Here is a 72,089-nt window from a genome sequence, read left to right as displayed (position 1 = left end):
GTCATGTAGAATGTATCTTGGTTTTGCCCTTTTCTAGAGTCTGCCTAACTCTAAATTGTGGAGTTTGGAATTGATCCTTATGGCAGAGGAAGTCTAAACAATAAAAAAATAAGAAAAAAAGAAAACCACAGGTATAGTCAAGCTATTGTAAGTAGTGACTTTAAGCAGTATTTATAGTGAAACGAGGCAAACTGAGCATTTAAAAAATAAAAGAGGTAAAATATTCAAGGCGAAAAGGAGCACCAAGAAGTGGAACCAAGTTAAATCTTGTGTTTAAGGGAAAAAACACTTGGAAATGAAATTAAGGGAGTGCTGACCTCAGGGCAAGATCAACACAGTTAAGTTAACAACTAGTGAAAAGGAAATAAGGAAAAGTTTAGATCCAGCTGCTGTGATACATGCCTTTAATCCCACCTCTAGTAGGCCATTTGCTGAATGATCCCTGAGGTTAGGCAAGCACAGTATCCACAGCAAATCCCTGAGGAGTCAAGCAAAGTTAGTGAAGGAAACAAAGAGAAACTGAAAATTGGGGAAGGTGTAATTAAAACAGGGACCATGATCCAGCTAGTAACAGAACCTTCCAGCCTTAGCTACATGGTTCTCACATTAAAGTCAAAAGTAGAAGTATCTCGCCTTTCACTTAAAGAAAACGGTTGAGGCCAGGCATTTGTCAAGAGTGACCCTCAATGGAAGCCTATAGTGAAATTGTGTGAAGGCGTGATCTTGAAGATGGTATTGCCTAGAGTACACAAAGATTTTGTGGAATGCCAGAACCGCTGGTTTTCTGCCAAGGGTAGCTGCTTATCTCGTGTAGCAACAGCCTAATTGAACATACTATGTTGACAGTTAAAGCACTAGGGATACATTCTGGTTCCACAGTTAGTGGCCTGTTCCGCAAGACTTTCAATCAAATTCAGGGGTTCTAATTTAGTTTTTGCAGGTTTTCTTGCTATCAGTCCAGAACAAGGAGCTCTCACTATCTCAGATCAGCTATTTCTGTGGGTATCACTATCATGGTTTTGATCCCTATGCCTATGCTCTCTTTCTTTTTTCCCCATTCCTTTAATTGTGGTATTTTTTTAATTTTTTATGCTTTATAAATAATACATTTCAAAATTTCCACTTCCTACCCCCCTCCCATTTCATTTAAGCTCCCCCATTCGTGATACCTCTCTCAACCTCCAGTCCTAAGAGAGGTCAGGGTACCACCCTGCCCTGTGGGAAATCCAAGGACCTCCCCACTCCATTCAGGCTTAGGAAGGTGTGCATCCAAATAGACTAGGATCTCAAAAAGCCACTACATGAAGTAGAGACAAATCCCAGTGCCATTATCATTGACTTCATCGCATCTGCCCGGGAGAGGGGAGCATGGCGTCTGAGCTCACTTTCTATTCCTCCCAGTATTCTGTTCTGTTTACTCCACCCACCTATGTTCTAACCTACAAAATGGGCCAAGGCACTTTCTTTATTAGCCAATGACCTTCCTCCATCATTTCCCCTTTTTCTGTTTAAACAAAAAGGAAGGAAGGCTTTAACATTAACATAGCAAAATTAATATAACAAAACAGTTATCAAGTAAAAAATACAATATTTACATCTATTTTATCTTTTCATAACTAAGGAAGACTATAACTTTAACTAACTATCTCTTCTTCACCTCCATCAAAGACACAAGAAGGATACAATATTACTCAAGCAAACAAAAAATAAGCAACTTCCAAACTCTAGAATTAACAGAGACATCTCCCTGCCTGGACAGTCACCCACAGTTCTTTTGTACCTCTGGGGCATCCATCTTCGGCCTTCAGGCCCATAGAATCCTGAGACATTTCCATGAAGCAGGAAATTTCAAAGGCAGATCGGTCACTATTGGCTGTGTCCTGCATAAGGTCTTGAAGACTCCTTCATGAATCAGAAGCCTGTAAGATCATCTCACCTTTAAGCAAGTTCAGTAGTCAACTCTCTGTGGGTTCTCTGTGTCCAATTTGTGCAATAGTCCAGGCAATAGCAGTTTCTTGCCCAAATGGCTATCAAACTCAATAAGGAGCCTCTTCGATGCCCATCTTCCTTTTGGAGTAGATTGGTGCTGCCAGGAGCAGATTTCTCATTGTCATGAAAAGCCCTAAGTTATTAAAACATTAAATTCCTGTTCTGTAGTCTTTGAAAAATATGAAGAATGTCTATCTAAAATATATCTATGTCAATCCAAAAAATCTAGCTAACATAACTACACACTGGACTATTATTAATGATTATCCATTAACAACCTATATACATTATATTTTTACATGAACTACCTAATCAGAAGACCTTAATCAATATCAGAAATACATACACATGTAACAAGATTGACCTTAAATTTATATCAATAAAGTCAAATCCATACCAATGCAAATTATTCATATCTCTAGCATATCCCCTTTTAAATGTAAAAGAACATTTATAAACAATATTTGGGAACATGGGCACAGTTTTTGCTCTCCAAAGTGCTTCCTGCTGAATGGGGCACTTTTATTTACATTTTTCATGGTATAACCTGTGTGCTAGATTCATCTCTGTCAGCAGTTGAGTGAAGTGATTTTTTTGAAGGTGTTCAGAACAACCCTTTCTGTATATCATTGACCTGGAATAACTCTGTAGACCAGGCTGTCCTTGAACTCTCAGAGATCCATCTGTCTCTGCCTACCAGGCTTTGAGATTAAAGGCATGTGCTACCACACCTTGAAGTCACAGAGGTCAATCTCACTCTGCCTCCCAAGTGTTGGGATTAAAGGTGTGTACTACCACACCAAACTAATCTCTTTCTTCCTTTTTTGGTTTTTTTACTTTAAGAACTTTAACTGTTAGCCTGCATATATTTTTAACACACTGTAAATTATTTAAGGGTTTTCTTTGTCTTTGAATCTCTTTTTACTGTATATTTCTCTTTTTCTTACTACATGAATCTTTAAATTACTGAGCAATATGGGTAGGATTAAAGCCTTGGCTTTGTCGGCTACATCCAGCCCATTCCTTACCTTTCCAGCCTCATGGAAGAGGAAACAGATGTAGCCATTTTTATTGCCACAACTCTATGGCGTTTCAAGGTCCCTGCCAGCAAGCAAGCTGCAACAGTGTTCTTAACCACACACACTGCCTGCCTGAAAGAGTCAGCGTTTGTTCATTATTGCCCAGAAAGCTGGCATTTTACAATGGCTCAGCTTTTGGTCCTGCTATGGCTGAAAACCAAAGAGCATGTGCTCAGCTTTTCATCAACACCATTTAAGTGTTTCGTGGCAGGACCTCTTAAAAGAGCTGCAAGGTTTTGCAGCTAAAGTTGAGTCAGGAAGCCTCTCTTAGATGAGAGTGCTTGCTTGCCTCTAGCAAGCAGAGCAGACCCGAGAAATTGCTGCTAACACGTCAGGTGCCATTCTGTAGTGGGAGCTGAGGGCCGCCTCCAGCCACTCAGCTCCCGGCCGCCTGGCTAGCTTATGCCCCAAAATAACAACACACAAACTGTATTCTTTTAAACACTGCCTGGCCCATTATATCTAGCCTCTTCTAGGCTAATTCTCACATAATTATTTAGCCCATTTCTAATAATCTGCATAGCACCACTAGGTGCGCTTGCCTGGAAAGATTCAGCATATCTGACCTGGCGGCTGGCTGCATTGCATCTGGCTGTGAGAGGAGCTGCCCTGCATCTGGGGTCAGTCAGTTGACTTGTTGCCTGTAAAATGTAGCACTCTCAGCTTCAGCACCATGACTGCCTGCACAATGCCATGTTCTCCCCAATTTTAACAACGACCTGAACTTCTGAAGTTGTAAGAGAGGCACCTGAATTAAATGCTTCTTTTATAAGGAACACCGAGCTAGGCACTGGTGGCACACACCTTTAATCCCTGCACTTGGTGGTGGAGGAGTGGTGTAAAGACAGGCGGAACTCTGTGAGTTCAAGGCCAGCCTGGACTACAGAACGAGTACCAGGAGAGGCTTCAAAGCTACACAGAGAAACCCTGTCTCGAAAAACCAAACCAACCAAACGAAAAGAGTTGCAATGGTAGCCAGGAGGTGGTGGTGTTCACCTTTAGTCCCAGCACTTAGATTCCACAGGCAGGCAGATCTCTGTAAGTTTGAGGCCAGCATGGTGTACAGATTGAGTTTCAGGACAGTCAGGACTGTTCCACAGAAAAACCTTGTCTTGGGCGAAAAAAAGGAGTTGCCATGGTCATTGTGCCTCTTTACAGCAATAAAAACCCCAACACAATAGGTATACATCCAATACCCTTTGCTAGTCTCCTAATACACAACACACAAACAGAAACAAATGGAACTTCAGTGACAGCATGTTACTCATAGTCACAGCACTTGTTTAGCATAGAGAAGGCTTTTGGTCCGATCTCTAAAGTTGCAAAAATAAGTAAATAAAATAAATATAATTTAGAGTCCAGCAAGATGGCCCAGTAAGTAACAGTTCTGGCCACCAAGCTTGATGGCTTGATTTCAATCCTGAAAGTGCACATAGTGGACAGAACTGATTCCTGCAAGTTCTTCTCCACACACGTACCATGGATCATGTTACCCCTCCCAAGAAATAAATAAAGAAATGAAATTCTTTAAAAAAAATTCTGGTTTATCTCTCCCATTTGCAACTAGATAAGAACATTCTTCCCCTATACAAGATTTTGTATAACAGTTTAGTTTAAAAAACTACACAAAGTTAGTTATATACATCAAAAATTGAAATGACAAGAAGAAAGAACAACATGGGCTCCAAAACCACCAAGGTAAGAGACAGTCAACACATCATTCTACCTGACAGGTTCCAGACTGCAGCCCTTACAAGGTTGCACCAAGAAAACACAGTAATTATGGTCCAATAGTCACTGTGGAAACAGCAACCAAGACCTTCACCAAGCCAGCCTTTTCTCTCCAAAAAGCCAAGCTGTTGAGTGTTGGCTCAGGGCTGTAATCCCAGCACTTGGCTGAGTGAGGCCTGAGGCATATCTTGAGTCTGAGGACCACAGAGGGACATTATATCTCAATAAAGCAAAGTGACCCAAGTGTCTCTTTCTTCAGCACTCCTGTGTGAGGCTGACCAGGCTGGAATGTGGTGGCGTTCTGAGCAATCTCAGGAGCAGGGTGTGAACATCAGTACTGGAAGCTGCGCTTGGTCTGGATATCATCGAGAATCTGCTGTAGTTCCTCATCTTCAGACGCCCTTCCAGACTTGAAATCAGAGCTTTGGACTCCTCAGCAGTCTCTGGGCAAAGATTAGCTGAACAGGCCAACTCAAACTTATGTAGCTTTTTCTGGAAAAGCAAGCTACGAACACTGGCAATGGTCTCTCTATTTTTGAAACGACTGAAACGGGCTTTATAGTTCAGGGTTTTCATGCAAACCTCTGAAAGCTCCTGCTCATCTTCTGTGCTCTCATTCTGCTGCATTCGATGCTCCAGAAGCATGTGAACTTCAGAGTTCAGGAGTGTCTCCACTGTCTCAAACTCTTTCGGAAAGAAGAGTTGAGTGGCATCTTCTTCAATGTCTGCAGCCCGAGGATCACTGCCGCAGGCCGCCATTGTTTTAGAATGTACCGCCACGCTCCCCCTTGGAATTTATGGGAATCACTTACAGGCTACTGTCCAGGTAATCTGACAATGGCTGGCTATGAACTGAAACTTCAAAAATTTCAGGAGTTGCTCAGTTCTGAGTGCATTCTCTCTTGGCTGGTCTTCAGTATCTACTGGAATCCCAAGAATGTGGCTCTTGTTCGCAGGAAGGAAGAGAGATGCGAACAAGGTGCGGGACAGAGACAAATGAGCCAAAGCCACTTCTTAGGTGTGTATATATTCTTCCAGCAGAAGGTGTGCCCGAAATTAAATGTGTGTCTTCTGTCGTCACGAACTGGATTAAAGGTGTGTGTCTTCCCACCAAATTCAATCATCAAAGGAGTGTCTTTCCCTCCTTGAGATTGAGAACAAACCAATCAAAAATGATCCATTACAGGTGTGCCCTCCATTTTTGGCTTGTACTTCATTCCAGTTCTAGTCATGTTGGAAAACAAAAATGTCTCTCACAATGGGAGAATTCCCTCCATTTAATTGACCTTGAAATTAAGGAACTGAGCCTTCATCATTTGCTGTCTGTGATTTCTGATTTAATTTGAAAATCATCCCACCACTCAAGCATTTAGAAAACTGCAGTGTGTCACACAGTGTATTCTTCTACCCACTCAAGTTTACAATGCAATTACTCATTAGACTTTATTTTTTCTTTTTATTACATTCTTCTAATACTTTTATATTCGGCTCTTTGGATTTTAGGCTCTATGGTTCCTTTTACATTTTGGCATTTGTAAGAGGCTTTTTGTGTGTAACAGCCCTGGTTTTCTTGGACTCTGTGTGTAAACCAGGTTAGCCTTGAACTCACAATCAGATGTAGATAATTCTGCCTGAAGGATGTTGGAATTAAATGTGAGAATCAGCACCATTTGACAGTTTCTGGTTTCTTATGGATGATAAATACCAGATCAGCACTGGGATTCATCTGAGATATCACACAGAAAATGGAATCCTATTTTTGACAGGGCTTTGGGGTGAGGATTATGAAAGTTTCCTTGTGAATTCCGGGCTGCCAGTCACCTCTCTTCCATTGAGGTCTTCCTCTCTAAGGTTTGCCAGGCTCTACCTTTAGGCTTGTAGCTGGAGACAGCACCACTGTCCCATCCTCAATCCCAACCCAAACCACACCAGGTGAGTCTCCCAGGAGAGCTGGCAGTGCTTACTGCAATCACAGCACCTCCAAGTTACAAGCTCCAGGTAGATAAAAGACTGTCCTATTTAGGGATGACATCTGCTTCTGCAGAACCAGCTTGTAGAGTAGTCGTTAGTGTGTGTGGACTGAAAGCATTGGATCTTTAAAACTTGAAGACAATTCTTTTTATTTATTTATTTATTAAAGAATTCTGCCTCTGCCGTACCACCAGCTCCCATTTTCTTCCCCCTAACCCGATCAAGTTCCCCTAGCTTCTCAGCACAAGAGAAATCAGGTTTCCCTGCCTTGTTGGAGGTGCAAGGACCACCCACCTCAATCCAGGTCTAGTAAGATGAGCATCCAAACTCCCTAGGCTCCCACATAGCCAAAAGGTGCAGTAGGATCAAAAACCCATTGCCATTGTTCTTCAGTTCTCAGTAGTCTTCAATGTCTGCTATGTTCAGCTAGTCCAATTTTATCCCAGGCTTTTTCAGACCCATGCCAGCTGGGTCATGAAGAATGTATCTAGGTTTTGCCCTTTTCTAGAGTCTACCTAACTCTAAATTGTGGAGTTTGGAATTGATCCTTATGGCAGAGGAAGTCTAAAAAATAAAAAAAAATAAAAAAAAGGAATCCACTGGTATAGTCAAGATATTGTAAGTAGTGACTTTAAGCAGCATTTGTAGTGAAAAAAAGGCAAACTGAGCATTTAAAAACATTAAAGATGTAGAAAATTCCAGGCAAAAAGAAGCACAGGGAGTGGAATTGAGTTAAATTGTGTTTAAGGAAAAAAACACTTGGAACTGAAATGAAGGGAGTGGTGACCTCAGGGCAAGGTCAACACAGTTAAGTTAGCAACTAGTAAAAAGGAATTAAAGAAAAGCTTAGAGCCAGCTGCTGTGGTACATGCCTTTAATCCCAACTCTAGTAGGCTATTTGCTGAATGATCCCTGAGGTTAGGCAAGCACAGTATCCACAGCAAATCCCTGAGGAGTCAAGCAAAGTTAGTGAAGGAAACAAAGAGAAACTGAAAATTGGGGAAGGTGTAATTAAACCAGGGACCATGATCCAGCTAGTCACAGAACCTGCCAGCCTTAGCTACATGGTCCTGACATTAAAGTCAAAAGTAGAAGTATCTTGCCTTTCATTTAAAGAAAACGGTTGAGGCCAGGCATTTGTCAAGAGTGACCCTCAATGGAAGCCTATAGTGAAATTGTGTGAAGGTGTGATCTTGAAGCCTGTATTGCCTAGAGTACACCAAAATTTTGTGGAATGACAGAACCATTGGTTTTCTGCCAAGGGTAGCTGCTTCTCTCGTGTAGCAACAGCCTAATTGAAAATAGTATGTTGACAGTTAAAACACTAAGGATAAATTCTGGTTCCAAAATAAGTGGCCCAATTTGCAAGACTCTCAATCAAATTCAGGGGATCCAATTTAGTTTTTGCAGGTTTTCTTGCTATCAGTCCAGAGCCAGTAGCTCTCACTATCTCAGATCAGTTATTTCTGTGGGTATCACTATCATGGTTTTGATCCCTATGCCTATGCTCTCTTTCTTTTTTCCCCATTCCTTTAATTGTGGTAATTTTTTAATTTTTTATGCTTTATAAATAATACAATTCAAAATTTCCACTTCCTACCCTCCTCCCATTTCATTTAAGCTCCCCCATTCATGATACCTCTCTCACCCTCCAGTCCTAAGAGAGGTCAGGGTACCACCCTGACCTGTTGGAAATCCAAGCACCTCTGCCCTCCATTCAGGCTTGGGAAGGTGTGCATCAAAATAGACTAGGATCTCAAAAAGCCACTACATGAAGTAGAGACAAATCCCAGTGCCATTATCATTGGTTTCATCGTGTCTGCCTGGGAGAGGGGAGCATGGTGTCTGAGCTCACTTTCTCTTTCTCCCAGTATTCTGTTCTGTTTACTCCACCCACCTATGTTCTAACCTACAAAATGGACCAAGGCACTTTCTTTTTTAGCCAATGACCTTCCTCCATCATTTCCCCTTTTTCTTTTTAATCAAAAAGAAGGAAGGCTTTAACTTTAACATAGCAAAATTAATATAACAAAACAGTTATCAAGTAAAAAATACAATATTTACATCTATTTTATCTTTTCATAACTAAGGAAAACTATAACTTTAACTAACTATCTCTTCTTCAACTCCATCAAAGACTCGAGAAGGATACAATATTACTCAAGCAAACAAAAATTGAGCAACTTCCAAGCTCTAGAATTAACAGAGACATCTAGCTGCCTGGACAGTCACCCAAAGTTCTTTTGTACCTCTGGAGCGTCCATCTTTGGCCTTCAGTCCCATAGAATCCAGAGACATTTCCATGAACCAGGAAATTTCAAAGGCAGATCAGTCACTATCTGCTGTGTCCTGCAGAATGTCTTGCAGACTCCTTCATGAATCAGAACCGTGTAAGATCATCACACCTTTAAACAAGTTCAGTAGTCCACTCTCTGTTGGGTTCTCTGTGTCCAGTTTATGCAATAGTTTAGGCAATAGCAGTTTCTTGCACAAATGGCTATCAAACTCGATAAGGAGACTCTTCGATGTCCATCTTCCTTTTGGAGTAAATTGGTGCTGCCAGGAGCAGATGTCTCATTGTCATGAAAAGCCCTAAGTTATTAAAACATTAAATTCCTGTTCTGTAGCCTTTGAAAAATATGAAGAATGTCTATCTGAAATATATCTATGTCCATCTAGAAAATCCAACTAACATAACTACACACTTGACTATTATTATTATCCATTAACAACCTATATACATTACATTTTTACATGAACTACCTAATCACATTACCTTAATCAATATCAGAAATACATACACATGTAACAAGATTGACCTTAAATTTATATCAATAAAATCAAATCCATACTAATGCAAATTATTCATATCTCTAGCATATCCCCTTTTAAATGTAAAAGAACATTTATAAACAATATTTGGGAACATGGGCACAGTTTTTGCTCTCCAAACTGCTTCCTGCTGAGTGGGCCGCTTTTATTTAAGTCTTTCATGGTATAACCCGTGTGCTAGATTCATCTGTCAGCAGTTGAGTGAAGAGATTTTTTGAAGGTGTTCAGAGCAACCCTTCTCTGTATATCATTGATCTGGAATAACTCTGTAGACCAGGCTGTCCTTGAACTCTCAGAGATCCATCCATCTCTGCCTCCCAGGCTTTGAGATTAAAGGTGTGTGCTACCACACCTTGAAGTCACAGAGGTCAATCTCCCTCTGCCTCCCAAGTGTTGGGATTAAAGTTGTGTACCATCACACCCAACTACTCTCTTTCTTCCTTTTTTTTGTTTTTTTTTTACTTTAAGAACTTTAACTGTTAGCCAGCATATATTTTTAACACACTGTAAATTATTTAAAGGTTTTCTTTGTCTTTGAATCTCTTTTTACTGTATATTTCTTTTTTTCTGACTACACAAGCCTTTAAATTACTGAGCAATATGGGTAGGATTAAAGCCGTGGCTTTACGGATACATCCAGCCCAATCCTTAGCTTTCCAGCCTCATGGCAGAGGTAACAGCTGTAGCCATTTTTATTGCCAAAACTCTATGGCGTTTCAAGGTCCCTGCCAGCAAGCAAGCTGCAACAGTGTTCTTAACCACACACACTGCCTGCCTGAAAGAGTCAGCGTTTGTTCAGGATGGCCCAGAAAGCTGGCATTTTACAACAGCGCAGCTTCATTTCCTGCTATGGCTGAAAACCGAAGAGCATGTGTTCAGCTTTTCATCAACACCATTTAAGTGTTTCGTGGCAGGACCTCTTAAGAGAGCTGCAAGGTTGTGCAGCTAAAGTGGAGTCAGGAAGCCTCACTTAGATGAGAGTGCTTGCTTGCCTCTAGCAAGCAGAGCAGACCCAAAAAATTGCTGCTACCATGTCAGGCGCCATTCTGTAGTGGGAGCTGCGGGCCGCTTCCTGACATCGAGCTCCCGGCTGCCTGGCTAGCTTAAGCCCCAAAATAACAACACACAAACTGTATTCTTTTAAACACTGCCTGGCCCATTATATCTAGCCTCTTCTAGGCTAATTCTCACATAATTATTTAGCCCATTTCTAATAATCTGCATAGCACCACTAGGTGTGCTTACCGGGAAAGATTCAGCATATCTGACCTGGTGGCTGGCTGCATTGCATCTGGCTCTGAGAGGAGCTGCCCTGCATCTGGGGTCAGTCAGTTGACTTGTTGCCTGTAAAATGTAGCACTCTCAGCTTCAGCACCATGACTGCCTGCACAATGCCATGTTCTCCCCCAATTTTAACAACGACCTGAACTTCTGAAGTTGTAAGCGAGGCACCGGAATTAAATGCATCTTTTATAAGGAATACCGAGCTAGGCAGTGGTGGCACACACCTTTAATCCCTGCAATTGGGGGTGGAGGAGTGGTGTAAAGACAGGCAGAATTCTGTGAGTTCAAGGCCAGCCTGGACTATAGTACGAGTACCAGGACAGGAGTCAAAACTACACAGAGAAACACTGTCTCGAAAAACCATACCAAACCAACCAAACGAAAAGAGTTGCCATGGTAGCCAGGTGGTGGTGGTGTTCACCTTTAGTCCCAGCACTTAGGTGGCACAGGCAGATCTCTGCAAGTTTGAGGCCAGCATGGTGTACAGATTGAGTTTCAGGACAGTCAGTACTGTTCCACAGAAAAACCTGTTCTTGGGAAAAAAGAAAGGAGTTGCCATGGTCATTGTGCCTCTTCACAGCAATAAAAAACCCAAGACTATAGGTATACATCCAATTTCCTTTGCTAGTCTCCTAGTACACAACACACAAACAGAAACAAATGGAACTTCAGTGACAGCATGTTACTCATAGGTACAGCCCTTGTTTAGCATAGAGAAGGCTTTTTGTCTGATCTCTAAAGTTGCAAAAATAAATAAGTAAATAAAATAAATATAATTTAGAGTCCAGCAAGATGGCCCAGTGAGTAACAGTTCTGGCCACCAAGCTTGATGGCTTGATTTCAATCCTGAAAGTCCACATAGTGGACAGAACTGATTCCTGCAAGTTCTTCTCCACACACGTACCATGGATCATGTACCCCCGCCCCAGAAATAAATAAAGAAATGAAATTCTTTAAAAGAATTCTGGTTTATCTCTCCCGTTTGCAACTAGATAAGAACATTCTTCCCCTATACAAGATTTTGTATAATAGTTTCATTAAAAAAACTACACAAAGTTAGTTATTTACATCAAAGATTGAAATGACAAGAACAAAAAACAACATGGGCTCCAAAACCACCAAGGTAAGAGACAGTCAACACATCATTCTACCTGACAGGTTCCAGACTGCAGCCCTTACAAGGTTGCACCAAGAAAACACAGTAACTATGGTCCAATAGTCACTGTGGAATCAGCAACCAAGACCTTCACCAAGCCAGCCTTTTCTCTCCAAAAAGCCAAGCTGTTGAGTGTTGGATCACGCCTGTAATCCCAGCACTTGGCTGAGTGAGGCATGAGGCATATCATGAGTCTGAGGACCACAGAGGGACATTATATCTCAATAAAGCAAAGTGACCCAAGTGTCTTCTTCTTCAGCACTCCTGTGTGAGGCTACCCAGGCTGGGATGTGGTGGCGTTCTGAGCAATCTCAGGAGCAGGGTGTGAACATCAGTACTGGAAGCTGCGCTTGGTCTGGATATCATCGAGAATCTGCTGCAGTTCCTCATCTTCAAAACACCCTTCCAGACTTGAAATCAGAGCTTTGGACTCCTCAGCAGTCTCTGGGCAAAATTAGCTGAACAGGCCAACTCAAACTTATGTAGCTTTTTCTGGAAAAGCAAGCTACGAACACTGGCAATGGTCTCTCTATTTTTGAAACAACTGAAACGGGCTGTATAGTTCAGGGGTTTCATGCAAACCTCTGAAAGCTCCTGCTCATCTTCTGTGCTCTCATTCTGCTGCTTTCGATGCTCCAGAAGCATGTGAACTTCAGAGTTCAGGAGTGTCTCCACTGTCTCAAACTCTTTCGGAAAGAAGAGTTGAGTGGCATCTTCTTCAATGTCTGCAGCCCGAGGATCACTGCCGCAGGCCGCCATTGTTTTAGAATGTACCTCCACGCTCCGCCTTGGAATTTATGGGAATCTCTTACAGGCTACTGTCCAGGTAATCTGACAATGGCTGGCTATGAACTGAAACTTCAAAAATTTCAGGAGTTGCTCAGTCCAGAGTGCTTTCTCTCTTGGCTGGTCTTCAGTATCTACTGGAATCCCAAAGAAGTTGGCTCTTGTTCCCAGGAAGGAACAGAGATGCGAACAAAGTGCGGGCCAGAGACAAATGAGCCAAAGCCACTTCTTAGGTGTTTATATATTCTTAAAGCAGAAGGTGTGCCCGAAATTAAATGTGTGTCTTCTGCCGTCCTGAACTGGATTAAAGGCCTGTGTCTTCCCACCAAATTGAATCATCAAAGGAGTGTCTTTTCCTTCTTGAGATTGAGAACAAACCAATCAAAAATGATCCTTTACAGGTGTGCCCTCCATTTTTATCTTATAGTTCATTCCAGTTGTAGTCATGTTGGCAACCAAAAACATCGCTCACAATGGCAGAAATCCCTCCATATAATTGAATTGACCTTGAGATTAAGGAGCTTAGCCTTAATCATTTGCTGTCTGTGCTTTCTGATTTAATTTGAAAATGTTAGTGGTTCATCCCATCACCCAAGCCTTTAAAAAAACTGCAGTGTGTCACACAGCATATTCTTCTGTCCACTCAGGTTTACAATGCAATTAGTCATTGGACATTACTTTTCTTTTTATTAAATTCTTCTACTACTTTTATTTTTGGCTCTTTGGATTTTAGGCTCTATGGTGTACCGGCACAAAATAAAGGCAATGCAGATATCAAAGAATATTTACCAGTTTATTGTTAAACTTACTGAACCAAAGTTCCAGCGTAGCACAGGTAGCGAGGAACAAAAAGGGCCGAGCCGCCTCTCCGCGCACTCTTTATTGGCAGGGATTCGCCTGAGGCAAACCCTGCCCTCTAAAGGGAGCTGATTTAACCCCTTTATCTCCCCCTTTTGTCTAAATAAGACACAACTAAACCAAATATAACTATAACAATAATAACAAATGATAAATATAACAAACAATATTGAGAGCAAAAGTTTTGCTAAAGAGTAACTACAATTAAATAATCTTCAACTCCATCAAAGATCTGAGAAGGGAGTAAATATTACTTAACAAAAAAGAGATATCCAAAATGTGCAACAAATGACAGAGACAACTGACTGCCTGGGCAATCACCCAAAATCTCGTTTGCAATGTTGAGTCAACCAACTTTGGCTAAGGCCTAACATAACTGACATACCATTCTCAAATGCAAGGAACTTTCTTAGGATTATCCTACCCTGTCTTGGCAAGATAAGACAATCCTGTTTATATCTTAGTCAGTAGTTGAGGTATGGGTTTTTCTTAACCCAAAGGCCAGTTCTGCCAGGAAGACAAGCTCCCAGTGGAGTGTCTTTGGTGCTCAACGTTCTCTCGGGAGTAGAGTGGTGTTGTCAGGAGTAAATTGTGTCTCGATGGCACAGAATTCTAGGTTAGATTAAAGGCCATTTTCTACAGCTCTTCAAAGAAGCTGAAGATTATACTATCTATACTGAAAATAATCTCTATGTATCTAAAAGACCTGATTAACCTAAAAATAATATGACAAACATGTAATTCTCAATACCTATCTAATTTGAAAACTAAGGGAATAAACAATTGTGCAATGTATGAAGACAATGATCTTCACTTGTAAACAATGTCATTACTTATCAAATGTAAACAATGTTATTACATAAATAGGACCAGAGGTAGAAATGTACATTGTGATATGATAGATGTATCCATACAATATAAGCATACTCTTATACCAAAATAGAGGTAGGAACACTCACATTCAATATTCAATATATCAATATACAAAAAACAGTACCAACATAATTTTCTAAAAACAGTAAGTCACAAATACCAATCATCCCATCAACCCAGTTAATCCCCCTCTTTTTTTTTATATATATATATATCCCTAATTCCATACAATATCTCCCCGTCCCCTCACCCCTAAACCAACCACTAAAAGATGTCCCTAACCCTGTGGGCAAACTCTGTTGGGAGAGGGGACGTCGTCCTCTTAGATTGCTTCTAGCTGACATGGGGGCGACGTTCTTCTTAGGGGCCCCTGTGAAAGCAAACGATGGTAAAATTCCCAAATTAACCTTTGACTTAAGAAGACTATAACTAGTCTCTGTGTGTTTCGAGAAGGTCCGGCCAGAGCGTCGTCAAAAATGTGCATCATATGAAATTGTCTCTTGCAATTGGTACCAAAAAACAGATCCAAAATTAGTGCTTAAAAAAAAATTCATGACGTCATAAAAACCAGATTGAGTTGATGTTGTGGGGCCCCATCTTCATCCTGGAAACTTCAAAAATTACTGTAGGAAAATATGTTGCTTGTTATGGGAAATTTAAACATTAACAACAAGGACTTATACTGACATATAAAGAAAGACACAGATGTGAGGGAAGGCAAAGAAAGTTTATCAAGTATAAAATTATTCTTATTCTGTCCCATTTCATGGCTCCTGACCTGAGACAGAAACTTTGAAATATCTCTTATCAACAGGCTTGGAATTGAAGAAGGACTGAGCCATAGTCCAACTCCAAAACCAGCTCTACACATTTATAAAGAAGTGTTCAATAAAACATATAAATATAGATAAATATATATAAAACCAATACTTACGATACGTATAGAATTTTATTGTTGATGTTTAATGGGTCGTATCTATTTTCCATCCATCAGTAATTAAATATTCAGGGTCCCTCAAATTCTTTGGAGGTGAATATTTTCCTGTGGAGATAAGAAAAGAACCCTGCCCCCATCCTATTAGTAATCCTTACCATCTGTATGTCGGTCATCCTTGTGAATGAATTGTTATTTATCTTTTCCAAGTGACTTCTCTTCCTCAAACCGAACCTTTATTAATTTTGACGGTATCCATAATTTTTCCTCACCTGTGGAGATAAGAGCAAAACCCCTTCCCCAACGCAGCACATCTCCTGGCTTCCATTGTGAGGTCAGTACATCCTTGAAATAAACTGGTTGATTTAGTTCAGCAGACTTTTCCATTATCCAATGTCTTTCTGCAGCCGTCGTTCCCTTCTCGTTAGCGTTGAGAAAATTCAAGGTTAACAAAGCATTATGTAACCTATTTCTAGGGGTGTTTTCCACCCCTTTCTGTTTGTTCAACATATCCTTTATAGTTGGATTTGATCTTTCTATGACTGCTTGACCTGTAGGATTGTATGGTATACCTGTAACATGCTTGATATTGTAATGATCAAAAAACCGTTTCATCTTCCTAGAGACATAAGCAGGACCATTATCTGTCTTTATTTGTGTAGGTATACCCATGATAGCCATGACTTCTAATAAATGAGTGATTACTGAATCAGCTTTTTCTGAACTTAAAGCAGTTGCCCACTGAAAGCCTGAATAAGTGTCGATGGTGTGATGAACATACTTCAATTTGCCAAATTCTGGAAAGTGGAACACATCCATCTGCCAGATTTCATTTCTATGAGTGCCCTTTGGATTAACTCCTGCTGGCAGTGGCGTTTGGTTATAGAAAGAGCAGGTAGGGCATTTCTTCACAATCTCCTTAGCTTGTTGCCATGTAATAGAAAACTCTTTCTTCAAACCTTTGCTATTAACATGATGTTTTTTATGAAATTCAGAGGCTTGAAGCACACTACCAATCAATAATTGATCAATTTCTGCATTACCTTGTGCTAGAGGACCTGGCAGACCCGTATGGGATCGGATGTGTGTTATGTACATAGGGCAAAGCCTGTTCCTGATCAAATCTTGAACCTGGATAAACAATGAGGTTAGTTCTGTATCATCAGGTATAAATTCAGCAGTTTCAATATGTAAAATAACTCTTTCTGCATATTGTGAATCAGTAACTATATTAATAGGTTCTTTAAAATCTCTTAGTACCATAAGAATGGCATATAATTCTGCCTTCTGGACAGAATCATAAGGACTTTGTTCCACCTTACCCAAGTCTTCTGATTTGTAACCTGCCTTCCCTGATTTATTGGCATCAGTATAGAATGTACGGGCTCCAGTTATTGGAGCATCACGGACTATTCGAGGAAGGATCCAAGAAGTTCTCTTTATGAAGTTGAGCCGCTTGCTTTTTGGATAGTTGTTATTAATGTCTCCCAAAAAATTAGCACAAGCTCTTTGCCATGGTTCATTATCTTTCCATAATTTCTTTAGTTCATCAGCAGTGAAAGGCACTATAATTTCTGCTGGGTCTATGCCTGCTAGTTGACGAAGTCTCAGCTTGCCTTTTATAATTAACTCAGAGACTTTTTCCACATAAGTTTTCAGTTTCTTACTTGGTTTATGTGGTAAAAAGATCCATTCCAAGTTAATATCATCTCTCTGCATTAAAATTCCTGTAGGAGAAATTTTCGATGGTAATATGACGAGAATACAATCGAGCTCTGGATTCACTCTGTCCACATGTGCCTGTTGTAATTTCTCCTCAATCATTGTCAGTTCCTTTTCTGCTTCAGCTGTTAATTCTCTGGGACTGTTTAAATCTTTATCACCATCCAAGGTCTTGTTCAAATGAATTATTAGATCAGGTGTTATCCCAATAGTTGGTCGTAAACTGGAAATGTCTCCTAACAGTCTTTGAAAGTCATTAAGAGTCCGTAAGCGATCTCTCCGAATTTGTGCCTTCTGTGTCTTAATTTTTTGCAAACCTATTCTATAACCTAAATAATTAACAGAATCTCCCTTCTGAATCTTTTCAGGAGCAATTTGCAATCCCCATTTAGGTAACAGTATCTGTATTTCTTCAAACAGCCTGTTCAAGGTATCTATGTTTGAATCAGATAACAATATGTCGTCCATGTAATGGTATACAATAGATTTGGGAAATTTCTTGCGTATTATTTGCAATGGTTGGTTCACAAAATATTGGCACAGGGAGGGGCTATTTAACATACCCTGGGGGAGGACGGTCCAGTGGTACCTCCTCGAAGGTTGAGAATTGTTATAAGTAGGCACTGTGAAGGCAAATTTTTCTCTATCTTCTTTTTGCAAAGGTATAGTGAAAAAACAATCCTTCAAATCAATAACTATGAGAGGCCATCCTTTTGGTAATAAAGAGGGCAACGGAATTCCAGATTGCAGAGGGCCCATAGGTTGAATAACCTTGTTGATGGCCCTGAGATCTGTCACCATTCTCCATTTACCTGATTTTTTCTTAACCACAAATACAGGAGAATTCCAAGGGCTGGTAGATTCTTCTATATGTCCAGCATCTAGTTGCTCTTGTACCAGCTGTTCTAAATCCTGTAGCTTTTCCTCAGCTAAAGGCCATTGCTTTGTCCATATTGGTTTCTCAGTCAACCATTTTAGAGGCAAGGCTGTTGGTATTTCTGAAGGGACATCAATTGCTTGTTCCTGCACAGCCCTAATGGCCGGTTTTGTCCTTTTGTAATAACTTTTAATATTCCTTTCAGAAATATGGGCTCTAGAAGTAGCAGGAATGTTAATTTGAGTATTCCATTGTTGTAATAGGTCACGACCCCATAAATTCATTGCAATATTGGCTACATAAGGCCTTAATTTTCCTATTTGTCCCTCAGGCCCTATACATTCAACCCATCTCGTGCTCTGCCTTATTCGAGATAGGGTTCCAATTCCCAGGAGCTGAACATTTACATTCTGAAGAGGCCAATATGGATGCCAAGATTCTGGGGTAATGATACTTACATCAGCACCTGTGTCCAGTAGGCCAGTAATAAAAATGCCATTTACACACACTCTCAGCTTAGGTCTTTGATCATTTATAGAAGTTTGCCAAAACACACGTAACTCATCTTTCTGATTACTATTGCTTGTAACAGTAGGCATGTGGCTTTCTAATTGTCCTGACGAGGCATGTTCTCTGCAGAAACTGGGAATGTCTGAACCATGTTTGCCATGGGGGCCTGAGAGGCCCCCCCTCTCACGTTTCCCGTCTGTATCAGGTTGCCTTGTCTATCTCTTGTAGACCTGCATTCATTCGTCCAATGTCTGCCCTTCCCACATCTTCTACATAAACCTGAAGGCTGATTCCTTCTATTCCTGTTATTTCTAGAAGACGCATTATTATTATTTCTGAAAACCCGTTGTTTACAATTCCTTTTCATATGACCCATTTTGCCACAATTAAAACATTTGGTATTCTGGTGTCTCCTTTTACCATTGGAAATTGCTTCTTCTACCCATGCTTCAGTGCCATAGTCAAATGTGTCAACATCTAGTGTATGCAAGACCCATTCTTCCAAGGACGCTGATCTGAACATTAAAGGCCTCAAGATCCTTTTGCATTCCACATTAGCATTTTCGTAAGCCAAAGACTCAATTATTATACGTCTTGCTTCTGGGTCAGGTATCCCCATTTGTACAGCCTTAGTTAATCTTTGTAAAAAGTCACTGAAGGGTTCTCTCTGACCCTGTTTAACTGTGACAAATGATTCCATTCTCTGTCCTGGGTCTTGTACTCTGTCCCAAGCCCTTAAGGCTGCTGTAGTACACATAGAAAGTATGTTTTCATCCAAATTAGTTTGTTCCTGAGGGTCTGAAAAGAGCCCTTCACCTAGAATTTTATCTAGGGAAACGTCAATTCCCTTCGCCTTTTCCTGCTGTTCTAAAAGTCTAGCCTCTTGCCTGAATAAGCATTTCCATTTTAAGTGCGGTCCACTCTCAAGGACCGCGGAGCTCAGCTGGAGCCAGTCCAAGGGGGTTGCTTTGCTTGTTGTGGCCCAAGATTTTAGCATCTCTTTAACAAAAGGGGAGTGCATCCCAAAAGACATGATGGCCTGTTTAATTTCTTTGAGATCATTCATACGGACAGGCTCCCATGTATCTTCCTTGATGACCCTAGGGTTTCTGGAACCAACCACCTTTTCTGTTGTTATTACAGGAAAGGCATGTAGAGCTGTAGGTAGAGCTTTGTGAAAATTGTCCCGGAGGGATTTATCCACAGATGTAGTTAAAATTTGCCTTTCTACCCTTTGCTCTTCTTCTTCAGAATTTAGAAATTCCTCAATCTTTTCAATTCTATTCACCATTGCTTTTTGTAATGTCTGAATCTCCTGCCCAGAATTATGTTCTAAAGCCTTCATTGAGGATTCTAGAGTATGAAATTTGTCCAGTAGAGATAACTTGTCATCTTTGGACATAATTTTTATGGCATAAACCGTGCCTTCTTGTATTGACAATCTTTCCGCCAATCTGTCATAAGCTTTAGACAAAATTCGATTGTCACATTCAGCAGTTTTGATTCTCTCAGTTAACGTTTCAGTTCCTACAGAAAGGGACTGCTGAAACTTACGATCTAATTCAGCTGTTCCTTCTTCCATAGTAATGAATTTCTCCTTAACATCAACGTGTACTTTTTTTAGATTTTGCTCAGTTAACCGAGTCATGTTAAACAAAGATTTGTTTTCTTCCTGGAGAACTTCAAACTGATTCTTGAGAAGATTGTTGTCACTCTCAATAGTTTTTAAACGTTCAACCTCTGCCTTAAGAGATTTGATCATTTTCCTATTATCAAACCAAATAGTGCTAAGGAAAATTAAGAATCCCAGGAATATCCATATATGTGGTGTGGTAGACACCTCTTGTAAGATCTCCCAAATGGTGCATTCAAAAGAACTATTGAAATAGGCTGCGGTCACGTTGTCAGACATTATTTAGAAAAGAAAAAGTTCTCTTACCTGTAATAACTGGTTCCTGCCAGTGGTGGCGAAAGAGCCCAGTTGAATCCACGTGTCCTAAATCTGAAATAAAAGGACTCAAAAACAAAATTGAAACAGACACCAAGCTGATAAGTATTTTTTGCCGGGGCTCTCAGGCCGCTGTCACGTGACCTGAGCGCTGGCGGCGGTGGGGGTGGGAGAGGGAGCAGACACAGGCAGCGCGCGCGCCGGCGGGCGGTTGCGCACGGGAAATCTGGCCGGGGCGGCTCGGAACAGAGGCTTAGGCGCTGTTAAAAAGGCTCTGTCGAATCAAACTCACTGCTTGATACTCTAACAAGAGCAGGGAAAATCGAGCTGCTCAGAATCTCAGCCGTTTCAGTGTGCGACCAGAGACCGCTGCAGCGGCTCGGGGTGCAAGAGACTCCAATTCGGGGCCGGTTCTCGGCAAAGCCCCACGGGGGAGGCGCCAGATGTACCGGCACAAAATAAAGGCAATGCAGATATCAAAGAATATTTACCAGTTTATTGTTAAACTTACTGAACCAAAGTTCCAGCGTAGCACAGGTAGCGAGGAACAAAAAGGGCCAAGCCGCCTCTCCGCGCACTCTTTATTGGCAGGGATTCGCCTGAGGCAAACCCCGCCCTCTAAAGGGAGCTGATTTAACCCCTTTACTATGGTGCTTTTTAATTTTTGGATTTTATAAGAGGCTTTATGTGTATAAAGGCCCTGGTTGTCCTGGAACTCGGTGTGTAAACCAGGTTAGCATTGAACTCACAATCAGATGTGGATGATTCTGCCTGAAGGATGTTGGGATTACAGGTGAGAATCAGAACCATTTGACAGTTTCCGGATTCTTATGAATGATAAATATCAGACAAGCACTGGGGTATATCTCAGATATCACCCAGAAAATGGGAACCTATAATTGACAGGGCTTTGGGGTGAGGATTATGAAAGTTTCCTTGTGAATTCCAGGCAGCCAGCCACCTCTCTTCCCTTGAATTCTTCCTCTCTAAGGTTTGACAGGCTCCACCTTTATGTTTGTGGCTGGAGACAGCACCACTGTTCCACCCTCACACCCACCCAAAACCCCACCAGGTGAGTCTCCCAGGAGAGCTGGCAGTGCTAACTGCAGTCACAGCACCTCCAAGTTACAAGCTCCAGGTAGATAAAAAACTGTCCTATTTAGGGATCACATCTGCTTCTGCAGAACCAGCTTGTGGAGGAGATGTTGGTGTGTGTGGACTGAAAGCTTTGGATCTTGTAAAACTTTAAGACAATTCTGAAGACATTTCTGACAATTGTGAACCTTCTCAGCCTCCGTGCCATAGTGCTTCCCCTCGTTCCCTGGGGAGCAAGGACCTAAGAGCCATAGATGCACATATGTTTCCAGAAATTGGGGCAAGATAACCTTTAAGATGTTGACTCAGTTCCTGAACAATTCCCCATACACGTATGTTTTTATTCAGTCCCTGGGAAATGGGGTCCAAATGACCTCTTACCTCATCTGTTCTGGCAACAGTTCTCCAGCCAATTATTGGTAATAGCCCTTTCAAATAAGCAAATCATAATAGTAAAAGAACAAGCCCTATTGCTTCTGTAGCTTTCTCCATTAATAGTAGCCTTTAACAGCTATTCGAGGTCTCTCGGCTTCTGGAATGCTGAGGGACACTGTCATGACAAAATTAATAAAATTCTCATGCGTTTTCATCAGTTGTGGTGTGAGAGGTGGTCTCTGGGGCGACTCCTCTTCAGTGTTTGGATTCTAGGGTCAAACAATCTAAGCCTTGATGGCATCAGAGTTGGTCAGCCTGCTTTGGCCTCCACCAGTCATGCAGGGCTTCAGAAAATTTCTTTGTTTCACATTCATTTCAGTTTTCACTTTGAATATCATCTAAGTTTTTATCCATTTTTAGGTGGTTTACTGATTTTTATATCTAGGTTTTGAGTTTTATATATTGAAAATATTCTCCCACTATTGGATATGGAGTTATTGAAAATGTTGTCCTGATCTATAGGTAGCCTCTTTTACTGAATGGTGTTGTGCCTCTTATGGACTAGTATCTGACATTATTTATAATGCCTCTTTGTATTTTCACCACAAGAAACCAATCAATCTTCTTTTCTCAGACCCAGCAGAGGTTTTATTGGTTTATTTTCTTTATTCTCACCTTCTACACCAGAAATGAGGCCTGGTTGTTTTATCATTTCTGTGATTAAGCCTCAGATAAGAATCAATTTTAATCAGGTGCTGGTGGCACAAACCTTTAATCCCAGCACTCAGGAGGCAGAGGCAGGAGGTACTTTGTTAGGGCCAGGCAACTCTAATCTACATGAACTAATTACTTGGCAGACTATAAAGATACAGCGAAACCCTGTCTCAAAAAACAAACATCAGCAAGCAAACAGTCAAAAGAATCAGTTCTAGAAAGGAAGGGTTTTTCAGCACTCAGATTTTCAATGACGTAGAAATATATGGGGCTCAAAGTATCTTGTTATTATAGAGCTGGGTTATTTGTGCCTGGTGACATTGTGTGCATGTTTATAGATATTTGTACTGAGCATGCCCGAGAAGTACAAAAGTGTTCATATGTGTGTGTGTGTGTGTGTGCGAATGTGTGTGCATGTTGGGTGTGCGCATCTATGAAGTTCTCTACTTTCCAAGACCTGACCTGTTTATCAGGTTATCATTTGTGGTATTTTGAAGTATTTGTCTCCAATACTCTAATAGGAAAGGCATTTGCAGATGTGGATTAGGTGGAGTGGTGTGGCCTTGTTAGATGAAGTATGCCACTGTAGAAGCAGGCCTTGACCTCTCATCTATGCACAAGCCATTGTTAGTGTATCAGTTCACTTCCTATCACTGAGAATTCACGTGTATGTAGAATGTCTATGCACACACTACAGTGTTGAACATCATGACAAAGGACTAAGCATCTGAGAGTGTAGCCACCCAATCAAATGATTTCTGTCATTAGAGTTGTAATTATCATTATGTTTCTTTGCAGCAACAGAACCATAACTAATATAAAGTTGATACCAAGAACTAGAGTCTTTCTGTGATAGGTGTAATCGTGTTTCTGATGAAGGAATATGGACTAGAGTACTGTGGATTAGAAAAACAGTTCTAAGGTTTAAGTGCTCCTCTTAGGGAATACAATTAGGAGAAAAAAAGAAAGCTGTGCTGATTGGGATTTGAAGGTTGTGTGACTTCACTGAGAGGTTTCAGAGGAGAATAAAATTAGTTTATTCCCTAGGTAATCTTGTGATATATTCATGAAGAAATATCTGGGTTTTGCCCTTTTCTGAACAGTCTAAGTATAAAGTTGCAAGATTGGAATTGATCCTTTAGGCAGAGGAAATCTCACAACAACACCAACAAAAAACAATAGTATAGTCTCTGTCATGCTGTTGTTTGTAGTCACACTAAGTAGTATTTATAAAGAAAAGAGGCAAAATGAGCATTGAAAAAATGAAAGATGTAGAAAATTTAAGTTGAAAAGAGCACCAGGAAAGCCATAGAATGGAGTTGAATCTTGTGTTTAAGGAGAAAAACACATTAAGATATGAAATAAAGGGAGTGGTGACATCAGGGCAAGATCAACCTAGTTATTAATAACTAGTGAAAAGGTATTAAAGAAAAGCTTAGAGCCAGGTGTTGTAGTACATGCCTTTAATCCCACCCCTAGTAGGGTATGTGCTGATGGATCCCTGATATTTAGGCAACCTCAGTATCCACAGCAAATTCCAGGGGAGTCAAGCAAAATTAGTGAAGGAAACAAAGAGAAACCAAAAATTGGTGAAGGTGTAATTAACCAGGGACCATGATCTAGCTAGTTACATAACCTGTCCACCTTAGCTACATGGTTCTGACATTAAAGTCCAAAGTAGAAGAATGGCATTTTAGTATCTTGCCTTTCACATAAAGAATGCTGTTGAAGCCAGACATTCATCAAGACTGACACTCAATGGAAGCCTATAGTTAAATTGTGTGAAGGTGTGAACTTGAAGCTTGTATTGCCAGAGTACACCAAGATTTTTTGGATGGAAAAAAATTGTGTTTTCGGCACGGAGGCGGAGAGGTCGGGCCGTCCAGATGCATGGAGGCGGAAAGGCCAGATGCCGGCCACCTGCATGGCTACCTTTACCCGAAATAATTAAACGGACAAAGGCCCAGAAAATATTTTCAACAAAATTATGGAAGAAAACTTTTCCAACATAAAGATATTCATTTAAATATTCAAGAAGCATACAGACCACCAAACGGACTGGATCAAAGAAAAACATCTCCTCGCCATATAATCATCACAAAAAATATACAGAATAAAGAAAGAATATTAAGAGCTGCAAAGGAAAAAGTCCAAGTAACTTATAAAGGTAAACCGATCAGACTTACACCTGACTTCTCTATGGAAACTATGAAAGCCAGAAGGTCCTGGATAGATGTACTGCAAAAGCTAAGAGACCATGGATGCAAACCCAAACTACCATACCCAGCCAAGCTATCGTTCATTATCAATGGAGAAAACAAGACATTCTGTAGAAATATGAGTGGCGGGGCTGCGTCCCCAACACCCCGGCCGCCTGCACAGCTAGTTTACCCAAAATAATTACATGGAAACTGTATTCTTTTAAAGACTGCTTGGCCCTTTAGCAATATCCCAATCAACCCATTTCTAATAAACTGTAGCACCGGTCTTACCGGGAAGATTCTAGCCTAAGTCCATCCTGGGTCAGAGCTTCATGCGTGTATCTTCCCTGGAGCGGGGAGCATGGCGTCTGTCTGAGGCGTCTGCTCCCGAGAGGAGAGCTGTCAAGTCTGAGCTCACTTCTTCTTCCTCCCGGCATTCTGTTCTGTTTACTCCACCTACCTATGTCCTAACCAATAAGATGGGCCAAGGCAGTTCCTTTATTAGCCAATGACCTTCCTCCATCAACATTCCAGGATAAGAACAAATTTAAACAATACATAGCCACAAATCCAGCCCTACAGAAAGTAATAGAAGGAAAATCGCAACCCAAGGAATCCAACACTGCCAACACTCCCTTTAATAACTCAGACATCTAACGACCCTTCACCACCACATCTGAAAGAAGGGAGACACACAATCTCTACTACCAAAAGCAATAAGAATAACCGGAGTAAACAACCACTCGTCATTAATATCACTTAATATTAATGGGCTCAATTCACCTATAAAAAGGCACAGCCTAAAAGATTGGATACGAAAACAGGACCCAACATTCTGCTGTTTGCAAGAAACACATCTCAACCACAAAGACAGGCACCTACTCAGAGTAAAGCGGTGGGAAAAGGTGTTTCAAACAAATGGTCCTAAGAAAAAAGCAGGTGTGGCCATACTAATTTCTAACAAAACTGTCTTCAAATTAAAATCAATCAGAAGAGACCGAGATGGTCACTTTATACTCATAACAGGAACAATTCATCAGAATGACGTCTCAACCCTGAATATCTACGCCAACAATATAAAAGCACCTACTTATGTAAAAGAAATATTACTAGAACTCAAGGCAGACATCAAACCACACACACTAGTAGTAGGAGACTTCAACACACCTCTCTCTCCAAGGGACAGGTCAATCAGAAAGAAACCTAATAGAGAATTAAGAGAATTATTGGAGGTAATGAAGCAAATGGACTTAACAGACATCTATAGAACATTCCACCTAAATAGGAAAGAATATACCTTCTTCTCTGCAGCTCATGGAACCTTCTCAAAAATTGACCACATACTTGGAAACAAAGGAAAACTCCACAGATACAAAAAATTATTAGTGTCCAACTGTGTCCTATCTGATCACCACCGATTAAAGTAGAAGGCAACAACAATGCTACCCACAGAAAGCCGACAAACTCATGGAAACTGAACAGTCAACTACTGAACCACACCTGGGTCAAGGAAGAAATTAAGAAAGAAATTAAAGTCTTCCTTGAATTTAATGAAAATAAAGAGACAACATACTTAAACCTTTGGGACACAATGAAAGCAGTGCTAAGAGGGAAGTTCTTAGCACTAATTGCCCACTTAAAGAAAACGGAGAATGCATACATTGGGGACTTAACAATACACCTGAAAGCTCTAGAAAAAAAAGATGCAGACGTGCCCAGGAGAAGTAGAAGACTGGAAATAATAAAACTGAGGGCTGAAATCAACAAAATAGAAACACAGAAAACAGTCCAAAGAATCAATGAAACAAAAAGCTGGTTCTTGGAGAGAATCAACAAGATCGACAAACCCCTATCCAAACTAATTAAACGACAGAGAGAGAACACGCAAATAAATAAGATCAGAAATGAAAAGGGGGACATAACCACAGACACAGAGGAAATTCAGAGAATCATTAGATCTTACTACAAAAGCCTATATAACACAAAACTGGAAAATGTAAAAGAAATGGACACTTTTTTAGATAAATACCATATACCAAAGTTAAACCAGGACCAGGTGAACAATCTGAACAGACCTGTTGGTCGCGAAGAATTAGAAGCTGTTATCAAAAACCTCCCTACCAAAAAAAGCCCAGGACCAGATGGTTTCAATGAGGAATTCTACCAGAACTTCCAAGAAGAGCTAATACCTATACTCCTTAATGTATTCCACAATATAGAAACAGAAGGGTCATTACAAAATTCCTTTTATGAAGCTACAGTTACTCTAATACCAAAACCACACAAAGACTCAACCAGGAAAGAGAATTACAGGCCAATCTCACTCAGAATATGGACGCAAAAATCCTCAACAAAATACTGGCAAACCGAATCCAAGAACATATTAGAAAAATTATCCATTATGATCAAGTAGGCTTCATCCCAGAGATGCAGGGCTGGTTCAACATACACAAATCTATCAATGTAATCCTCCATATAAATAAACTGAAAGAAAAAAACCATATGACTTACTGGGAGAAGATTTTAACAAACCCCGCAACTGACAAAGGTCTGATATCCAAAATATATAAAGAAATCAAGAAACTAGACTGTAAAAGGCTAATCAACCCAATTATAAAATGGGGCACTGAGCTGAACAGAGAATTCTCAACAGAAGAAGTTCAAATGGACAAAAGACACTTAAGGTCATGCTCAACTTCCTTAGCGATCAGAGAAATGCAAATCAAGACAACTATAAAATACCATCTCACACCTGTCAGAATGGCTAAAATAAAAAAAAAAACAATGATAGCCTCTGTTGGAGAGGTTGTGGAGAAAGGGGTATACTCACCCATTGCTGGTGGGAATGCAAACTTGTGCAACCACTTTGAAAAGCAGTATGGCTGTTTCTCAGTAAATTCGGGATCAACTTACCCCTGGACCCAGCAATACCACTCTTGGGAATATACCCAAGAGAGGCCTTATCATACAACAAAAGTATATGTTCTACGATGTTCATAACAGCATTGTTTGTGATAGCCAGAACCTGGAAACAATCTAGATGCCCTTCAATAGAAGAATGGATGAAGAAAGTATGGAATATATACACACTAGAGTACTACGCTGTGGTAAAAAACAATGACTTCTCGAATTTTGCATGCAAAGGTATGGAAATAGAAAACACTATCCTGAGTGAGGTATCCCAGAACCAAAAAGAATAACATGGGATGTACTCACTCATATTTGGTTGTTAGCCATAAACCAAGGACATTGATACTATAATTAGTGATCCTAGAGAAGCTAAATAAGGAGAACCCAAAGAAAAACATATAGGCATCCTCTTGAATATTAACCTTCAGCAAGCGATGAAAGGAGACAGAGACAGAGACCCACATTTGAGCACAGGATTGAAATCTCAAGGTCCAAATCAGGAGCAGAAGGAGAGAGAGCACAAACAAGGAACTCAGGACCGCGAGGGGTGCACCCACACACTGAGACAATGGGGATGTTCTACTGGGAACTCACCAAGACCAGCTAACCTGGGTCTGGAAAAGCCTGGGATAAAACCTGACTCGCTGAACATAGCAGAAAATGAGGACTACTGAGAACTCAAGAACAATGGCAATGGGTTTCTGATCCTACTGCATGAACTGGCTTTGTGGGAGCCTAGGCAGTTTGGATGCTCAACTTACAAGATCTGGATGGAGGTGGGAGTTCCTTGGACTTCCCACAGTACAGGGCACCCTGATTGCTTTTCGGGATGAGGGGGGGCTTAATTGGGGAAGGGGGAGGGAAATGGGAGGCAGTGGTGGAGAAGAGACAGAAATCTTTAATAAAATTTAAGTTAAAAGAGCACCAGGAATTCAGAAGAATGGAGTTGAATCTTACATTTAAGCAGAAAACCACATTGAGATATGAAATAAAAGGAGTGGTGACATCAAAGCCAGATCAACCCAGTTAAGTTAACAACTAGTGAAAAGGAATTAAAGAAAAGCTTAGAGCAAGCTGCTGTGGTACATGCCTTTAATCCCACCTCTAGTAGGCTATTTGCTGATGGATCCGTGAGATTTAGGCAAGCACAGTATCCACAGCAAATTCCTGAGGAGTCAAGCAAAGTTAGTGAAGGAAACAAAGAGAAACCGAAAAGAGGTGAAGGTGTAATTAAACCAGGGACCATGATCCAGCTAGTAACAGAACCTGTCAGCCTTAGCTACATGGATTTGACGTTAGAGTCCCAAGAAGAAGAACAGCAGTTAAGTATCTTGCCTTTCACCTAAGGAAAGCGGTTGAGGCCAGGCATTTGTCAAGAGTGACCCTCAATGGAAGCCTATAGTGAAATTGTGTGAAAGTGTGAACTTGAAGCCTGTATTGCCAGAGTACACCAAGATTTTGTGGATGCCAGAACCATTGGTTATCAGAAAAGTGTAGCTGCTTCTCTTGTTGGGACCAAAAGCCCCACCAAGGACGAGGACACCACAAGAGACACTCTCAGAACAGTTGTCAATAGCAAGAGGAATTTTTGTTCTGCTGCTGTGGCAGAGATCCCTCAGCCTTGAGAGGAGAAGGAACCCTACTTTGTCTACTACAGGCCCTTTTAAAGGAAAAAAAAACGAAAAACCAGGGAGGTGTAGTACAGAATCAAAGGGAAAGTCCAGAAATCATTTGTCAACTATTTTGACTAGTTCATTCAACAGCCAGCTAACTCTAATTGATCAATGCTATGCCGATTACAAGGAGGAACACCTGCAGGTCCTCTCACCCCAGATCCAGGTTCTGGGTCTACTGAAGAAAGACTACGAGGGGATGGAAAGTACTCAAAACTCCAGTGCATATGTCGTTGGTTACCAGGGTAGTGGTTCCCAGGAAGGGGGGTGCAGTAATGCTCAAGTGCCCCAAAGTTTTTCACTCTAGTGTAGCATCAGCCTAAGTGAAAATAGTATGTTGACAGTTAAAGCACTCGGGATAAATGCATGTTCTACAGTCAGTGGCCGAATCCTCACAACTCTCCATCACATTCAGGGGCTCTAATTTGGTTTTTTGCAGGTTCCATTCTATCAATCCAGAGCCAGTGATATCTCACTATCTCATATCAGCTATTCCTGTGGTTATCAATACCATGGTTTTGATCCCTAGGCTCGTTCTCTCTCTCTCTATTTTCTTTCCATTTTTTATTGTGGTAAATTGTTTTTGCTTTATAAATAGTATTGTTCAAAATTTCCATGCTCGTTCAGTCCCAGTCCAGCTGGCTTTGGTGAGCTCCCATTAGATCAGGCACACTGTCTCAGATGGTAAAACAACACCTTGCAGTCCTGACTTCCTTGGTCATATTCTCCCTCTTTCTGCTCTTCAACTGAACCTTGGGAGCTCAGTCCAGTGCTCCGATGTGGGTCTCTGTCTCTATCTCCATCTGTCGCCAGACGAACGTTCTGTGGTAATATTCAAGATAGTCATCAGTCTGACCATGGGCCAAAGTCAGTTCAGGCCCCCTCTCCTACACTGCCCAGGGTCCTAGCTGCAGACATCCCCGTGGAACTCTGGGAACCCTTCTAAAGCCAAGCCTCTTTCCAACCCCAAGATGTCTCTGCATTTGTTGCATATTTTGGAAATTTCTCTTTGTTCTTCCTGGTTACTTATGTAATATTACTTCCCTTTTCAGATCTTTGACGGATTGATGATTAGATATTTGTAGTTACTCTCGACATTGTTTAGAGTCCTTGAGATAGAATGTTTAGCAAAACTTTTGTTATATGTTTCTTGCTGATTATTATTTCTTATCTTTATTATTTGTACCTCTTGTATGTAGCTGTATTTGGTTTAGCTCTGTCTTATTTAGACAAAAGGGAGAGATGTAGGGGAAGGCCAGCAAATAACCTTGCTTGAAGGCCGGGGTCCACTGAAGTTATTTTTTACTTATAAAGATTGCGGGCGTGCTCCCCGCATTAACATCTGCTTTTCTGTTCTCCTCGGGAACCTCGGTATTGTATGTCCTTCCCTTATTAGTGCAATATTCTATAATAATTTCTATCTGCCGTTCATTTACGCCATAACATTTAATTAAAATATCTTATTCCCTGCTCCCATATCCGTCCTTCCTCCATCTCAACAATCCCACTCCCCCAATCTCCCCATCCCTCCTCTTCTCACTACTCTCTCTCCCTCTTCTATCCCCTACAACTTTTCCAGGCCCATGCTACCAACTTTTGCCTGGCAATCATCTCTGCTTCCAATTTCCAGGTGGATCTCTATATGTTTTCCTTTGGTTTCACATTATTATTTAATGGGATGAGGGTGAAGAATGCGTGAGGCAGGAAATGAGAAGGGAGTTTGAACAGGAATAGCTATGCGAAATGAAAAAGATCATATTATAAAAATCATTTAAAATGGAAAGAAGAAAGTATGTTGCCAGCAATGAGCTGAAAAAAGTTGGATAACTAAAAGGTGTTTAGGCATCAGACTTAAAGATGCAGAGTTTGGAGGAAGCACTGGTGTTTTTGGTCGAGCTTTGCTTTGGTCTAGTATCTCCTCACTATGCTCTCTTCCCTAGTTTTTTAACAGAGGTGCATATCTTTTAACATTTTAGGCTGAAAGTGTTTAAAATGGCTTTTGTTTTTTAAGTTTTCAGCAGATTACAATTAAAAGATTATATGAACATCCTCAGAGTACACATTCAACGTTTAGTTCAAACATTATTGATACTGTGCTATACAATGGGGGAATTGGAAGCTGCATAAAAAGATATTTGCATTATGAAATTACTACAAATGTATAGTCTACAGAGATGAAAGGTGGAAGCTTGAATGTAACCAGCCACGATAAAAATCCAAGGGTGTGGTGTTACTAGGAAGTGTGGCTTTGTTGGAAAATTGTTCCCTTGGTTTTGGATGTGTGTCACTGTGGAGTTGAGCTTTGAGGTGGCATACGGACTCAAGCCATGTGCAGTGAACTACACTACTTCCCATTATCTGTAGGATGAAAATTTACATCATCATCCACTCTCAGCTCCTTCATCAGCACCATGTCTTCATGCATGCCACCATGGTTAGGCAGGATGATCCTAGACTAAACCTCTGAAGCTTTACTTAGCTAAATATTTTCCTTTGTAAGTGCTCAATGTGTACTCCACAGCAACAGAAACTCTAACTCCACGCTGTGTGCTAATGAACTCCAGTTTATGTGTGGCTTTGTTACACGAAAGTTTGTTCCTAACAGAGGCTAAACTGATTCTGTATGAGAGGGCCATGGCAGTTTTGGAGGGAATGCACAGGAGGAATTGCCACCTACACTGTCATCCTCTTGTAGTGATTTGAATGTAGTGTAAGGACTCCTGTGTAGTACATAATACTTATCCATCCCTGTGTTTGGGTGAGATGAAAAGTAGAGAAATATAAAAGGAAGAGACACTTGCCTTTTGTGAATATTGTGACCATGATAATCAGGCATGGGGTGATATAGCAAAGTTTAATAATGAATTGGGTTGATATAAGTGGGCCTTAAGTTGAAAGAGATGATTTATACAATAGACCCTGATGTGTAGATATGAGAAAGGGGCTGTTGCTTGGTCGGGAAGGCAGGGAATGACTAGGAAGACCTGAAACATACACATATATGTTTATGTGAGACAATGTCTATACACAATATGATACTAAATAAGTCATGAGCCAAAACTATGTGGAGGGCTTGTGGTTTACGTTTGTGTACCTCATAAGCCCTAACACCCAGTTGAATGTGTTCATGAATTTCTCTCTGTGTTTCTGTGTGGTTTTGAATTCAGGGGGGAGATGCATAACAGGTGCCATGTGAGACTGTACTTTTGTCATTTAGAAAAAATATATTTATTAATATAACAGAGGTAAAATACAATGGAAGGGAAAATGGTGGCCAAAGCAATTGGGCCCCTTACTGATTACACTATCACATCATCTCTTTCTTTGAAGCTTACACAAGGACTCAGAGTTCACTCTGGAATGGGCATGCCACAGAACAACAGTTCAGCGAGTACATGGGAAATACGCTTCCTCATCCGTTTCCAGCACTTGAATGGCCTGGATGCAGAGGTTGTGGATCCACTCTGAGACTGGTCATTGGGCATATTTGTTTCCAGGGATGGTTCCTCCGTCGAGAAGTCCATGTTCAGAAACAACTTGGGTCTTCCATCCAAGGTTGATTCAGATAAGGAGAGATCACCAGGCGAGCTGTCCACAGAATTCATGTTGTCTCCAATGTCCCATGTAGCACACTTGATAACATTTGCCATCAGGACACCCTTTTCTGATACTGTGAAGTCTGAACAAGGTTTCAGCTCCAGGCAGGAGTATATGTTGAGCTTGAGAAGACGTTGACATCTCTTAGTCTTCCTTCTACATACTCTTCTTTAGATTGTCTCTTCCCTGCTTCTCTAATTGTTGGAAGGGCTGGTTCACTCGCTCTCCTCTTCTAGGAGAATAGAGGGTGATTAGTATTTATGTGGCTTCCCTTTAAACATGGATGCTCAGTTTGCTGGAAACTGTTCTCACACCTCAATTTGTGTTTTAGAATATTAAAAGTTGCTGTTACATTATTTGGTTTCCTGTATCTTAGTGATGAAAAAATATCTTCCAAGTTATAACCCATGGTGCACATAGTCTCTACAAGCCTTGGAAGGATTTCTTTAGTTGTAGGTGTTGTATGTTTTTTTATGGGGCCCAGCCATGGTGTTTTCACAAGTTGAAATATTGTTATTCTCCTGTTTGTGGGAACCGTGAGTAATTTTGCAATGATGATGTGACAGGGTTTTGACAAGTAGTCGAAGATGGGATACTTTGTGTTGGTGATGAGCCTGTGCATACCATCTAATGTGTTTTCTGTGTATGGATATTGTCCTGTGACCATTACATATAGGACGACTCCCAAGCTCCACATGTCAACAGCCAGCCCATCATAAGGTTTCCTTGCCAAGATCTCTGGAGCCATATAGAGCAAAGAACCACAGACTTTCTTCAATATCTGCCCCTTTTCAAGATTAATTGACAAACCAAAATCACAAAGCTTGACATTGCCATCTCCGTCAATAAGGATATTCTCCAATTTAATATCGCGATGCGCAATGCACCTTTGGTGGAGAAAGTGCACCGCTGATACGACCTGTTGGAAGATGGGTCTAGCCTCCTGCTCCTTTAAACATCCAACCTCACTGAGGAACATCTGTAGATCCTTTCCAGCCACATACTCCATGATTATATAAGTCGTTGACTGTGTGTCAATGACATGAAAAAAATGAATGATGTTCCTGTGTTCCAAAGTCTGAAGGATCCTGACTTCAGAGTTCATCTCACCGAGACTATTGCTTTTTTTCCTAAGGATCTTGACAGCAACCTGTGTTTTGGTGGGAATGTGGCAGGCAAGCTTCACCTCCCCAAAAGAACCTATGCCTAGAGGTGTTAAGATCTTAAAATCATTGTCAAGGATGTCTTCGTCCCAGGGGCTGGCCATGATGTCTTGTCCCAATTCACCTGCTTTTCTTGTTGGCAGGCAATGCTAGAAACAAAAATTGAATCAACGTCAAGATGCAGGTTTAGCACTATGAATCCGCGGTCATCAAATCTTAGATTTCCCAAACAAAACTAATGATGCACTCCAAGGACATAGAAAGCAGTAGACAAGGAATCACAGAAAAGATCAAAGAGGGAATCGCTATTGTGTCCATGCATATACAAATACTTACATCAGAGAAATAATGATTTGATTATTTTCAACAATGAACCAAAATGGAAATCTTTGGCCAAACTTATCAAGTGATAAGAGATACAAATTAAACTAAAGGTAAATAAGGATAATGTTCTATACAAACTCCAATCCAGAGAATACCTTCTGGATACTTCAAAAATTAAAACCTAGGGAATTTGAAAGAATGAAAGGAATTCCTAGATTTGTGTGAACATTGAAATATGATAAAAGAAAAACCCTGAAACACATGAGACATACGTAGAAAGTGTGGCTATTGAGAAAAACATACAAACCCATGGTGCTGGAAATATCATGTGATAAAGCTAGGTTTTTTGTCGCTGAGGTCATTTCAGGATAAATTCTCTATCCGGCAGGAACTCACTTCCTATAAAGTTTCGCCTCTATGACTTTCAAAGCTTTCCAATCAGCACTGGCTAATTGTCACTAAGGGCTCAAACCTGAGATCGTGCTAAGAAAACCACTCTGGTATGTGAATGAGACATGTCCCAACAGTATTCGGCATTTGAGCACCAGTTTTGGGACCATTGGGTTAATTTCATATGGTAGAGCCTTGGCGACTTATTAGTCAGAGTTCTCTAAACAACAGAGCCTCTTATATAACAGTACAATCAACCTCTCTCCCCCTTGGAATTTATGGGAATTACTTACAGGCTGCTGTCCAGGTAATCCGACAATGGCTGGCTATAAACTGAAACTTCAAAAATTTCAGGAGTTGCCCAGTCCAGAGTGCTTTCTCTCTTGGCTGGTCTTCAGTATCTACTGGAATCCCAAAGAAGTGGGCTCTTGTTCCCAGGAAGGAACAAAGATGTGAACAAGGTGAGGGCCAGAGACAAATGAGCCAAAGCCTCCACCTACGTGTTTATATAGTCTTCCAGCACAAGGCGTGGCCAAAATTAAAGGTGTGTCTCCTGGCGTCACAAACTGGATTAAAGGTGTGTGTCTTCCCACCAAATTCAATCATCAAAGGAGTGTCTTTCCCTCCTTGAGATTGAGAACAAACCAATCAAAAATAATCCATTACAGGTGTGCCCTCCATTTTTGGCTTGTACTTCATTCCAGTTCTAGTCATGTTGGAAAACAAAAATGTCTCTCACAATGGGAGAATTCCCTCCATTTAAATGACCTTGAAATTAAGGAACTGAGTTTTCATCATTTGCTGTCTGTGCTTTCTGATTTAATTTGAAAATGTTAGTGGTTCATCCCACCACTCAAGCCTTTAGAAAACTGCAGTGTGTCACACAGTGTATTCTTCTGCCCACTCAAGTTTACAATGCAATTACTCATTAGACTTAATTTTTTCTTTTTATTACATTCTTCTAATACTTTTATATTCGGCTTTTTGGATTTTAGGCTCTATGGTTCCTTTTACGTTTTGGCATTTGTAAGAGGCTTTTTGTGTGCAACAGCCCTGGTTTTCTTGGACTCTGTGTGTATACCAGGTTAGCCTTGAACTCACAATCTGATGTGGATGATTCTGCGTGAAGGATGTTGGGATTAAAGGTGAGAATCAGCACCATTTGACAGTTTCTGGTTTCTTATGGATGATAAATACCAGATCAGCACTGGGGTTCATCTCAGATATCACACAGAAGATGGGAACCTATTTTTGACAGGACTTTGGGGTGAGGATTATGAAAGTTTCCTTGTGAATTCTGGGCTGCCAGCCACCTCTCTTCCCTTGAGGTCTTCCTCTCTAAGGTTTGCCAGGCTCTACCTTTAGGCTTGTAGCTGGAGACAGCACCAGTGTCCCACCCTCACCCCCACCCCAAACCCCACCAGGTGAGTCTCCCAGGAGAGCTGGCAGTGCTAACTGCAATCACAGCACCTCCAAGTTACAAGCTCCAGGTAGATAAAAGACTGTCCTATTTATGGATGACATCTGCTTCTTCAGAACCAGCTTGTGGAGTAGTTGCTAGTGTGTGTGGACCGAAAACATTGGATCTTTAAAACTTTAAGACAATTCTTTTTATTTATTTATTTATTAAAGAATTCTGCCTCCACCCTACCACAGGCTCCAATTCTCTTCCCCCTCCCCCGATCAAGTTCCCCTCCATTGAAGTCCAAGAGAAGTCAGGTTTCCCTGCCCTGTGGGAAGTCCAAGGTCCACCCACCTTGATAAAGGTCTAGTAAGGTGAGCATCCAAACTCCCTAGGCTCCCACATAGCCAATAGGTGCAGTAGGATCAAAAACCCATTGCCATTGTTCCTGAGTTCTCAGTAGTCCTCATTGTCTGCTATGTTCAGCTAGTCCGGTTTTATCCCAGGCTTTTTCAGACCCAGGCCAGCTGGGTCACGAAGAATGTATCTAGGTTTTGCCCTTTTCTAGAGTCTGCCTAACTCTAAATTGTGGAGTTTGGAATTGATCCTTATGGCAGAGGAAGTCTAAAAAATAAAAAAAGAAGAAAAAAAGATAACCACAGGTATAGTCAAGCTATTTTAAGTAGTGACTTTAAGCAGTATTTATAGTGAAACGAGGCAAACTGAGCATTTAAAAAATGAAAGATGTAGAAAATTCAAGGCGAAAAGGAGCACCAGGAAGTGGAACAGAGTTAAATCTTGTGTTTAAGGAAAAAAACACTTGGAACTGAAATGAAGGGAGTGGTGACCTCAGGGCAAGATCAACACAGTTAATTTAACAACTAGTGAAAAGGAATTAAAGAAAAGCTTAGAGCCAGCTGCTGTGATACATGCCTTTAATCCCACCTCTAGTAGGCTATTTGCTGATGGATCCCTGAGGTTAGGCAAGCACAGTATCCACAGCAAATTCCTGAGGAGTCAAGCAAAGTTAGTGAAGGAAACAAAGAGAAACTGAAAATTGGTGAAGGTGTAATTAAAACAGGGACCATGATCCAGCTAGTAACAGAACCTGTCCATCTTAGCTACATGGTTCTGACATTAAAGTCAAAAGTAGAAGTATCTCGCCTTTTACTTAAAGAAAATGGTTGAGGCCAGGCATTTGTCAAGAGTGACCCTCAATGGAAGCCTATAGTGAAATTGAGAGAAGGTGTGAACTTGAAGCCTGTATTGCCTAAAGTACACCAAGATTTTGTGGAATGCCAGAACCATTGGTTTTCTGCCAAGGGTAGTTGCTTCTCTCGTGTAGCAACAGCCTAATTGAAAATAGTATGTTCACAGTTAAAGCACTAGGGATACATTCTGGTTCCACAATTAGTGGCCTGATCCGCAAGACTTTCAATCAAATTCAGGGGTTCTAATTTAGTTTTTGCAGGTGTTCTTGCTATCAGGCCAGAGCCAGTAGCTCTCACTATCTCAGATCAGCTATTTCTGTGGGTATCACTATCATGGTTTTGATCCCTATGCCTATGCTCTCTTTCTTTTTTCCTCATTCCTTTAATTTTGATAATTTTTTATGCTTTATAAATAATACAATTCAATATTTCCACTTTGTACCCTCCTCCCATTTCATTTAAGCTCCCCCATTTGTGCTACATCTCTCAAACTCCAGTCCTAAGAGAGGTCAGGGTACCACCCTGCCCTGTGGGAAATCCAAGGACCTCCCCACTCCATTCAGGCTTAGGAAGGTGTGCATCCAAATAGACTAGGATCTCAAAAAGCCACTACATGAAGTAGAGACATATCCCAGTGCCATTATCATCAACTTCATCGCATCTGCCCGGGAGAGGGGAGCATGGTGTCTGAGCTCACTTTCTATTCCTCCCAGTATTCTGTTCTGTTTACTCCACCCACCTATGTTCTAACCTACAAAATGGGCCAAGGCACTTTCTTTTGTAGCCAATGACCTTCCTCCATCATTTCCCCTTTTTCTTTTTAATCAAAAAGAAGGAAGGCTTTAACTTTAACATAGCAAAATTAATATAACAAAACAGTAATCAAGTAAAAAATACAATATTTACATCTATTTTATCTTTTCATAACTAAGGAAAACTATAACTTTAACTAACTATCTCTTCTTCAACTCCATCAAAAACTCGAGAAGGATACAATATTACTCAAGCAAACAAAAATTGAGCAACTTCCAAACTCTAGAATTAACAGAGACATCTCGCTGCCTGGACAGTCACCCAAAGTTCATTTGTACCTCTGTAGCATCCATCTTTGGCCTTCAGTCCCAGAGAATCCAGAGACATTTCCATGAACCAGGAAATTTCAAAGGCAGAACAGTCACTATCTGCTGTGTCCTACAGAATGTCTTGCAGACTCCTTCATGTATCAGAACCGTGTAAGATCATCTCACCTTTAAGCAAGTTCAGTAGTCCACTCTCTATTGGGTTCTCTGTGTCCAGTTTATGCAATAGTTTAGCCAATAGCAGTTTCTTGCCCAAATGGCTATCAAACTCGATAAGGAGACTCTTCGATGCCCATCTTCCTTTTGGAGTAGATTGGTGCTGCCAGGAGCAGATGTCTCATTGTCATGAAAAGCCCTAAGTTATTAAAACATTAAATTCCTGTTCTGTAGTCTTTGAAAAATATGAAGAATGTCTATCTGAAATATATCTATGTCGATCTAGAAAATCCAACTAACATAACTACACACTTGACTATTATTATTATCCATTAACAACCTATATACATTACATTTTTACATGAATTACCTAATCACATTACCTTAATCAATATCAGAAATACATACACATGTAACAAGATTGACCTTAAATTTATATCAATAAAATCAAATCCATACTAATTCAAATTATTCATATCTCTAGCATATCCCCTTTTAAATGTAAAGAACATTTATAAACAATATTTGGGAACATGGGCACAGTTTTTGCTCTCCAAACTGCTTCCTGCTGACTGGGCCGCTTTTATTTAAGTCTTTCATGGTATAACCCGTGTGCTAGATTCATCTGTCAGCAGTTGAGTGAAGAGATTTTTTGAAGGTGTTCAGAGCAACCCTTCTCTGTATATCATTGATCTGGAATAACTCTGTAGACCAGGCTGTCCTTGAACTCTCAGAGATCCATCCGTCTCTGCCTCCCAGGCTTTGAGATTAAAGGTGTGTGCTACCACACCTTGAAGTCACAGAGGTCAATCTCCCTCTGCCTCCCAAGTTTTGGGATTAAAAGTGTGTACTACCACACCCAACTACTCTCTTTCTTCCTTTTTTTTGTTTTTTTACTTTTTTGTTTTTTTGTTTTTTGTTTTTAAGAACTTTAACTGTTAGCCAGCATATATTTCTAACACACTGTAAATTATTTAAAGGTTTTCTTTGTCTTTGAATCTCTTTTTACTGTATATTTCTCTTTTTCTGACTACACGAGCCTTTAAATTACTGAGCAATATGGGTAGGATTAAAGCCGTGGCTTTACGGATACATCCAGCCCAATCCTTAGCTTTCCAGCCTCATGGCAGAGGTAACAGCTGTAGCCATTTTTATTGCCACAACTCTATGGTGTTTCAAGGTCCCTGCCAGCAAGCAAGCTGCAACAGTGTGCTTATCCACACACACTGCCTGCCTGAAAGAGTCAGCGTTTGTTCAGGATGGCCCAGAAAGCTGGCATTTACAAGGCGCAACATTTTTTCCTGCAACGGCTGAAAACCGAAGAGCATGTGTTCAGCTTTTCATCAACACCATTTAAGTGTTTCGTGGCAGGACCTCTTAAAAGAGCTGCAAGGTTGTGCTGCTAAAGTTGAGTCAGGAAGCCTCTCTTAGATGAGAGTGCTTGCTTGCCTCTAGCAAGCAGAGCAGACCCGAGAAATTGCTGATACCACGTCAGGCGCCATTCTGTAGTGGGAGCTGCGGGCCATTTCCTGACACCGAGCTCCCAGATGCCTGGCAAGCTTAAGCCCAAAAATAACAACACACAAACTGCATTCTTTTAAACACTGCCTGGCCCATTATATCTAGCCTCTTCTAGGCTAATTCTCACATAATTATTTAGCCCATTTCTAATAATCTGCATAGCACCACTAGGTGCGCTTGCCTGGAAAGATTCAGCATATCTGACCTGGTGGCTGGCTGCATTGCATCTGGCTCTGAGAGGAGCTGCCCTGCATCTGGGGTCAGTCAGTTGACTTGTTGCCTGTAAAATGTAGCACTCTCAGCTTCAGCACCATGACTGCCTGCACAATGCCATGTTCTCCCCAATTATAACAACAACCTGAACTTCTGAAGTTGTAAGAGAGGCACCTGAATTAAATGCTTCTTGTATAAGGAATACCGAGCTAGGCAGTGGTGGCACACACCTTTAATCCCTGCACTTGGGGGTGGAGGAGTGGTGTAAAGACAGGCAGAACTCTGTGAGTTCAAGGCCAGCCTGGACTACAGAACGAGTACCAGGACAGGCTTCAAAGCTACACAGAGAAACACTGTCTCGAAAAACCATACCAAACCAACCAAACGAAAAGAGTTGCCATGGTAGCCAGGAGGTGGTGGTGTTCACCTTTAGTCCCAGCACTTAGGTGGCACAGGCAGGCAGATCTCTGTAAGTTTGAGGCCAGCATGGTGTACAGATTGAGTTTCAGGACAGTCAGGACTGTTCCACAGAAAAACCTGTTCTTGGGAAAAAAGAAAGGAGTTGCCATGGTCATTGTGCCTCTTCACAGCAATAAAAAACCCAAGACAATATGTATACATCCAATTTCCTTTGCTAGTCTCCTAGTACACAACACACAAACAGAAACAAATGGAACTTCAGTGACAGCATGTTACTCATAGGTACAGCCCTTGTTTAGCATAGAGAAGGCTTTTTGTCCAATCTCTAAAGTTGCAAAAATAAATAAGTAAATAAAATAAATATAATTTAGAGTCCAGCAAGATGGCCCAGTGAGTAACAGTTCTGGCCACCAAGCTTGATGGCTTGATTACAATCCTGAAAGTCCACATAGTGGAAAGAACTGATTCCTGCAAGTTCATCTCCACACACGTACCATGGATCATGTTACCCCCTCTCCAGAAATAAATAAAGAAATGAAATTCTTTAAAAGAAATTCTGGTTTCTCTCTCCCATTTGAAACTAGATAAGAACATTCTTCCCCTATACAAGATTTTGTATAATAGTTTAGTTAAAAAACTACACAAAGTTAGTTATTTATATCAAAAATTGAAATGACAAGAACAAACAAAAACATGGGCTCCAAAACCACCAAGGTAAGAGACAGTCAACACATCATTCTACCTGACAGGTTCGAGACTGCATCCCTCACAAGGTTGCACCAAGAAAACACAGTAACTATGGTCCAATAGTCACTGTGGAAACAGCACCCAAGACCTTCCCCAAGCCAGCCTTTTCTCTCCAAAAAGCCAAGCTGTTGAGTGTTGGCTCAGGGCTGTAATCCCAGCACTTGGCTGAGTGAGGCATGAGGCATATCATCAGTCTGAGGACCACAGAGGGACATTATATCTCAATAAAGCAAAGTGACCCAAGTGTCTCTTTCTTCAGCACTACTGTGTGAGGCTGACCAGGCTGGAATGTGGTGGCGTTCTGAGCAATCTCAGGAGCAGGGTGTGAACATCAGTACTGGAAGCTGCGCTTGGTCTGGATATCATCGAGAATCTGCTGCAGTACCTCATCTTCAAAACACGCTTCCAGACTTGAAATCAGAGCTTTGGACTCCTCAGCAGTCTCTGGGCAAAATTAGCTGAACAGGCCAACTCAAACTTATGTAGCTTTTTCTTGAGAAGCAAGCTACGAACACTGGCAATGGTCTCTCTATTTTTGAAATCACTGAAACGGGCTGTATAGTTCAGGTTTTTCATGCAAACCTCTGAAAGCTCCTGCTCATCTTCTGTGCTCTCATTGTGCTGCTTTCGATGCTCCAGAAGCATGTGAACTTCAGAGTTCAGGAGTGTCTCCACTGTCTCAAACTCTTTAGGAAAGAAGAGTTGAGTGGCATCTTCTGCAATGTCTGTAGCCCAAGGATCAATGCCGCCGGCCACCATTGTTTTAGAATGTACCGCCATGCTCCCCCTTGGAATTTATGGGAATCACTTACAGGCTACTGTCCAGGTAATCTGACAATGGCTGGCTATGAACTGAAACTTCAAAAATTTCAGGAGTTGCTCAGTCCAGAGTGCTTTCTCTCTTGGCTGGTCTTCAGTATCTGCTAGAATCCCAAAGAATTTGGCTCTCGTTCCCTGGGGAGAAAGGACCTAAGAGCCATAGATGCACATATGTTTCCAGAAATTGGGGCAAGATAACCTTTAATATGTTGACACAGTTCCTGAACAATTCCATATACATGTATGTTTTTATTCAGTCCCTGGGAAATGGGGTCCAAATGACCTCTTACCTCATCTGTTCTGGCAACAGTTCTCCAGCCAATTATTGGTAACAGCCCTTTCTAATAAGCAAATCATAATAGTAAAAGAACAAGCCCTATTGCTTCTGTAGCCTTCTCCATTAATAGTAGCCTGTTCTAGCTATTCGAGGTCTCTCGGCTTCTCGAATGCTGAGAGACACTGTCATGACAAAATTAATAAAATTCTCATGCGTTTTTATCAGTTGTGGTATGAGTGGTAGTCTCTGGCACAACTCCTCTTCAGTGTTTGGATTCTAGGGTCAAACAATCTAAGCCTTGATGGCATCAGAGTTGGTCAGACTGCTTGGGCCTCCACCAGTCATGCAGGGCTTCAGAAAATTTCTTTGTTTCACATTCATTTCAGTTTTCACTTTGAATATCATCTAAGTTTTTATCCATTTTTAGGTGGTTTACTGATTTTTATATCTAGGTTTTGAGTTTTATATATTGAAAATATTCTCCCACTATTGGATATGGAGTTATGGAAAATGTTGTCCTGATCTATAGGTAGCCTCTTTTGCTGATTGGTGTTGTGCCTCTTATGGACTAGTATCTGACATTATTTATAATGCCTCTTTGTATTTTCACCACAAGAAACAAATCTATCTTCTTTTCTCAGACCCAACAGAGGTTTTATTGGTTTATTTTCTTTTTTCTCACTTCTACACCAGAAAGGAGCCCTGGTTGTTTTATCATGTCTGTGATCAAGCCTCAGTTAATAATCAATTTTAGTCAGGTGCTGGTGACACACACCTTTAATCCCAGCACTCAGGAGGCAGTGGCAGGAGGTACTTTGTTAGGGCCAGGCAACTCTAGTCTACATGAACTAATTACTTGGCAGACTATAAAGATACAGAGAAACACTGTCTCAAAAAACAAACATCAGCAAGCAAACAGTCAAAAAATTCATTTCTAGAAAGGAAGGGTTTTTCAGCACTCAGATTTTCAATGACATAGAAATATATGGGGCGCAAAGTATCTTGTTATTATAGAGCTGGGTGATTTTTGCCTGGTGACATTGTGTGCATGTTTATGGATATTGTACTGAGCATGCCCGAGAACTACAAAAGTGTTCATATGTGTGTGTGTGTGTGCGAATGTGTGTGCATGTTGTGTGTGTTCGTCTATGGAGTTCTCTACTTTCCAAAACCTGACCTGTTTATCAGGTTATCATTTGTGGTATTTTGAAGTATTTGCCTCCTATACTCTAATAGGAAAGGCATTTGCAGATGTGGATTAGGTGGAGTGGTATGGCCTTGTTAGATGAAGTATGCCGCTGTAGAAGCAGGCCTTGACCTCTCATCTATGCACAAGCCATTGTTAGTGTATCAGTTCACTTCCTATCACTGAGAATTCACATGTATGTAGAATGTCTGTCCACACACTACAGTGTTGAACATCATGACAAAGGACTAAGCATCCGAGAGTGTAGCCACCCAATCAAATGATTTCCGTCATTAGAGTTGCAATTATCATCATGTTTCTTTGCAGCAACAGAACCATAACTAATATAAAGTTGATACCAAGAACTAGAGTCTTTCTGTGATAGGTGTAATCGTGTTTCTGATGAAGGAATATGGACTATAGTACTGTGGATTAGAAAAACAGTTCAAAGGTTTAAGTGCTCCTCTTAGGGCATACAATTAGGAGAAAAAAGACAGCTGTGCTGATTGGGATTTGAAGGTTGTGTGACTTCACTGAGAGGTATCAAAGGAGAATAAAATTAGTTTATTCCCTAGGTAATCTTGTGATATATTCATGAAGAAATATCTGGGTTTTGCCCTTTTCTGAACAGTCTGACTAAGTATAAAGTTGCAAGATTGGAATTGATCCTTTAGGCAGAGGAAATCTCACAACAACACCAACAAAAACAATAGTATAGTCTCTGTCAAGCTGTTGTTTGTAGTCACACTAAGTAGTATTTATAAAGAAAAGAGGCAAAATGAGCATTGAAAACAATGAAAGATGTAGAAAATTTAACTTGAAAAGAGCACCAGGAAAGCCGTTGAATGGAGTTGAATCTTGTGTTTAAGTAGAAAAACACAATAAGATATGAAATAAAGGGAGTGGTGACATCAGGGCAAGATCAACCTAGTTATTAATAACTATTGAAAAGGTATTAAAGAAAAGCTTAGAGCCAGGTGTTTTGTTTGGTACATGCCTTTAATCCCACCTCTAGTAGGGTATGTGCTGATGGATCCCTGATATTTAGGCAACCTCAGTATCCACAGCAAATTCCAGGGGAGTCAAGCAAAGTTAGTAAAGGAAACAAAGAGAAACCAAAAATTGGTGAAGGTGTAATTAACCAGGGACCATGATCTAGCTAGTTACATAACCTGTCCACCTTAGTACATGGTTCTCACAATAAAGTCAAAAGTAGAAGAATGGCATTTAAGTATCATGCCTTTCACATAAAGAAATCAGTTGTGGCCAGGCATTTGTCAAGAGTGACACTCAATGGAAGCCTATAGTTAAATTGTGTGAAGGTGTGAACTTGAAGCTTGTATTGCCAGAGTACACCAAGATTTTTTGGATGGAAAAAAAACGTGTTTTCAGCACGGAAGCGGAGAGGCAGCAGCGTCCAGATGCATGGAGGCGGAGAAGCCAGACGCGACGGAGAGACATCACATTCAGGAAGAGGCTTTGGGGGACCGGCACTGGGGCAGACACAAGCAGAAGGGACCAGCACGGAGGAAGAAGCAAGCGGCGGGGACAGGCGTGCAATAAAGAGAGCAGATCCCCCTACTACAATTAAATCAAAGAGGTAGGCCTCTGGTTAGCAAGGTCACTGGCAAATGGGGAGCCTGGTACTGTCCTGAAGACACTTCGGAGGGGTGAGAGGGTACTTGGCCTGCAGCAGGAACCAGGAGACAGAGCGAGGGCATTTCATACGCAGAGCCCTTGGCCAGCAGGGAAACCTGATCCAGTTTTAAAATGCCCCATTAGATGGGATCAAGAAGAGGAGATGGGCAGGCGCCAAGGCAAGAATTCACCAAATAATCTGAAAAACAACATGAAAACACCAGAACCCAATGATATTACAACAGAAGTATTTGAACAAGCTAACACAGAAGAAGTGGAAAAAAATTGACTTCATGAATGCAATAGAGTCCCTTAAACAACATGTAAAAAATGGCCTTATAGAAATGGTTGAGAAGTATAACAAAAAGTTTGAAGAAATGAGTAAATACATACATGATACCCTGGGAAACCAAGAAAAAACGATCAAACAGGTAATGGGAACAGTTCAAGAATTGAAAACTGAAATGAAAGCAAGGAAGAAAATACAAACTGAGGACCAGCTAGATATGGAAAATCTAGGTCAGCGAGCAGAGTCTACAGAAACAAGCATAATCAATAGAATACAAGAGATAGAAGAAAGAATCTCAGATGCTGAGGACACCATAGAGAAAATAAATGAACAGATCAAAGAAAACAGCAAAGCCAACAAATTCTCAACACAAAACATTCAGGAAATATGGGGCACAATAAAAAGACCAAACCTAAGAATAATTGGAATAGAAGGAGGAGAAGAGTCACAGCTCAAAGGCCCAGAAAATATTTTCAACAAAATTATGGAAGAAAACTTTTCCAACATAAAGAAAGATATTCATTTAAATATTCAAGAAGCATACAGAACACCAAACAGACTGGATCAAAGAAAAACATCTCCTCGCCATATAATCATCACAAAAAATATGCAGAATAAAGAAAGAATATTAAGAGCTGCAAAGGAAAAAGGCCGAGTAACTTATAAAGGTAAACCGATCAGACTTACACCTGATTTCTCTGTGGAAACTATGAAAGCCAGAAGGTCCTGGATAGATGTACTGCAAAAGCTAAGAGACCATGGATGCAAACCCAAACTACCATACACAGCCAAGCTATCGTTCATTATCAATGGAGAAAACAAGACATTCTGTAGTAATATGAGTGGCGGGGCTGCGTCCCAAACAACTCGGCCGCCTGCACAGCTAGCTTTACCCAAAATAATTACACGGAAACTGTATTCTTTTAAAGACTGCTTGGCCCTTTAGCTCTAGCCCTTACTGGCTAATTCTGATATCCCAATCAACCCATTTCTAATAAACTGTAGCACCGGTCTTACCGGGAAGATTCTAGCCTAAGTCCATCCTGGGTCAGAGCTTCATGCGTGTATCTTCCCTGGAGCAGGGAGCATGGCGTCTGTCTGAGTCGTCTGCTCCCGAGAGGAGAGCTGTCAAGTCTGACCTCACTTCTTCTTCCTCCCGGCATTCTGTTCTGTTTACTCCACCTACCTATGTCCTAACCAATAAGATGGGCCAAGGCAGTTCCTTTATTAGCCAATGACCTTCCTCCATCAACATTCCAGGATAAGAAGAAATTTAAACAATACATAGCCACAAATCCAGCCCTACAGAAAGTAATAGAAGGAAAATCGCAACCCAAGGAATCCAACACTGCCAACACTGCCTATAATAACTCAGGCATCTAGCGACCCTTCACCACCACATCTCAAAGAAGGGAGACACACAATCTCTACTACCAAAAGCAATAAGAATAACCGGAGTAAACAACCACTCGTCATTAATATCACTTAATATTAATGGGCTCAATTCACCTATAAAAAGGCACAGCCTAAAAGATTGGATACGAAAACAGGATCCAACATTCTGCTCTTTGCAAGAAACACATCTCAACCACAAAGAAGGCACCTACTCAGAGTAAAGCGGTGGGAAAAGGTGTTTCAAACAAATGGTCCTAAGAAAAAAGCAGGTGTGGCCATACTAATTTCTAACAAAACTGACTTCAAATTAAAATCAATCAGAAGAGACCGAGATGGTCACTTTATACTCATAACAGGAACAATTCATCAGAATGATGTCTCAACCCTGAATATCTACGCCAACAATATAAAAGCACCTACTTATGTAAAAGAAATATTACTAGAACTCAAGGCAGACATCAAACCACACACACTAGTAGTAGGAGACTTCAACACACCTCTCTCTCCGAGGGACAGGTCAATCAGAAAGAAACCTAATAGAGAATTAAGAGAATTATTGGAGGTAATGAAGCAAATGGACTTAACAGACATCTATAGAACATTCCACCTAAATAGGAAAGAATATACCTTCTTCTGTGCAGCTCATAGAACCTTCTCAAAAATTGACCACATACTTGGAAACAAAGGAAAACTCCACAGATACAAAAAAATATTAGTGTCCACCTGTGTCCTATCTGATCACCACCGATTAAAGTTAGAAGGCAACAACAATGCTACCCACAGAAAGCCGACAAACTCATGGAAACTGAACAGTCAACTACTGAACCACACCTGGGTCAAGGAAGAAATTAAGAAAGAAATTAAAGTCTTCCTTGAATTTAATGAAAATAAAGAGACAACATACTCAAACCTATGGGACACAATGAAAGCAGTGCTAAGAGAAAAGTTCATAGCACTAACTGCCCACTTAAATAAAACGGAGAATGCATACATTGGGGACTTAACAACACACCTGAAAGCTCTAGAAAAAAAGACGCAGACGCGCCCAGGAGAAGTAGAAGACTGGAAGTAACAAAACTGAGGGCTGAAATCAACAAAATAGAAACACAGAAAACAGTCCAAAGAATCAATGAAACAAATAGCTGGTTCTTGGAGAGAATCAACAAGATCGACAAACCCCTATCCAAACTAATTAAACGACAGAGAGAGAACACGCAAATAAATAAGATCAGAAATGAAAAGGGGGACATAACCACAGACACAGAGGAAATTCAGAGAATCATTAGATCTTACTACAAAAGCCTATATAACACAAAACTGGAAAATGTAAAAGAAATGGACACTTTTTTAGATAAATACCATATACCAAAGTTAAACCAGGACCAGGAGAACAATCTGAACAGACCTGTTGGTCGCGAAGAATTAGAAGCTGTTATCAAAAACTTCCCTACCAAAAAAAGCCCAGGACCAGATGGTTTCAATGAGGAATTCTACCAGAACTTCCAAGAAGAGCTAATACCTATACTCCTTAATGTATTCCACGCTATAGAAACAGAAGGGTCATTACCAAATTCCTTTTATGAAGCTACAGTTACTCTGATACCAAAACCACACAAAGACTCAACCAGGAAAGAGAATTACAGGCCAATCTCACTCATGAACATGGACGGGAAAATCCTCAACAAAATACTGGCAAACCGAGTCCAAGAACACATTAGAAAAATTATCCATTATGATCAAGTAGGCTTCATCCCAGAGATGCAGGGCTGGTTCAACATAAACAAATCTATCAATATAATCCACCATATAAATAAACTGAAAGAAAAAAACCATATGATCATTTCAGTAGACACTGAAAAAGCATTCAACAAAATTCAACACCCCTTTATGATAAAGATCTTGGAGAGAATAGGGATACAAGGATCCTACCTAAATATAATAAAAGCTATTTACAGCAAGCCAACAGCTAACATTAAATTAAACGGAGAAAAACTCAAAGCCATCCCACTAAACTCAGGAAAACGACAAGGATGTCCACACTCTCCATATCTCTTCAATATAGTGCTTGAAGTTCTAGCAATAGCAATAAGACAACATAAGGAGATCAAGGGGATTCGTATTGGAAAGGAAGAAGTTAAGCTTTCGTTATTTGCAGATGATATGATAGTATACATAAGTGACCCCAAAAATTCTACCAAAGAACTCCTACAACTGATAAACACCTTTAGTAATGTGGCAGGATACAAGATCAACTTTAAAAAATCATTTGCCTTCCTATACACTAAGGATAAGGAAACAGAGAGGGAAATCAGAGAAACATCATCGTTCACAATAGCCACAAATAACAAAAATATCTTGGGGTAACCCTGACCAAGGAAGTGAAGGATCTATTTGACAAGAACTATAAGTCTTTGAAGAAAGAAATTGAAGAAAACACCAGAAAAGGGAAGGACCTCCCTTGCTCTTGGATTGGGAGGATCAACATAGTAAAAATGGCAATTCTACCAAAAACAATCTATAGATTCAATGCAATCCCCATCAAAATCCCATCAAAATTCTTCACAGATCTGGAGAAGAAAATACTCAACTTTATATGGAAAAACAAAAAACCCAGGATAGCCAAAACAATCTTATACAACAAAGGATTGTTTGGAGGCACTACCATCCCTGACTTCAAACTCTATTACAAAGCTACAGTATTGAAAACAGCTTGGTATTGGCATAAAAACAGAGAAGTCGAACAATGGAATCGAATAGAAGACCCTGACTTTAATCCAAAACCTTTGAACACCTCATTTTCGATAAAGGAGCTAAAAATATACAATGGAAAAAAGAGAGCATCTTCAACAAGTTGTGCTGGCATTACTGGATGTCAATCTGTAGAAGAATGAAAATAGATCCATATCTATCACCATGCACAAAACTCAAGTCAAAATGGATTAAAGACCTCAATATCAGTCCGAACACACTGAACCTGATAGAAGAGAAAGTGGGAAGTACGCTACAGCACATGAGCACAGGAGACCACTTCCTACGTATAACCCCAGCAGCACAGACACTAAGGGCATCATTGAATAAATGGGACCTCCTGAGACTGAGAAGCTTCTGTAAAGCAAAGAACACTGTCACTAAGACAAAAAGGCAACCGACTTACTGGGAGAAGATTTTCACCAACCCCGCAACTGACAAAGGTCTGATCTCCAAAATATATAAAGAAATCAAGAAACTAGACCATAAAAGGCTAATCAACCCAATTATAAAATGGGGCACTGAGCTGAACAGAGAATTCTCAACAGAAGAACTTCAAATGGCCAAAAGACACTTAAGGTCATGCTCAACTTCCTTAGCGATCAGGGAAATGCAAATCAAGACAACTTTAAGATATCATCTTATACCTGTCAGAATGGCTAAAATAAAAAACACCAATGATAGCCTTTGCTGGAGAGGTTATGGAGAAAGGGGTACACTCATCCATTGCTGGTGGGCATGCAAAATTGTGTAACCACTTTGGAAAGCAGTATGGCGGTTTCTCAGGAAAATAGGGATCAACTTACCCATGGACCCAGCAATACCACTCTTGGGAATATACCCAAGAGAGGCCTTATCATACAACAAAAGTATATGCTCTACGATGTTCATAGCAGCATTGTTTGTGATAGCCAGAACCTGGAAACAACCTAGATGTCCTTCAATGAAAGAATGGATGAAGAAAGTATGGAATATGTACACACTAGAGTTCTATGCTGCGGTAAAAACAATGACTTCTCGAATTTTGCATGCAAATGGATGGAAATAGGAAACACTATCCTGAGTGAGCTATCCCAGACCCAAAAGGATTAACATGGGAAGTACTCACTCATATTTGGTTTTTAGCCATAAACCAAGGACATTGAGCCTATAATTAGTGATCCTAGAGAAGCTAAATAAGGAGAACCCAAAGAAAAACATATAGGCATCATCTTGAATAATAACCTTCAGCAAGCGATGAAAGGAGACAGAGACAGAGACCCACACTGGAGCACAGGACTGAAATCTCAAGGTCCAAATCAGGAGCAGAAGGAGAGAGAGCACAAACAAGGAACTCAGGACCGCGAGGGGTGTACCCACACACTGAGACAATGGGGATGTTCTATTGGGAACTCACCAAGGCCAGCTGGCCTGGGTCTGGAAAAGCCTGGGATAAAACCGGACTCGCTGAACATAGCGGACAATGAGGACTACTGAGAACTCAAGGACAATGGCAATGGGTTTCTGATCCTACTGCATGCACTGGCTTTGTGGGAGCCTAGGCAGTTTGGATGCTCAACTTACTAGACCTGGATGGAGGTGGGGGTTCCTTGGACTTCCCACAGGACAGGGAACCCTGATTGCTTTTCGGGATGGGGGGAGACTTAACTGGGGGAGGGGGAAGGAAATGGGAGGCAGTGGTGGGGAAGAGACAGAAATCTTTAATAAATAAATATATTAAAAAAAGAAAACTTAAGTTAAAAGAGCACCAGGAATTCAGAAGAATGGAGTTGAATCTTATAATTAAGGAGAAAACCACATTGAGATATGAAATAAAGGGAGTTGTGACATAAAAGCCAGATCAACCCAGTAAAGTTAACAACTAGTGAAAAGAAATTAAAGAAAAGCTTAGAGCCAGCTGCTGTGGTACATGCCTTTAATCCCACCTCTAGTAGGCTATTTGCTGATGGATCCCTGAGGTTAGGCAAGCACAGTATCCACAGCAAATTCCTGAGGAGTCAAGCAAAGTTAGTGAAGGAAACAAAGAGAAACCGAAAAGTGGAGAAGGTGTAATTAAACCAGGGACCACGATCCAGCTAGTAATAGAACCTGTCAGCCTTAGCTACATGGTTCTGACATTAGAGTTCCAAGAAGAAGAACAGCGTTTAAGTATCTCACCTTTCACCTAAGGAAAGCGGTTGAGGCCAGGCATTTGTCAAGAGTGACCCTCAATGGAAGCCTATAGTGAAATTGTGTGAAGGTGTGAACTTGAAGCCTGTATTGCCAGAGTACATCAAGATTTTGTGGATGCCAGAACCATTGGTTATCAGAAAAGGGTAGCTGCTTCTCTTGTTGAAATCTAAAGCCCCACCAAGGAGGAGGACACCCCAAGAGACACTCTCAGAACAGTTGTCAACAGCAAGAGGAATTTTTGTTCTGCTGCTGTGGCAGAGATCCCTGAGCCTTGAGAGGAGAAGGAACCCTACTTTGTCTACTACAGGCCCTTTTAAAGGAAAAAAACCAAAAACCAGGGAGGTGTAGTACAGAATCAAAGGGAAAGTCCAGAAATCATTTGTCAACTATTTTGACTAGTTCATTCAACAGCCAGCTAACTCTAATTGATCAATGCTATGCCGATTACAAGGAGGAACACCTGCAGGTCGTCTCACCCCAGATCCAGGTCCTGTGTCTACTGAAGAAAGACTACAAAGGGGATGGAAAGTACTCAAAACTCCAGTGCATATGTCGTTGTTTACCAGGGTAGTGGTTCCCAGGAAGGGGGGTGCAGTAATGCTCAAGTGCCCCAAAGTTTTTCACTCTAGTGTAGCATCAGCCTAAGTGAAAATAGTATGTTGACAGTTAAAGCACTCAGGATAAATGCATGTTCCACAGTCAGTGGCCCAATCCTCACAACTCTCGATCACATTCAGGGGTTCTAATTTGGATTTTTGCAGGTTCCATTCTATCAATCCAGAGTCAGTGATCTCTCACTATCTCATATCAGCTATTCCTGTGGTTATCAATACCATGGTTTTGATCCCTAGGCTCGTTCTCTCTCTCTCTATTTTCTTTCCATTTTTTAATTGTGGTAAAATGTTTTTGCTTTATAAATAGTATTGTTCAAAATTTCCACTTTCTCCCCTTCTCCCATTTCACTCATGCTCCCCCTCTAAAGCTTCCCTCTCACCCCCCAATCCTAAGAGAGGAGAGGGAACCACCCTGCCCTGTGAGAAGTCCAAGGTCCTCCCCCTCCATCCTGTTTTAGAAAGGTATGCATCCAAGTAGTCTAGGATCCCAAAAAGCCAGTACATGAAGTAGAGACAAGTCCCAGTGCCATTATCATTGGCTTCTCAGTCTGTCCCAATTGTCAGCCACATTCATAGAATCCAGTTTTTTCCCATGCTCGTTCAGTCCCAGTCCAGCTGGCTTTGGTGAGCTCCCATTAGATAAGGCACACTGTCTCAGCTGGTAAAACAACCCCTTGCAGTCCTGACTTCCTTGCTCATATTCTCCCTCTTTCTGCTCTTCAACTGAACCTTGGGAGCTCAGTCCAGTGCTCCAATGTGGGTCTCTGTCTCTATCTCCATCTGTCGCCAGACGAACGTTCTGTGGTAATATTCAAGATAGTCATCAGTCTGACCATGGGCCAAAGTCAGTTCAGGCACCCTCTCCTACACTGCCCAGGGTCCTAGCTGCAGACATCCCCGTGGAACTCTGGGAACCCCTCTAAAGCCAAGCCTCTTTCCAACCCCAAGATGTCTCTGCATTTGTTGCATATTTTGGAAATTTCTCTTTGTTCTTCCTGGTTACTTATGTAATATTACTTCCCTTTTCAGATCTTTGACGGATTGAAGATTAGATATTTGTAGTTACTCTCGACATTGTTTAGAGTCCTTGAGATAGAATGTTTAGCAAAACTTTTGTTATATGTTTCTTACTGATTATTATTTCTTATCTTTATTATTTGTACCTCTTGTATGTAGCTGTATTTGGTTTAGCTCTATCTTATTTAGACAAAAGGGAGAGATGTAGGGGAAGGCCAGCAAATAACCATGCTTGAAGGCCGGGGTCCACTGAAGTTATTGTTTACTTATAAAGATTGCGGGCGTGCTCCCCGCATTCACATCTGCTTTTCTGTTCTCCTCGGGAACCTCGGTATTGTATGTCCTTCCCTTATTAGTGCAATATTCTATAATAATTTCTATCTGCCGTTCATTTACGCCATAACATTTAATTAAGATATCTTATTCCCTGCTCCCATATCCGTCCTTCCTCCATCTCAACAATCCCACTCCCCCAATCTCCCCATCCCTCCTCTTCTCACTACTCTCTCTCCCTCTTCTATCCCCTACAACTTTTCCATGCCCATGCTACCAACTTTTGCCTGGCAATCTTCTCTGCTTCCAATTTCCAGGAGGATCTCTATATGTTTTCCTTTGGTTTCACATTATTATTTAATGGGATGAGGGTGAAGAATGCGTGAGGCAGGAAATGAGAAGGGAGTTTGAACAGGAATAGCTATGTGAAATGAAATAGATCATATTATAAAAATCATTTAAAATGGAAAAAAAAGTATGTTGCCAGAAATGAGCTGAAAATAGGTGGATAACTAAAAAGTGTTTAGGCATCAGACTTAAAGATGCAGAGTTTGGACTAAGTACTGATGTTTTTGTTCGAGCTTTGCTTTGCTCTAGTATCTCCTCACTATGTTCTCTTCCCTACTTTTTCAACAGAGGTGCATATCTTTTTAACATTTTAGGCTGAAAGTGTTTAAAATGGCTTTTGTTTTTTAAGTTTTCAGCAGATTACAATTAAAAGATTATATGAACATCCTTAGAGTAGACATTCAACGTTTAGTTCAAACATTGTTGAGACTGTGATATACAATGGGGAAATTGAAGCTGCATAAAAGGATATTTGCATTATGAAATTACTACAAATTTATAGGGTACAGGGATGAAAGGTGGCAGCTTTGTTGGAGAATTGAGCCCTTGTTTTTGGATGTGTCACTGTGGAGTTGAGCTTAGAGGTGGCATAGGGACTCAAGCCATATGCAGTGAACTACACTACTTCCCATTATCTGTAGGATGAAAATTTACATCCTCATCCACTCTCAGCTCCTTCATCAGCACCATGTCTTCATGCATGCCACCATGGTTAGGCAGGATGATCCTAGACTAAACCTCTGAAGCTTTACTTAGCTAAATATTTTCCTTTGTAAGTGCTCAATGTGTACTCCACAGCAACAGAAACTCTAACTCCACGCTGTGTGCTAATGAACTCCAGTCTATGTGTGGTTTGTTACACGAAAGTTTGTACCTTACAGAAGCTAAAGCCATTCTGTATGAGAGGACCATGGCATTTTTGGAGGGAATGCACAGGAGGAATTGCCCCCTACACTGTCATCGTCTTGTAGTGATTTGAATGTAGTGTAAGGACTCCTGTGTAGTACATAATTCTTATCCATCCCTGCGTATGGGTGAGATGAAAAGTAGAGAAATATAAAAGACAGAGACACTTGCCTTTTGTGAATATTGTGACCATGATAATCAGGCAGGGAGTTATATAGCAAAGTTTAATAATGGATTGGGTTTATATAAGTGGGCCTTAAGTTGAAAGAGATGATTTATACAATAGACCCTGATGTGTAGATATGAGAAAAGGGCTGTTGCTTGATCAGGAAGGCAGGGAATGACTAGGAAGACCTGAAACATACACATATATGTTTATGTGAGACAATGTCTATATGCAATATGATACTAAATAAGTCATGAGCCAACACCACGTGGAGGGCTTGTGGTTTACGTTTGTGTACCTCATAAGCCCTAACACCCAGTTGAATGTGTTCATGAATTTCTCTCTGTGTTTCAGTGTGGTTTTGACTTCAGAGGGGAGATACATAACAGGTGCCATGTGAGACTGTACTTTTGTCATTTAGAAAAATATATTTATTAATATAACAGAGTTAAAATACAATGGAAGGGAACATCTTGGTGGCCAAAGCAATTGGGCCCCATACTGATTACACTATCACATCATCTCTTTCTTTGAAGCTTACACAAGGACTCAGAGTTCACTCTGGAATGGGCATTCCACAGAACAACAGTTCAGCGAGTACATGGGAAATTCGCTTCCTCATCCGTTTCCAGCACTTGAATGGCCTGGATGCAGAGGTTGTGGATCCACTCTGAGACTGGTCATTGGGCATATTTGTTTCCAGGGATGGTTCCTCCGTCGAGAAGTCCATGTTCAGAAACACCTTGGGTCTTCCATCCAAGGTTGATTCAGATAAGGAGAGATCACCAGGCGAGCTGTCCACAGAATTCATGTTGTCTCCAATGTCCCATGTAGCACACTTGATAACATTTGCCATCAGGACACCCTTTTCTGATACTGTGAAGTATGAACAAGGTTTCAGCTCCAGGCAGGAGTATATGTTGAGCTTGAGAAGACATTGACATCTCCTTAGTCTTCCTTCTACATACTCTTCTTTAGATTGTCTCTTCCCAGCTTCTCTAATTGTTTTAAGGGCTGGTTCACTCGCTCTCCTCTTCAATGAGAATAGAAGGTAATTAGTATTTATGTGGCTTCCCTTTAAACATGGATGCTCAGTTTGCTGGAAACTGTTCTCACACCTCAATTTGTGTTTTAGAATATTAAAAGTTGCTGTTACGTTATTTGGTTGCCTGTATCTTAGTGATGAAAAAATATCTTCCAAGTTATAACCCATGGTGCACATAGTCTCTACAAGCTGTGGAAGGATATCTTTAGTTGTAGGTGTTGTATGTTTTTTCATGGTGCCCAGCCATGGTCTTTTCACAAGTTGAAATATTGTTATTCTCCTGTTTGTGGGAACTGTGAGTAATTTTGCAATGATGATGTGACAGGGTTTTGACAAGTAGTCGAAGATGGGATACTTTGTCTTGGTGATGAGCTTGTGCATACCATCTAATGTTTTTTCTGTGTATGGATATTGTCCTGTGACCATTACATATAGGACGACTCCCAAGCTCCACATGTCAACAGCCAGCCCATCATAAGGTTTCCTTGCTAAGATCTCTGGAGCCATATACTGCAAAGAACCACAGACTGTCTTCAATATCTGACCCTTTGCAAGATGAATTGATAAACCGAAATCACAAAGCTTGACATTGCCATATCCGTCAATAAGGATATTCTTCAATTTAATATCACGATGTGCAATGCGTCTTTGGTGGAGAAAGTGCACCGCTGATACAACCTGTTGGAAGATGGGTCTAGCCTCCTGCTCCTTTAAACATCCAACCTCACTGAGGAACATATGTAGATTTTTTCCAGCCACATACTCCGTGATTATATAAGTCCTTGACTGTGTGTCAATGACATGAAAAAAATGAATGATGTTACTGTGTTCCAAAGTCTGAAGGATCTTTACTTCAGAGTTCATCTTACCCAAACTATTGCTTTTTTTCCTAAGGATCTTGACAGCAACCTGTGTTTTGGTGGGAATGTGGCAGGCAAGCTTCACCTCCCCGAAAGAACCTGCGCCTAGAGGTGTTAAGATCTTGAAATCTTTGTCAAGGATGTCTTCGTCCAAGGCCCTGGCCATGATGTGTCGTCTCAATTCTATTTCTTTGCTTGTTGGCAGGAAATGCTAATAACCAGAAATTAATCAATGTTAAGATGTAGGTCTAGCACTATAAATCCACGGTCATCAAATCTTAGATTTCAAAAACAAAACTAATGATGCACTTCAAAAACATAGAAATACTAGAAGAGCCCAACCTCAAACAGTAGACAAGGAATCACAGTAAAGATCCAAGAGGGTATCGCTGATGTGTCAATCAAATACAAATACTTACATCATAGAAGTAATGATTTGATTATTTTCAACAATGAACCAAAATGAAATATTTTGGACAATCTTATCAAGTGATAAGTGATACAAATTCAATTATGGGTAAAAGAGATAATGTTCTAGCCAAATTACAATCCAGAGGATATCTTCTGGATACTTCAAATATTAAAACCTAGGGAATTTGAAAGAATGAAAGGAATTCCTATACTTGTGTGAACATTGAAATATCAAAAAAAAACCCTTAAATACATGAGACATACGTAGCAAGTGTGGCTATTCCGAAAAATGACTCCAGCACAGGCAGATTCCAGGCATCTTGGATTCCCCAAATCTCTCAAACCTAAATAATAAACAATTGACATGACCTAGAGCCAGAGAAGAGAGGAACTCCATTGAGGAAATAAATCCTCTATGATGTACAGCGTTTAGGCATTTTCTCAATTAGTGATTAATGTGGGAGGGTTCAGTCTATTTAAATGGTACTATGCTTGGACTGGTTGTCCTGGGTTCTATACTTAAGCAGATTGAGCAAGCTAGGAAGAGCACCCTTCTATGGCTTCTGCATAATCTCCTGCCTCAAAGATGCTATTCAGTTGAGTTCCTGCCCTAAGATACGCCAGAGATGAACAGCAGCCTTGGAAATGAAATATGAATCAACTCTTTCTTCCTCATCATTCATGTTCGTCACGGTGTTGTGCTATCCATTATAAACACCATACTGAGAGAAAATACTTTAGGAGAGAGGACGCTAAGGAATGTATCTACACAGATAGATGTTGCAGGATTACCTTGAGCTCACAATCAAATGAGCACAGTAAATAAAGTATAACCTCCTTTCCCTCATTAACTTATTCAGAAAATTAATATTGAGTGTCCTTGGTATGTCACATCCATCTCAGCATCCCACTAATGACCTATTCATTCACAATCAAAATGGCCTGAATGTGGAACCAGAGGAAAATTTAAATTAAAAAAAATCGAACTTTAGCATAGCATATAAGGAGACTGTGGATATGGTACCACAATAAGCACAGTGACTAGTAAACAATTGTTTTATAATGAATTGAGGTACAATTAGATATAATTTGCAAGAAACAAAGGAGGTCCACATACAGAATTTAGACATATTTTATGTTGTTTGTGTTATGAGGAAGGTGGGGGCTGAGGTTTTTATAAGTCATAAGATCAGTCACAAGACAAACAGGAGGAAGTTAAATAGATGAGGAAATATGTTCAAAGTACAGTAGAGGGTTGCATAGAAAGTCATAACCAGTTTGTTACGTGTGGTATATCCATTAATATATATTAATATAAGACAAAATGATTATAAGGGAAATACGGGATTTAATTTTCAAAACAGAAATTTAGATAATAATTAGTTGAGAAAGGGACAATAGATTCACAAATAAACCATAGAAAGACACCAAAAATTAGAAATATAAACATGAAACACCAAATAAAAATCGAAGAAAGTTCAAAAAAATCCAACAGGAAATGAACATCTATATGTTGAGGTCATGTAGATTATAGAACTCCAAATCTTTCAGGACTAATCTTACAAGCCGATTGCTGTATATGTGTCTAACAGTGAAACCTATGTAAAAAGAAAAGGCACAGCTGCAAGCTGTGTCCCTTATGGACTAGTATCTGACATTAATTATAATGCTTCTTTGTAATTTCACCACAAGCAAACATTCAAAATTGTCTTCTCAAAACCGACTGTGGTTTTATTGGGAATTTTTTCCACCTTCTACACCACAAAGGAGCCCTGGTTATTTTTATCATGACTGTGATCATGCCTCAGCTAAGAACCAAGTCTAGTCAGGTGGTGGTGGCACACACCTTTAATCCCAGCACTCAGAAGGCAGAGGCAGGAGGAACTTCGTTAGTGCCAGACAACTCTAGTCTCCAAGAACTAATTCCTGGACAGGCTCCAAAGCTACAGAGAAATCCTGTCTCAAAACACAAACTAGAAATCACACAAATAATCAAAATAATCAGTTCTAGAGAGGAAGGGTTTTACAGCACTCAGATTTTGACCAGACAAAGAATGTCTTTTGACTATAAAGCTCGGTTTTTTTGTGGCTGATGTCATTTCAGGATAAATTCTCTATCTGGCAGTGACCAACTTCCTATTAAAGTTTCGCCTCTATGACTTCCAAAGCTTTCCTATCAGCACTAGCTAATTGTCACTAAGGGCTCAAAAACCTGAGATCCTGCTAAGGAAATCACTGTGATGGTTTGAATGAGACAGGTCCCTACAATATTGGGCATTTGAGCACCAGTTTTGGGCCCATTTGTTTAATTTCATGTGGTAGAGTCTTGTTGACTTATTGGTCAGAGTTCTCTAAACAACAGAGCACCTTATACAACAGTATAATCAACCTCTCTCCCCCTTGGAATTTATGGGAATCACTTACAGGCTGCTGTCCAGGTAATCCGACAATGGCTGGCTATGAACTGAAACTTCAAAAATTTCAGGAGTTGCTCACTCCGGAGTGCTTTCTCTCTTGGCTGGTCTTCAATATCTATTGGAATCCCAAAGACGTTGGATCTTATTCTCAGGAAGGAATAGAGATGTGAACACAGTGAGGGCCAGAGACAAATGAGCCAAAGCCTCCACCTACGTGTTTATATAGTCTTCCAGCACAAGGCGTGGCCGAAATTAAAGGTGTGTCTTCTGGCATCATGAACTGGATTAAAGGTGTGTGTCTTCCCACCAAATTCAATCATCAAAGGAGTGTCTTTCCCTCCTTGAGATTAAGAACAAACCAATCAAAAATGATCCTTTACAGGTGTGCCCTCCATTTTTGGCTTTTAGTTCATTCCAGTTGTATCATGTAGGCAACCAAAAATAACTCTCACAATGGCAGAATTCCCTCCATTTAATTGACCTAGAGATTAAGGACCTTAGTCTTCATCCTATGCTGTCTGTGCTTTATGATTTAATTTGAAAATGTTAGTGGTTCATCCCACCACCCAAGCCTTTAGAAAACTGCAGTGTGTCACACAGTGTATTTTTCGGCCCACTCAGGTTTACAATGCAATTAGTTATTAGACTTTTCCTTTCCTTTTTATTACATTCTTCTAATACTTTTATTTTCGGCTCTTTGGATTTATGCTCTATGGTTCCTTTTACTTTTTGCTTTGTAAGAGGGTTTAGGTTTGTAACAGCCTGGTTTTCCTGTCAATCTGTGTATAAACCAGGTTAACCTTGAACTCACAATCTGATGTGCATGATTCTGCCTGAAGGATATTGGGATTAAAGGTGAGGATCACCACCGTTTGACAGGTTCTGGTTTCTTATGGATGATGAATACCAGATCAGCACTGGGGTTCATCTGAGATATCACACAGAAAATGGAATCCTATTTTTGACAGGGCTTTTGGGTGAGGATTATGAAAGTTTCCTTGTGAATTCCGGGCTGCCAGCCACCTCTCTTCCCTTGAAGTCGTCCTCTCTAAGGTTTGCCAGGCTCCACCTTTAGGCTTGTAGATGGAGACAGCACCACTTTGCCAACCTACCCCCGCCCCAAACCCCACGAGGTGAGTCTCCCAGGAGAGCTGGCAGTGCTTACTGCAGTCACAGCACCTCCAAGTTACAAGCTCCAGGTAGATAAAAGACTGTCCTATTTAGTAATGACATCTGCTTCTGCAGAACCAGCTTGTGGAGTAGTTGTTGGTGTGTGTGGACTGAAAGCATTGGATCTTGTAAAACTTTAAGACAATTCTTTTTATTTATTTATTTATTTATTAAAGATTTCTGCCTCCGCCCTGCCACTGCCTCCCATTTCCTTCCCCCTTCCCCGATCAAGTTCCCCTCCATTGTCAGCCAAAGAGAAATCAGAGTTCCTTGCTCTGTGGGATGTCCAAGGACCACCCACCTCCATTCAGGTCTAGTAAGGTGAGCACACAAACTGCCTAGGATCCCACAAAGCCAGTACATGCAGTAGGATCAAAAACCCATTGCCATTGTTCTTGAGTTCTCAGTAGTCCTCATTGTCCGCTATGTTCAGCGAGTCCAGTTTTATCCCAGGCTTTTTTCAGACCCAGGCCAGCTGGCCTTGGTGAGTTCCCAGTAGAACATCCTCATTGTCTCAGTGTGTGGGTGCACCCCTCGCGGTCCTGAGTTCCTTGCTCGTGCTCTCTCTCCTTCTGCTCCTGATTTGGACCTTGAGATTTCAGTCCTGTGTCCAATGTGGGTCTCTCTCTCTGTCTCTTTTTCGCCTGATGAAGGTTAATATTTAGGAGGATGCCTGTATGTTTTTCTTTGGGTTCACCTTCTTATTTAGCTTCTCTAGGATCACCAATTATAGGCTCAAGAACTTTATTTATGGCTAGAAACCAAATATGAGTGAGTACATCCCATGTTCCTCTTTTTGGGTCTGGCTTACCTCACTCAGGATAGTGTTTTCTATCTCCGTCCATTTGCATGCAAAATTCAAGAAGTCATTGTTTTTTACTGCTGGGTAGTACTCTAATATGCATCTATTTCATACTTTCTTCATCCATTCTTCCACTGAAGGGCATCTAGGTTGTTTGCAGGTTCTGGCTATTACAAACAATGAGCTATGAACATAGTTGAGCATATACTTTTGTTGTATGATAGAGCATCTCTTGGGTATAATCCCAAGAGTGGTATTGCTGGGTCTTGGGGTAAGTTGATCCCGAACTTCCTGAGAAATGGCCACACTGCTTTCCAAAGTGGTTGCACAAGTTTGCATTCCCATCAGCAATGGATAAGTGTACCCCTTCCTCCACAACCTCTCCAGCAAAGGCTATCATTGGTGTTTTTTATTTTAGCCATTCTGACAGGAGTAAGATGATATCTTAAAGTTGTCTTGATTTGCATTTCCCTGATCGCTAAGGAAGGTGAGCATGACCTTAAGTGTCTTTTGGCCCTTTGAACTTCTTCTGTTGAGAATTCTCTGTTCAGCTCAGTGCCCCATTTTATAATTGGGTTGATTAGCCTTTTACGGTCTAGTTTCTTGAGTTCTCTATATATTTTGGAGATCAGACCTTGTCAGTTGCGGAGTTGGTGAAGATCTTCTCCCAGTCAGTGGGTTGCCTTTTTGAACTTTAAGACAATTCTGAAGCCATTTCTGACAATTTTGAACCTTCTCAGCCTCCGTGCCATAGTGCTTCCCGTTTTCAACTGGGAACCAAGGACCTAACAGCTATATATGCACATATGTTTCCAGAAATTGGCTCAAGGTAACCTTTAAGGTGTTGACTCAGTTCCTGAACCATTACCCATACACGTATGTTTTGATTCAGTCCCTGGGAAATGGGGTCAAAATGACCTCTTACCTCATCTGATCTGGCAACAGTTCTCCAGGCAATTGTCGGTAACAGCCCTTTCGAATAAGCAAATCATAATATTCAAAGAACAAACACTATTGCTTCTGTGGCCTTCTCCATTAATAGTAGCCTTTAACAGCTATTCGAGGTCTCTCGGCTTCCCAAATGCTGAGGGACACTGTCATGACAAAATTAATAAAATCCTCATGCTTTTACATCAGCTGTGGTGTGAGGGGTAGTCTCTGGGGCGACTCATCCTCCGTGTTTGGACTCTATGAACAAACAATCTAAGCCCTGATGGCATCAGAGTTGGTCAGCCTGCTTGGGCCTCTACCAGTCATGCAGGGCTTCAGAAAATTTCTTTGTTTCACATTCATTTCAGTTTCCACTTTGACTATTCTCTGGTTTTGTTTTTATTCATTTTGAGGTGGTTGACTGTTTTTTTCAATCTTGTTATTGAGATTTATATATTAAGAATATTCTCCCCCTATTGGATATGGAGTTATTGAAAATGTTGTCCTGATCTATAGGCAGCCTCTTTTTCTGGATTGTGTTGTTCCTCTTATGGACTAGTATCTGACATTATTTATAATGCCTCTTTGTATTTTCACCACAAGAAACCAATCTATCTTCTCTTCACAGACCCAGAAGAGGTTTTATTGGTTTACTTTCTTTTTTCTCACTTCTACACCATAAAGGAGCCCTGGTTATTTTATCATCTCTGTGATCAAGCCTCAGTTAAGAATCAATTGTAGTCAGGTGCTGGTGACACACACCTTTAATCCCAGTATTCAGCAGGCAGAGGCAGGAGGTACTTTGTTAGGGCCAGGCAACTCTAGTCTACATGAATTAATTACTTGGCAGACTATATAGATACAGAGAAACCCTAACTTAAAAATCAAACATCAACCAAACAAACAGTCAAAAGTATCAGTTCTAGAAAGGAAGGGTTTTTCAGCACTCAGGTTTTCAATGACATAGAATTTACGGGACTCTGATCATATGACAAGGGCATTTGTTCAACTATGTTCATAGCAGTATTATTTGTAATAGCCAGAACCTGGAAACAACCTAGATGCCCTTCAATGGAAGAATGGATGAAGAAAGTGTGGAATATATACACATTAGAGTACTATGCTGTGGTAAAAAACAGTGACTTCTCAAATTTTGCATGCAAATGGATGGAAATAGAAAACACTATCCTGAGTGAGGTATCCCAGACCCAAAAAGATGAACATGGGATGTACTCACTCATAATTGGTTTCTAGCCATAAATAAGGGTCACGGAGACCACAATTGGTGAACCTAAAGAAGCTAAATAAGAAGGTGAACCCAAGAAAAAACATATAGGGTGGGGTGGGAGGGGGGTAAGAAGAGATGGGGAGAGAAAAGTGAGAAGGGTAGGATGGGGAGAACTTGGGGCAACGGGATGATTGGGATAAAGGAAGGTTGGATAGGGGAGCAGGGAAGCACATATCTTAATTAAGGGAGCCATCTTAGGATTGGGAAGAGACTTGGACCTAGAGGGGCTTCCAGGTGCCCAAGGCGAGGTCCCCAGTTAGTTCCTGGGGCAGCTGAGGATAGGGAACCTGAAATGATCCTATCCTATAGCCATACTGATGAATATTTTGCATATCACCATAGAACCTTCTTCTGGCAATGGATGGAGATAGAGACAGAGGCCCACACTGGAGCACTGGACTGAGCTCCCAAAGTCCCAATGAGGAACAGAAGGAGGGAGAAGATGAGCAAGGAAGTCAGGACCAAGATGGTTGCACCCACCCTCGGAGACAGTGGGGCTGATCTATTGGGAGCTCACCAAGGCTAGCTGGATTGTGACTGAAAAAGCAGGGGATAAATCTGGACTCTCTGAATATGGCGGATAATGAGGGCTGATGAGAAGCCAAGGACAATGGCACTGGGTTTTGATCCTACTTCATGTTCTGGCTTTGTGGGAGCCTAGCCAGTTTGGATGTTCACCTTCCTAGACCAGGATGGAGGGGGGAGGACTTTGGACTTTCCACAGGGCAGGGAACCATGACTGCTCTTCAGACTTGAGAGGAATCGGGAGAGGAGTGGGGGAGGAGGAGAGGATTTGGGGGACAGGGAGAGGAGTAGAAGGAGGGGGAGAACTGGGAGCCTGGGAGGAGGCATAAATTTTTTTTCTCAATAAAAAAAATAAAAATAAAAGAATTTACGGGGCTCAAAGTATTTTATTAATATAGAGCTGGGTTGTTTTGTGCCCGGTGATATTGCGTGCATGTTCATGGATATTTGTACCGAGCTTGAAAGAGAACTACAAAAGTGTTCATATCTGTGTGTGAGTGTGTATGTGTGTGAGTGTGCGTTTGTGTGTGCATGTTGTGTGTGTGTGTCTATGGAGTTCTCTAACTTCCAAGACCTGATCTGTTTATCTGATTATCATTTGTGGTATTTTGAAGTATTTGCCTCCTATACTCTAATGGGAAAGGCATTTGCAGATGTAAATTAGGTGGAGTGGTATGGCCTTGTTGGATGAAGTGTGCCACTGTGGAAGCAGGCCTGGACCTCTCATATATGCACAAGCCATTGTTAGAGTATCAGTTCACTTCCTATAACCGAGAATTCACATGTATGTGGAATTTCTGTCTACACACTACAGTGTTGAACATCACGACAAAGGAATAACCATCTGAGAGTGTAACCCACCCAATCAAATTATTTCCGTCCTTAGAGTTGCAATTATCATGATGTTTCTTTGCAGCAACAGAACCATAACTAATATAAAGTTGATACCAAGAACTAGAGTCTTTCTGTGATAAAGAGTGATCATTTTCTGATGAAGCAATATGGACTTTGGTACTGTGGATTAGAAAAACAGTTCAAAGGTTTAAGTGTTCTTAGTTAGGGCATACAATTTACGAGCAAAAAAGACAGTAGTGCTGATTGGGATTTGAACTGTGTGTGACAGCATTGAAATGTTTTAGAGGAGAATAAAATTAGTTTATTCCCTAGGAAATCTTGTGATATATTCATGAAGAAATATCTGGGTTTTGCCCTTTTCTGAACAGTCTGACTAAGTATAAAGTTGCGAGTTTGAAATGATTCTTACGGCTGAGGAAATGTCACAACAAGCAAAAAAAAAAAAAAAACAACAACAATATTATAGTCTCTGTCAAGCTGTAGTAGGTAGTCACACTAAGTAGTATTTATAATGAAAAGCGGCAAAATGAGCATTAAAAAATGAAACATGTAGAAAATTTAAGTTGAAAAGAGCACCAGGAATTCAGTAGAATGGATTTGAATCTTGTGTTTAAGGAGAAAAACACATTAAAATATGAAATAAAGGGAGTGGTGACGTCAGGGCAAGATCAACCTAGTTAGTAATAACTAGTGAAAGAGAATTAGAGAAAAGCTTAGATCCAGGTGTTGTGGTACATGCCTTTAATCCCACCTCTAGTAGGGTATTAGCTGATGGATCCCTGAGAATTAGGCAACCTCAGTATCCACAGCAAATTCCAGGGGAGTCAAGCAAATTTAGTCAAGGAAACAAAGAGAAACTGAAAATTGAGAAGGTGTAATTAAACCAGGGACCATGATCCAGCTAGTAACAGAACCTGTCCACCTTAGCTACATGGTTCTGACAAACTCAAAAGTAAAGAACAACATTTAAGTATCTCGCCTTTCACCTAAGGAAAGCGGTTGAGGCGAGGCATTTGTCAAGAGTGACCCTCAATGGAAGCCTATAGTGAAATAGTGTGAGGGTGTGAACTTGAAGCCTGTATTGCCAGAGTACACGAAGATTTTGTGGATGCCAGAACCATTGGTTATGTGCCAAAGCTAGCTGCTTCTCTTGATGGGACCTAAAGCCCCACCAAGGAGGATGTCACCCCAAGAGACACCCTCAAAACAGTTGTCAATAGCAAGAAAAATTTTTATTCTGCTGCTGTGGCAGAGATCCCTCAGCCTTGAGAGGAGAAGAAACACTGCTTTGTCTACTACAGGATCTTTATAGGAAAAAAAACACAAAATCCAGGAGGTGTAGTACAGAATCAAAGGGAAAGTCCAGAAATTATTTGTCAACTATTTTGACTAGTTCATTCAACAGTCAGCTAACTCTAATTGATCAATGCTATGGCGATTACAAGGAGGAACACCTGCAGGTCATCTCATCCCAGATCCAGGTTCTGGGTCTACTGAAGAAAGACTCTAAAGGGGATGGAAAGTACTCAAAACTGCAGTGCATATGTCGTTGGTTACCAGAGTAGTGGTTCCTAGGAAGGGGGGTGTAGTAATGCTAAAGTGCCCCAAAGTTTTTCACTCTAGTGTAGCATCAGCCTTAGTGAAAATAGTATGTTGACAGGTAAATGCGAGTTCCACAGTCAGTGGCCTAATTCATAACTGTCCACCACATTCATGGGTTCTAATTTGCTTTTTGCAGGTTCCATTCTATCAATGCAGAGTCAGTGATCTCTCACTATATCATATCAGCTATTCCTGCGGTTATCACGATCATGGTTTTGATGACTAGGCTTGTACTCTCTCTTTTTTTCCCATTTTTTAATTGTTGTAATTTTTTTGCTTTAAAAAAATTATCATTCAAAATTTCCACTTTCTCACGTTCTCCCATTACACTCATGCTCCCCCACTAACGCTACCGCTCTCACACTCCAAACCTAAGAGAGGTTAGGGTGGTACCCTACCCTGTGGGAAGTCCAAGGTCATTGGCTTCTCAGTCTTCCCCAATTGTCAGCCACATTCAGAGGGTCCAGTTTGTTCCCATGCTCGTTCAGTCCCAGTCCAGCTGGCTTTGGTGAGCTCCCATTAGATCAGGCACACTGTCTCAGCTGGTAAACCAACCCCTTGAAGTCCTGACTTCCTTGCTCATATTCTCCCTCTTTATGCTTCAACTGAACCCTGGCAGCTCAGTCCATTGCTCTGATGTGGGGCTCCGTCTCTATCTCCATCTCTCACCAGATGAACATTCTGTGGATTATAATCAAGATAGTCATCAGTCTGACTATGGGACAATGTCAGTTCAGACACCCTCTCCTCCACTGCCTAGGGTCATAGCTACAGACGTCCCCGTGGAAACCTGGGAACCCATCTAAAGCCAAGCCTCTTGCCAACCCCAAATATCCCTTAGTTAATATATCTTCTTCCCTGCTCCCATATCCGTCCTTCCTCCATCTCAACCATCCCACTCCACCAAGCTCTCCTTAACCCTCCTCTTTACGCTACTCTCTCTCCCTCTTTTCTTCTACAACATCCCCATGCCCATGCTCCGAACTTTTGCCTAGCAATCTTGTCTGCTTTCAATTTCCAGGAGAATCTCTATGTTTTCCTTTGGTTTCAGATTATTATTTAATGGTAAGAGAGTGAAGAATGGGTGAGGCAGGAAATGAGGAGGGAGTTTGAACTGGGATAGCTATGTAAAATGAAAAAGATTGTATTATAAAAGTTATTTAAAATGAATAAAAGAAAGTATGTTGCCAGCAATGAGCTGAAAAAAGTTGTATATCTGAAAAGCGTTTTGGCATCAGACTTAAAGATGCAGAGTTTGGAGTAAGCACTCATGTTTTTGGTCGAGCTTTGTTCTGCTCTAGTATCTCCTCACTATGTTCTCTTCCTTATTTTTTATACAGTAGTGCATATCTTTTGACATTTTGGTTGAAAGTGTTTAAAATGGCTTTTGTTTTTTAATTTTCCAGCAGATAATAATTAAAAGATTATATGAACCGCCTCAGAGTAGACATTCAACATTGAGTTCAAACATTGTTAAGGCTGTGGTATACAATGGGGGAATTTGAAGCTGCATTAAAAAAATTTGCATTATAATATTGGTACAATTTATAAGGTACAGGGATGAAAGGTGGTAGCTCAAATGTAACCAGCCTCAAAAAAAATCCCAGGTTGTTGCTTTACTAGGAAGTGTGGCTTTGTTGGAGAATTGTGTCCTTGTTTTTGGATGTCTGTCACTGTGGAGGTGAGCTTCGAGGTAGAATATGGACTCAAGACATGTGCAGTGAATTACACCACTTCCCATTATCTGTAGGATAAAAATTACATCCTACTCCACTCTCAGCTCCTTCATCAGCACCATGTCTTCTTACATGCCAGCATGTCTGGGAAGGATGATCCTAGACTAAACCTCTGAAACTTTATTTAGCGATCTACATAAATATTTTCTTTTGTAAGTGGTCAATGTGTACTCCACAGCAACAGAAACGCTAACAGCACGCTGTGTGCTAATGAACACCAGATAATGTGTGGTTTCTTACACGAAAGTTTGTACCTAACAGAGGCTAAACCCATTCTGTATGAAAGGACCATGGCTGTTTTGGGGGGAATGCACAGGAGGAATTGCCACCTACACTGTCATCTGCTTGTAGTTATTTGAATGTAGTGTAGGGACTTTTGTGTAGTACATAATACTTATCCATCCCTGTGTATGGGTGACATGAAAAGCAGAGAAATATAATAAAAGAAACACTTGCCTTCTGTGAATATTGTGACCATGATAATCAGGCAGGGGTTATATACCAAAGTTTAATAACGAATCTGATTTATATAAGTGGGCCTTAAGTTGAAGGAGATGATTTATACAATAGACCCAGATGTGTAGATATGAAAAAGGGGCTGTTTCTTGGTCAGGATGGCAGGAAATAACTAGGAAGACCTGAAACATACACATATATGTTTATGTGAGACAATGTCTATATACAATATGATACTAAATAAGTCATGAGCCAACACTATGTGGAGGGATTGTGGTTTATGTTTGTGTACCTCATAAGCCCTAACACCCAGTTGAATGTGTTCATGAATTTCTCTCTGTGTTTGTGTGTGGTTTTGACTTCAGGGGGGAGATGAATAACAGGTGCCATATGAGACTGTACTTTTGTCATTTACAAAAATATATTTATTAATATAACAGAGGTAAAATACAATGGAAGGGAAAATCTTGCTGGCCAAAGCAATTGGGCCCCTTATGGATTACACTATCACATCATCTCTTTCTTTGAAGCTGACACAAGCATTCAGATTTCACTCTGGGATGGGCATGCCACAGATCAACAGTTCACCGAGTACATGGGAAATTTGCTTCCTCATCCGTTTCCGGCCCTTGAATGGCCTGGATGCAGAGGTAGTGGATCCACTCTGAGTCTGGTCATTGGGCATATTTGTGTCCAGGGATGGTTCCTATGTCAAGAAGTCCATGTTCAGAAGCAATTTGGGTCTTCCATCCAAGGTTGGTTCACATAAAGAGAGATCACCAGGCCAGATTTCCACAGAATTCATGCTGTCTACAATGTTCCCAGTTGCACACTTGATAACATCAGCCATCAGGACATCTCCTTCTGGGATTGTGTCTTCTGAACGGGGCTTCAGCTCCAAGCACGAGTATTTGTTGAGCTTGATAAGACTTTGGCATCTCTTGCTTCATTCTTCTACACCCCCTCTTTAGTTTGATTCTTCCTACTTTTTCTAGTCCTTGGAAGGGATGGATCACTGGTTCTCCTCTACAAATGGACCAGAGGGTGATGTGCATCTACGTGACTTCTCTTTAAACAGTGCTGCTCACTTTGCTGATAACTGTCCTCACAGCTCATTTTGTGTTTCAGAATATTAAAAGTTGCTGTTATGTTATTTGTTTGCTTGCATGTTAGTGATGAAAAAATATCTTCCAAGTTATAACCCATGGTGCACATAGTCTCTACAAGCTGTGGAAGGATTTCTTTAGTTGTAGGTGTTGTATGTTTTTTTATGGGGCCCAGCCAGGGTCTTTTCACGAGTTGACATATTGTTATTCTCCCGATGGTGGGAACCATGAGTAATTGTGCAATGATGATGTGACAGGGAATTGACCAGTGATAGGAAATGGGATACTTTGTGATGGTGATGAGCCTGTGCATACCATCTAATGTGTCTTCTTCATATGGATATTGTCCTGTGACCATTACATATAGGACGACTCCCAAACTCCACATGTCAACAGCCAGCCCATCATAAGGTTTCCTTGCCAACATCTCTGGAGCCATATACAGCAAAGAACCACAGACTTCGTCCAACTTCTGCCCCTCTGCGAGCTGAATTGCCATACCAAAATCACAAAGCTTGACATTGCCATCTCCGTCAATAAGGATATTCTCCAATTTAATATCGCGATGTGCAATGCGTCTTTGGTGGAGAAAGTGCACCGCTGATACAACCTGATGGAAGATGGGTCTAGCCTCCTGCTCCTTTAAACATCCAACCTCACTGAGGAATATCTGTAGATCCTTTCCAGCCACATACTCCATGATTATATAAGTCGTTGACTGTGTGTCAATGACATGAAAAAAATGAATGATGTTACTGTGTTCCAAAGTCCGAAGGATTTTTACTTCAGAGTTCATCTCACCCAGACTATTGCTTTTTTTCCTAAGTATTTTGACAGCAACCTGTGTTTTGGTGGGAATGTGGCAGGCAAGCTTCACCTCCCCGAAAGTACCTACGCCTAGAGGTGTTAAGATCTTAAAATCTTTGTCAAGGATGTCTTCGTCCCAGGGGCTGGCCATGATGTGTTGTCCCAAATCAGCTACTTTTCTTGTTGGCAGGCAATTCTAGGAATAAAAATTGAATCAACGTTAAGATGCAGGTCTAGCGCTATGAATCCACGGACATCAAATATTAGATTTCCCACACAAAACTAATGATGCACTCCAAGGACAAAGAAATACTAGAAGAGTCCAACCTCAAAGCAGTAGACAAGGAATCACAGTAAAGATCCAAGAGGGAATCGCTGATGTGTCAATCAAATAGAAATACTTACATCAGAGATGTAATGATTTGATTATTTTCAACAATGAACCAAAATGGAAAATTTTGGCCAATCTTACCAAGTGATAACAGATACA

At 40.8% G+C, this 72,089-nt stretch overlaps 3 pseudogenes; all 3 read right to left on the bottom strand.

Annotated features, from left to right (window-relative positions):
- Positions 1–5,108: 5,108 nt before the first annotated feature.
- On the bottom strand, positions 5,109–5,574 carry LOC142853687 (DNA-directed RNA polymerase II subunit RPB4 pseudogene; annotated as a pseudogene).
- Positions 5,575–12,226: 6,652 nt separating this feature from the next.
- On the bottom strand, positions 12,227–12,801 carry LOC142853686 (DNA-directed RNA polymerase II subunit RPB4 pseudogene; annotated as a pseudogene).
- A 29,249-nt stretch (positions 12,802–42,050) lies between these two features.
- LOC142853685 (DNA-directed RNA polymerase II subunit RPB4 pseudogene) lies at positions 42,051–42,500 on the bottom strand (annotated as a pseudogene).
- Positions 42,501–72,089: the final 29,589 nt, after the last annotated feature.

Source organism: Microtus pennsylvanicus, chromosome 7, assembly GCF_037038515.1.
Source record: "Microtus pennsylvanicus isolate mMicPen1 chromosome 7, mMicPen1.hap1, whole genome shotgun sequence".
Taxonomy (NCBI): domain Eukaryota; kingdom Metazoa; phylum Chordata; class Mammalia; order Rodentia; family Cricetidae; genus Microtus; species Microtus pennsylvanicus.
The sequence above is the reverse complement of the archived record's forward strand: the minus strand, read 5'-3'. Positions and strand labels throughout refer to the sequence as shown.